Below are 72,089 nucleotides of genomic sequence, written 5' to 3'. Positions count from 1 at the left end.
AGTGAGTGGGTAAGTCATGTCCATTGTGTCCCTAAGAAGGGAGGTATTACTGTTCTTCCTAATGATAAAGATGAATTGATTCCACACAGAATTATCATAGGTTATAGGATGGTAATTGATTTCCGCAAATTAAATAAAGCCACTAAGAAAGATCATTACCCCTTACCTTTTATTGATCAAATGCTAGAAAGATTATGCAAACATACACACTATTGCTTTCTAGATGGTTATTCTGGTTTCTCTCAAATACCTGTGTCGGCTAGAGATCAATCAAAGACTACTTTTACATGCCCTTTTGGTACTTTTGCTTATAGATGTATGCCTTTTGGTTTATGTAATGCACCTGCTACCTTTCAAAGATGCATGATGGCTATATTCTCTGACTTCTGTGAAAAGATTTGTGAGGTTTTCATGGACGACTTTTCCCTCTATGGTTCCTCTTTTGATGATTGCTTGAGCAAGCTTGATCGAGTTTTGCAGAGATGCGAAGAAACTAATCTTGTCTTGAATTGGGAAAAGTGCCACTTTATGGTTAATGAAGGTATTGTCTTGGGGCATAAAGTTTCTGAAAGAGGTATTGAAGTTGATAAAGCCAAGGTCGATGCTATTGAAAAGATGCCATGTCCCAAGGACATCAAAGGTATAAGAAGTTTCCTTGGTCACGCCGGATTTTACAGGAGGTTCATTAAGGACTTCTCAAAAATTTCTCGGCCTCTGACTAATTTATTGCAAAAAGATATACCATTTGTCTTTGATGATGATTCTGTAGAAGCATTTGAAATACTTAAGAAAGCATTAGTCTCTGCACCTGTTGTTCAGCCACCTGATTGGAACCTACCCTTTGAAATTATGTGTGATGTTAGTGATTATGCTGTAGGTGCTGTTCTAGGACAAAGAGTTGATAAGAAATTAAATGTTATTCATGATGCTAGTAAGACTCTAGACAATGCTCAAAGAAATTATGCTACTACTGAAAAAGAACTCTTAGCAGTTGTATTTGCTTGTGATAAGTTCAGATCTTATATTGTTGATTTTAAAGTAACTATTCAAACTGATCATGCTGCTATTAAATATCTTATGGAAAAGAAAGATGCTAAACCTAGACTTATTAGATGGGTTCTCTTGCTACAAGAATTTGATTTGCATATTGTTGATAGAAGGGAGCTGAGAACCCCGTTGCAGACAACTTGTCTAGGTTAGAAAATATTCTTGATGACCCACTACCTATTAATGATAGCTTTCCTGATGAACAATTAAATGTTATAAGTACTTCTCGTAGTACTCCATGGTATGCTAATTATGCTAATTATATTGTTGCTAAATTTATACCACCTAGCTTCACATACCAACAAAAGAAAAAGTTCTTCTATGATTTAAGACATTACTTTTGGGATGACCCACATCTTTATAAAGAAGGAGTAGATAGTATTATTAGACGTTGTGTACCTGAACATGAACAGGAAAAGATCCTACGCAAGTGTCATTCCGAGTCTTATGGAGGAACCACGCTGGAGATAGAACTGCACATAAGGTATTGCAATCTGGTTTTTATTGGCCTACTCTCTTCAAGGATGCCCGTAAGTTTGTCTTGTCTTGTGATGAATGTCAAAGAATTGGTAATATTAGTAGACGTCAAGAAATGCCTATGAATTATTCTCTTGTTATTGAACCGTTTGATGTTTGGGGATTTGATTATATGGGACCTTTTCCTGCCTCTAATGGATACACGCATATTCTAGTTGCTGTTGATTACGTTACTAAGTGGGTAGAAGCTATTCCAACTAGTAGTGCTGATCATAACACTTCGATTAAAATGCTTAAAGAAGTTATTTTCCCGAGGTTTGGAGTCCCTAGATATTTAATGACTGATGGTGGTTCACACTTTATTCATGGTGCTTTCCGTAAAATGCTTGCTAAATATGATGTTAATCATAGAATTGCATCTCCTTATCACCCACAGTCTAGTGGTCAAGTAGAGTTGAGCAATAGAGAGCTCAAATTAATTTTGCAAAAGACTGTTAATAGGTCCAGAAAGAATTGGTCCAAGAAACTTGATGATGCATTATGGGCTTATAGAACTACATACAAAAATCTTATGGGTATGTCTCCGTATAAAATGGTCTATGGAAAAGCATGTCACTTACCTCTCGAACTAGAACATAAGGCATATTGGGATATTAAAGAGCTCAACTATGATTTTAAACTTACCGGTGAGAAGAGGTTATTTGATATTAGCTCACTTGATGAATGGAGAACCCAAGCTTATGAAAATGCCAAGTTGTTTAAAGAAAAAGTTAAAAGATGGCATGACAAAAGGATACAAAAGTGTGAGTTTAATGTAGGTGATTATGTATTGCTATACAACTCTCATTTAAGATTTTTTGCAGGAAAACTTCTCTCTAAATGGGAAGGCCCCTATGTTATCGAAGAGGTCAATCGTTCCGGTGCCATAAAGATCAACAACTTCGAGGGCACAAATCCGAAGGTTGTAAACGGTCAAAGAATCAAACATTATATCTCAGGTAATCCCATAAATGTTGAAACCAATATTATTGAAACCAATATTATTGAAACCGTAACCCCGGAGGAATACATAAGAGACACTTTCCAGAACGTTTCAGACTCCGAAAAGGAATAGGTATGTGGTACGGTAAGTAAACCGACTCCAAAACAAATTTTAAGGCAATATTTCTCCGTTTTGGAATATTTAGAAAAATAAGTAGCAGTCCGGGAAGGACACGAGGGCCCCATGAGGGTGATGGGTGCGCCCTACCCCCCTGGGCGCGCCCCCCTACCTCGTGAGCACCTCGTGTGCCTTCCGGACTCCGTTTTCTTGCACGTTACGTATTTTGGTCGGTAAAAATTCATTATATATTCTCCCGAAGGTTTTGACTCCCGTATCACGCAAAAATCTCCTGTCTTTGTTTCGAGCTGTTTTTTTGACAGATCTAGATTATCATGACGTCCCCAAGTGCTTCCAAGGACAAGTTCTTTGAGAAGGTCATCAACCCTTACCTCGCGGAGGTGCTGCGACACCCTCAAACCATTGAGATGCGTGATGGGTTGTTGCACATCCGCGATGTTGAGGGACCAAAGGGAACCGGAAGCGTGGAGACGAGGCTCGAAGCAATGGAGCAACAAATTTTCAAGTGCAAGGGGATGGTGGAGCGTGGAATCAACGCTAGCCACACAATGCTCGCGGAGTTCACTAACAACTACAAGCCGGATGCCAAGAACACCGAGGAGGCCATCTTCAAGCTATATGAGAAGATCGAGCACCTCCAAGCCCAAATCTATGACCTGCAAAACCAAAACTGTGAGTATGAATATAGATTCAAAAGAATGAGTTTGGCTGTAGATTCGAGGATTCCGGAGACTCGATCATCCTTCTATGATGGTGAACCTATGCCTTGGAAGATGGATGACAAGCCCGCATCATCAACAACACCTCCACCTTCTTCACCAACCAAGGAGATATAATCACATGGGTATGGGCACTCCCCTTGGCAACTGCCAAGCTTGGGGGAGGTGCCCCGGTATCGTATCACAATCACAACTCCTATCTTTACCTTTTTTCTTAGTTCGATCCTATTAGTAGTATCTTGATCTAGTAGAATAAAGTTTATGGCATGATCTAGTTTTGAGTTTTGCTTTATGATCTCTCTATGTAATCAAGTCCGTGAGCTATATATAATAAAGATTAGTGTTAAGTCAAGGGCTTGATTATTTTGCCATGATCTTGGGTGAATAAAAGAAAAGAGAAAAAGAATAAAAAGAAGCAAAAAGTTCCTATTGATCTTATTGAGAGTAATGACTTCACATAGAAAGAGTATGATGATTAAAAGTTGTTGGGAGTTGGCAAACATAGCTTTGGTCATTGTTGCAATTAATAGGAAGTAATAAGGAAAGAGAGGTTTTCACATATAGATATATTATCATTGACATCTTTTATGATTGGGATCACTCATTAAAATATGACATGCTAAAGAGTTGATGTTGGACAAGGAAGACAACGTAATGAGTTATGTCTTTCTTATATCTGAGATAAAGTATGTTGGCATGGATCCTCTAACTTGTTGACCTTGCCTTTCCCCCTCATGCTAGCCAAATTCTCAGCACCAAGTAGAAATACTACTTGTGCTTCCAAATATCCCTAAACCAGTTTTGCCATGAGAGTCCACCATATCTACCTATGGATTGAGTAAGATCCTTCAAGTAAGTTGTCATCGGTGCAAAGCAATAAAAATTGCTCTAAATATGTATGATTGATTGGTGTGGGAGAAATAAGCTTTATTCGATCTTGTGATGTGGAAGTAATAAAAGCGACGGACTGCATAATAAAGGTTCATATCACAAGGGGCAATATAAAGTGACGTTCTTTCGCATTGAGATTTTATGCATCCAACCATAAAAGCGCATGGCAACCTCTGCTTCCCTCTGCGAAGGGCCTATCCTTTATTATTATGTTCTACCTTATGCAAGAGTCATGGTGATCTTCACCTTTTCTTTTTCATTTTATCCTTTGGCAAGCTCAGCATGTTGGAAAGAACATGGTATATATATATATATATATATATATATCTAATTGGGTGTAGGGGAGCATGAACCATTATTGTTGACATTACCCTTGAGGTAAAAGGTTGTGGGGCAAAACTATAAGCCCCTATCTTTCTCTGTGTCCGATTAAAACTCCGTAACCACAAGTATTGCGTGAGTGTTAGCAATTATGGAGGACTAAATGATAGTTGAGTATGTGGACTTGCTTTTTAGCTCTGACATAGACTCTTTCCGATGTTATGATAAATTACAATTGCTTCAATGACTGAGATTATAGTTTTTCGGAGCCCAATAAGGTTTATGATTTATACTTCTGCATTGTAAATAGATCATCACTTAAACATAAGTAATCATATGACAAAATCTATATATGTTGTTGTTATGAGAACAATCATGATGTCTTCATGTCCGTATTTTATTTTTATCGACGCCTCTACCTCTAAACATGAGGACATATTTATTGTTATTGGCTTTTCGCTTGAGGACAAGCGAGGTCTAAGCTTGGGGGAGTTGATACGTCCATTTTGCATCATGCTTTTATATCGATATTTATCGCATTATGGACTGTTATTTCACTTTATGTCACAATACTCATGGCTATTCTCTCTTATTTTACAAGGTTTACATAAGGAGGGAGAATGCCTGCAGCTGGAATTCTGGGATGGAAAAGGAGCAAATATTAGAGACCTATTCTGTGCAACTCCAAAAGTCCTGAAACTCCACGTAACATCTTAAAATAAATAAAGAAAAATCATTGCCAAAGATGAAGGCCAGGGGGCCCACACCCTTCTCACGAGGGTGGGGGCGCCCCCCCCCCCCTAGGGTGCGCCCCCTACCTCATGGGCCCCCTGGTGGCTCTCCGACGCCCATCTTCTCCTATATGAGGTCTTTCGATGAGAAAAAATAAAGAGGAACTTTTCGGGACGAGACTCCGCCGCCACGAGGCGGAACCTTGGCGGATCCAATCTAGAGCTCCGGCAGAGCTGTTCTACCGGGGATACTTCCCTCCGGGAGGGGGAAATCATCACCATCGCCATCACCAACGCTCCTCTCATCGGGAGAGGGCAATCTCCATCAACATCTTCACCAGCACCATCTCATCTCCAAACCCTAGTTCATCTCTTGTATCGAATTCTTGTCTCAAAGTCCGGGATTGGTGCTGGTAGGTTGCTAGTAGTGTTGATTACTCCTTGTAGTTGATGCTAGTTGGTTTATTTGGTGGAAGATCATCTATTCAGATCCTATATGCATATTATTACCCCTCTGATTATGAACATGAATATGCTTTGTGAGTAATTACGTTCGTTCCTGAGGACAAGGGAGAAGTCTTGCTATGAGTAGTCATGTGAATTTGGTATTCGTTTGATATTTTGATAAGATGTATGTTGTCTAGCCTCTAGTGGTGTTATGTGAACATCGACTACATAACACTTCACCATTATTTGGGCCTAGAGGAAGGCATTGGTAAGTAATAAGTAGATGATGGGTTGCTAGAGTGACAGAAGCTTAAACCCTAGTTTATGCGTTGCTTCGTAAGGGGCTGATTTGGATCCATATGTTTCATGCTATGGTTAGGTTTACCTTAATACTCTTGTTGTAGTTGCGGATGCTTGCAATAGAGGTTAATCATAAGTGGGATGCTTGTTCACGTAAGAACATCACCCAAGCACCGGTCCACCCACATATCAAATTATCAAAGTATCGAACGTGAATCATATGAACGTGATGAAAACTAGCTTGACGATATTCCCATGTGTCCTCGGGAGCGCTTTTCCTATTATAAGAGTTTGTTCCGACTTGTCCTTTGCTACAAAAGGATTGGGCCACCTTGCTGCACTTTATTTACTTTTGTTACTTGTTGCTCGTTACAATTTATCCCGTCACAATACTATCTGTTACCACTTATTTCAGTACTTGCAGAGAATACCTTGCTGAAAACCGCTTATCATTTCCTTCTGCTCCTCGTTGGGTTCGACACTCTTACTTATCGAAAGGACTATGATAGATCCCCTATACTTGTGGGTCATCATTCCATCGTATGATTCTATATTTATGGGTTTGAACCCTTCTGGGAATTCATGTTCCATGACTTCGTCAATGAAGCAAAGAGGGTGTGCGGCGCCTCTATATCGGGCCGCATCGCGACGTAGCTCTGATGGAGTCCGTCTGCGGCTTTCGGCCCGCGCATGACTAGGTTTGTCACGTCCAAATAGATGGCCGTCGTCACGTGTCGAGGCACGTGCTCGCGATCCGTAGATCGATCTGGTATGTCCTGCTCTGTTGTTCAGGTCCTGCCAAAGGTCATATGTATGACCGCGAGTTGTTGTACCTCTGCCTTTGCGATGAGGCGGGGAGGGCTGGTGTTCGGCTTGAGTTGTCGTTTTATCCCGACCACATGGTGGTCGGTCAGCCGCATTGCGCGATGGGGGTATGTGCTCCGGCGCCTCGTCGTCGAACTGAGGTAGCAATTTGCGCTTTGGGTACCTTTTGGTTGGGCGCTTAAGGTCGTATTCTTCGGCTGCTAGGACATCGGTCCATTTATCATTGAGCATATCTTGGTCAGCTTGAAGCTGTTGCTGCTTCTTTTCCAGGCTCCTTGAAGTGCTATTAGCTGGTGCTTGAAGCGCTCTTGCTCAAGAGGTTCCTCTGGCACGATAAAATCCTCAGTGTCGAGGCTCGCCTCATCCTCGGAGAGCGGAAGATAATTACTATCCTTCGAGTCTTCGTGCATGGCCTGTTTTCCAGGGCTAACTTGCCTATCTTCCCATTCATCCTGTTCGGCAGTTAAATAAACGGGGTCTTCGTTGTCTTCGGCGCCTTCTGGAGTGTTATCTTCTCCTGTGCCGGTGTTGCTGCCTTTGTTGCAGCATGACTTGGAGTGGCGCCGCTGACGCCGGCGCTTTGATTGTATCTCGGGAGGTTTATCCTCAACTGGATCTTCTTTGCCATCGCCGCTATTCTCTTTTGGTGCATCCACCATGTATACATCATACGAGGAAGTGGTCGTCCAGTGTCTGGTAAACAGCGGGTTCTGGGCCTCTTCTTCTCCGGCACCGTCGTCCATACCGTCGATGTCGTCGGAGCCATAATCGAGCATATCAGTTAAGTCTTCGATAGTGGCTATGAAGTGGGCGGTGGGTGGGAAGAAAAATTCTCCGTCATCAGCCTCCGGCTCAAACCAGATACAATTCGGCTGTGAGCCCCCCGCTAAAGATAGTGCTCTTAACGAGCTTAGCACAACGCCCAAAGGCAAGTGTCGGAAGATGTCCGCGGAGCTGAATTCGACGATCAATGACCGATCAAGCTCGACGTACGCGGACGCACAAGGTTTGGAACCTGTAGCCGGAGACAAGTCCATGGTTCCGGTGACATAGATGTCACTTGAAGTTAAGTCTATGCACGGCTCCAACACCGCTGAGTCTACGGCTTCCGCGACGGGGTTGAGCTTCCCGTCTTCGGATGGCGCGAGCTGCTACGGATCTAGGGCCCGAGCAGCTATAGGTGTTATCTCCTACGTGTGGACCGATGACGGATTTGCATCATGTTCATCGTGGTGGCAGGGAGCGGCTGTCGTGGTCTCGAATTCGTCGAAGATCAAGTCTCCACGGGTATCCTCGACGTAGTTTAAGCTTCCAAATCTGACCTAGTGGCCAGGGGCGTAGCTTTCGATCTACTCCAGACGGCCAAGCGAGTTGGCCCGCAGTGTGAAGCCGCCGAACACGAAGATCTGTCGGGAGGAAGACTTCCCCTTGGACAGTGTCGTTGTAGATAATTGAAGGAGCCATCAAACCTTTTGACGACGGCACAGCGAAACTCTCAATGAAAGCACCAATGTCGGTGTCAAAACCGGCGGATCTCGGGTAGGGGGTCCCGAACTGTGCGTCTAGGATCAATGGTAATAGGAGACGGGGGACACAATGTTTACCTAGGTTCGGGCCCTCTCTATGGAGGTAATACCCTACTTCCTGCTTGATTGATCTTGATGAATATGAATATTAGAAGAGTTGATCTACCACGAGATTGTAATGTCTAAACCCTAAATGTCAAGCCTGTCTGACTATGATTATTTATCTACCCTTCGATCTGTACTAAGCCCTCCGATTTATATAGACACCAGAGGGGACTAGGGTTGTACAAGGTCGGTTACAGAGAAAGTAATCTTCATATTCGATCGTCAGGCTTGCCTTCCACGTCAAGGAGAGTCCCATCCGGACACGGGAGAGAGTCTTCGGTCTTGTATCTTCTCAGCCCATTAGTCTGGCCCATGTCCAACAGGCCGGACGCCCGAGGACCCCTTAGTCCAGGACTCCCTCACCCTGTGCGGCTGTTTTTGTATAATCTGAAAGTTTTCCAGTCGTCGGCTTCAGCCCCCTCGCATAAAATACGGGGGTGTTCGGAAAAGCACTTGATTACTCTTGATCCAATGTCTTGGTCCGTGAAGGAGGTGTCAATGCGGTGAACTAGGAAATCGGACTATAGGGCTTTAGCACTTTCACTTAGCCATATGAGTTTGACGGTGGGTCTATGATATAGCCCCTGGTATGTACGCAGTCATCTAAATACGGTGCGTTACATGAGTGACCAGAAGAATGGTCCTCCGTGCAATACGGTAGGAATCGTGAAAGATTCTAATAAGGCATCGATAGGTTAACCAGCTCTCGCTGCATCATGATAGTCAGTTTTCGGCTTTCTCTACTAAGGACACAATCGCAGTAGTTCTCCCTTTACTACCCTAGCCGATATAGCGGAACATAAGGTAGTAAGCACAGGAGCCGGGCAACCCAACTATTGACCAAAGACATGATTCGGAGCTAATGCATATAAGGCCAAACTCGCGATGCCGAAGTGTGCTATAAAGCTGTTCGGACTTGTCGGCAATTCATTTGTTCCCATATCAAGCCTCTGGCAACCCGTGCCGAGGTGCGGGTCTGGAACAACTGGAGAAATTCAGCTTTTTTAGGAAAAAGCGAATACTGGGTATGGATTATGTTCGCTGGGATATTATCGATATGTCAATTGCCATTTTACAAATAATAATGCCACGACCCAGGATATTTGACATGACAGTGTTCGAAGGCTGAGGAAGAAGGCATTACTACAGGCTCAAAATATAGAGTGCGGTCTACTAAATTATTTGGACCTCCTGTCGCACGTCTACGCCGCCTTGCCTCGGTGAAAGGATTCCTTTAACAGGAACAACCTTGGGGTAAGTGTATGAAGCCGAACTCCGAAAGATTCTGTGAGATGACCAATATTTTACGTCACCTGTGATAAGATAAAAAGAACTAGTTAGAAATGAAAAGAAGGAAATGGGAGTGCTTGTAGGCTTGCCTGTATTGTGCCTCCGGCGATGGCCAGGGTATTTTAAGTGCATAACTATGCATGCACGGTATAAAATTCGCGTGATTGTGAGGCGAACGACAGAGGCTGAACTGCTAATCCTGCTCCGGGAGAGGTTGGTTCCATTTAATGGAGACCGGAGGCTTAATGGCCGGTGAATTGTGCGGCTTGACGGGGCCACTTTGTGCTTCGGCTGTAATGGTCATAGTACAATCCCTTGTACGGAAGGAGTGTCCCATTTTGCGTTTATTTGTATGACTTCTACAACGGGTACTGCTCCTTTGAGGATTGTTGTGGTGGGTTTGATTCTAGAAGGATCAATGCCCGTTTTGTTGACAGTGTCTTGGTACAGTAGATTAAGGCTACTGCCGCCGTCCCTAAGGACTTTCGTGAGATGGAACCCATCAATAATTGGATTGATGATCTGCGCTGCCGATCCTTCGGGACAGGTATGACTAATTTTGGGGGGAATCCGCTCTATGGCGTATGTGTCCCGCAGTGCGCGCGAGTGCTCCCCTGTGGGGTTGTGCGTTTCATATACTGAAGGAAATATGCCCTAGAGGAAATAATAAAGTTATTATTTATTTCCTTATATCATGATAAAAGTTTATTATTCATGCTAGAATTGTATTAACCGGAAACATGATACATGTGTGAATACATAGACAAACAGAGTGTCACTAGTATGCCTCTACTTGACTAGCTCGTTGATCAAAGATGATTATGTTTCCTAGCCATAGACAAAGAGTTGTCATTTGATTAACGGGATCACATCATTAGGAGAATGATGTGATTGACTTGACCCATTCCGTTAGCTTAGCACTTGATCGTTTAGTATGTTGCTATTGCTTTCTTCATGACTTATACATGTTCCTATGACTATGAGATTATGCAACTCCCATTTATCGGAGGAACACTTTGTGTGCTACCAAACGTCACAACGTAACTGGGTGATTATAAAGGTTCTCTATAGGTGTCTCCGAAGGTACTTGTTGGGTTGGCGTATTTCGAGATTAGGATTTGTCACTCCGATTGTCGGAGAGGTATCTCTGGGCCCACTCGGTAATACACATCACTTAAGCCCTGCAAGCATTGCAACTAATGAGTTAGTTGCGGGATGATGTATTACGGAACGAGTAAAGAGACTTGCCAGTAATGAGATTGAACTAGGTATTTGATACGTCTCCGTCGTATCTACAATTTTTGATTGTTCCATGCCAATATTATTCAACTTTCATATACTTTTTGGCAAATTTTTATATTATTTTTGGGACTAACATATTGATCCAGTGCCTAGTGCCAGTTCCTGTCTGTTGCATGTTTTTGGTTTCGCAGAATATCCATATCAAACGGAGTCCAAACGGGATAAAAACAGACGAAGCTTATTTTTGGAAAATATGGAAAATTCGGAAGGAAAATCAATGCAAACCAGTGCCCGAGGTGGTCACGAGGCAGGGGGGCGCCCCCCCTTAGGGTGCGCCCCTACCCTCGTGAGCCCACCGTAAGGCGGTTGACGCTCTTCTTTTGCCGCAAGAAAGCTAATATTCGGAAAAAACACGGTGAAGGTTTCAGGCCAATCGGAGTTATGGATCTCCATATATATACAAAACGATGAAACAGAGCCAGGAGAGAATGCAGAACCAGAGAGAGACAGAGAGACAGATCCAATCTCGGAGGGGCTCTCGCCCCTCCCATGCCATGGGAGCCAAGGACCAGAGGGGAAACCCTTGTCCCATCTAGGGAGGAGGTCAAGGAAGAATAAGAAGAAGAAGAAGAAGAAGGGGGGCCCTCTCCCCCTTGCTTCCGGTGGCGCCGGAGCGCTGCCGGGGCCATCATCATCACCGCCATCTTCACCAACAACTTCACTGCCATCATCACCAACTCTTCCCCCCTCTATGTTGTGGTGTAACCTCTCTCTTACCCGCTGTAATCTCTACTTAAACATGGTTCTCAACACTATATATTATTTCCCAATGATGTATGGCTATCCTATGATGTTTGAGTAGATCTGTTTTGTCCTAATGGCTATTTGATGATCGTGATTGGTTTGAGTTGTATGTTTTATTAATGGTGTTGTCCTATGGTGCTCTCCGTGTCGCGCAAGCGTGAGGGATTCCCACTGTAGGGTTTGCAATATGCTTATGATTTGCTTATGGTGGGTGGCGTGAGTGACAGAAGCACAAACCCGAGTAAGTAGGTTGTTTGCGTATGGGATAAAGGGGACTTGATGCTTTAATGCTATGGTTGGGTTTTACCTTAATGAATCTTTTGTAGTTGCGGATGCTTGCTAGAGTTCCAATCATAAGTGCATATGATCCAAGTAGAGAAAGTATGTTAGCTTATGCCTCTCCCTCAAATAAAATTGCAATAATGATTACCGGTCTAGTTATCGATTGCCTAGGGACAAATAACCTTCTTGTTGACAAAAGCTCTTTACTAAAACTAATTTAGTTGTGTCTTTATCTAAACAGCCCCTAGCTTTTATTTATGTGCTTTTTACTTTCTAGCAAGCTTACCCAAAAACACCTACAAAGTACTTCTAGTTTCATACTTGTTTCCGGTAAAGCGAACGTCAAGCGTGCGTAGAGTTGTATCGGTGGTCGATAGAACTTGAGGAAATATTTGTTCTACCTTTAGCTCCTCGTTGGGTTCGACACTCTTACTTATCGAAAGAGGCTACTATTGATCCCCTATACTTGTGGGTTATCAAGACCTTTTTCTAGCGCCGTTGCCGGGGAGCAATAGCGTGGGGTGAATATTCTCGTGTATGCTTGTTTGCTTTATCACTAAGTAATTTTTATTTGCTGTTCTTAGTTGTTTTCTATCTTTAGTTATGGGTAGGAAACGAAAATACCAAAAAAATTAGTTGTACCTACTAAACCAATGGTTGAAGAACCACTGAAAATCTATCACACTGCTGAAGCTTATTACTTGGATCATCTTCGATCCCTATGTGCTCATGCTGAAACCCCAACTAGCTTAGTTGAGGGCAAATCTTTAGATGAGCATGCTTGTTATGTGCGACACCGAATATCTGAAAAAGGGAAAACTTTACTGGATCAAATTCATAGTTTGCAATGATATGCTTGGAATTTATGTGAAATATATAATTATACTTGTTCTGAAGACCCTAAGAAACACCGTCCCTACCAATGTTTGTTTAGTGATAATGGAATCACATCCTCTTATGCTAAGGGTGTTTATAGTTACTATGATGTTCAACAAATTGAAGAATTTGTTGCTTTTAAGGGTGCTTATGAAATTGCTTCTTTGATTGAAAAGTATGATGCTACTCTTTACAAATCTGAAAATTTTGCCATACTTAAATATTGCTATGATAATTATGCTTCTAATGCCTATGTTAAACCATATATCGAGGTCTACTCCGCTGTCCAAGAAGAGACTAATATTTTGCAGGAGTCTATGGAAGAAGAAATTGATGAAACTGTGAGCTCATTGGATGAAAAAGATGAGGAGGAGAGCGAAGAACAAAAGGAGGAAGAGCGGATTAGCTACCCGTGACCACCTTCTAATGAGAGTAAATCTTCAACTCATACATTGTTTAATTTCTCTTCGTGCTTACCGGAGGATGATTGCTATGATGATTGTTATGATCCCGTTGATTCTTTTGAAATATCCCTTTTTGATGATGCTTTCTATGCTTGTGGCCAAGATGCCAATATGAATTATTCTTATGGAGATGAACTTGCTATAGTTCCTTATGTTAAACATGAAATTTTTGCTATTGCACCCACGTATGATAGTCCTATTGTATTTTTGAATTCTCCCGACTACACTATATCGGAGAAGTTTGCACTTATTAAGGATTATATTGATGGGTTGCCTTTTACCATTGCACATGATGATTTTGATGAATATAATATGCATGTGCTTGCTGCTCCTACTTGCAATTATTATGAGAGAGGAACTATATCTCCACCTCTCTATGTTTCCAATATGATAAAATTGCAAGAAACTGTTTATACTATGCATTGGCCTTTACTTTGTGAGCATGAATTGTTCTTTTATGACATGCCAATGCATAGGAAGAGAGTTAGACTTCGTTATTGCATGATATATGTTACTTTGTGCTCACTGCTAAATTATAAATCATTGTTAATTAAAATTGGCTTTGATATACCTTGGGATCCGGGTGGATTCACTACTTGAGCACTACATGCCTAGCTTACTGGCTTTAAAGAAAGCGCTGCCAGGGAGACAACCCGGAAGTTTTAGAGAGTCATTTATTTCTGTTGAGTGCTTTTATATAGTTTAAAAACAACAAAAATAAAGAGGGGAACCCAAAACTTTTTCAAAAAGGAAAGTGAAAGTGATAGAGACAAGCATTGTTGAAGTGGGAGCTAGCCTTGAACTTTGTTCATGCTCACGACAACTTTGTGAATCTTGATTACAGAAAATTTTCAACAAAAATAATTATCCCCTTGTACAATTCCATTGTATTATAAAAATAATGTGCCAAGGTTTGCCTTTAGGATGTTTACGATGCTTGTTGGTTTGTGCGGTGCAGGACAGAAACTTTGGATGTAGTGCGTGAATTTTCATTTTTTACTGGAATGTCAAATGGTTCTGATTCTTTTTGAACTGTCTTGCTGTACAAATTTTTTATTTTTCCTAATTTTTGCAGAATTTTTCAAGTATCAGAAGTTTGGTGAATGTTCAGATTATTACAGACTGTTCTGTTTTAGACAGATTCTGTTTTTGGTGCATAGTTTGCTTGTTTTGATGAAACTGTCAATTTATATCAGTGGATTAAGCCATGGAAAAGTTATATTACAGTAGACACAATGAAAAAACAAAATATGAATTGGTTTGCAACAGTACTTAGAGTAGTGATTTGCTTTATTATACTAACGGATCTTACCGAGTTTTCTGTTGAAGTTTTGTGTGGATGAAGTGTTCGATGATTGGGAAGGTTTCGATGTGAGAAGAAGGAAGAGAGGCAAGAGCTCAAGCTTGGGGATGCCCGAGGCACCCCAAGTAAATATTCAAGGAGACTCAAGCGTCTAAGCTTGGGGATGCTGGGAAGGCATCCCCTCTTTCTTCAACAAATATCAGTATGTTTTCAGATTCGTTTCGTTCATGCGATATGTGCAATCTTGGAGCGTCTTTTGCATTTAGGTTTTCATTTTTCTTTTATGCACCATGCTGGTATGAGATGGTCCTTGGTTGATTTATAGAATGCTCATTGCACTTCACTTATATCTTTTGAGTATGGATTTATAGAATGCTTCATGTGCTTCACTTATATCATTTGAAGTTTGGATTGCCTGTTTCTCTTCACTTAGACAACCGCCATTTGTAGAATACTCTTTTTCTTCACTTATACTTGTAAGAGCGTGGGCATATCTTTTGTAGAAAGAATTAAACTCTCTTGCTTCACTTATATCTATTTAGAGAGATGACAGGAACTGGTCATTCACATGGTTAGTCATAAAATCCTACATAAACTTGTAGATCGCTGAATATGATATGTTTGATTCATTGCAATAGTTTTGCGATATAAAGGTGGTGATATTAGAGTCATGCTAGTCGAGTAATTGTGAATTGTAGAAATACTTGTGTTGAGGTTTGTGATTCCCGTAGCATGCACGTATGGTGAACCGTTATGTAACGAAGTCGGAGCATGATTTATTTATTGATTGTCTTCCTTATGAGTGGCGGTCGGGGACGAGCAATGGTCTTTTCCTACCAATCTATCCCCCTAGGAGCATGCGCATAGTACTTTGTTTCGATGACTAATAGATTTTTGCAATAAGTATGTGAGTTCTTTATGACTAATCTTGAGTCCATGGATTATACGCACTCTCACCCTTCCACCATTGCTAGCCTCTCTAGTACTGCGTAACTTTCGCCGGTACCATAAACCCACCATATACCTTCCTCAAAACAGCCGCCATACCTACCTATCATGGCATTTCCATAGCCATTCCGAGATATATTGCCATGCAACTTTCATCAGCATCATATGCATGACTTGAGCATTCATTGTCATATTGCTTTGCATGATCGTAAGATAGCTAGCATGATGTTTTCATGGCTTGTCCGTTTTTTGATGTCATTGCTACGCTAGATCATTGCACATCCCGGTACACCGCCGGAGGCATTCATATAGAGTCATATCTTTGTTCTAGATATCCAGTTGTAATATTGAGTTGTAAGTAAATAAAAGTGTGATGATCATCATTATTAGAACATTGTCCCATGTGAGGTTATCAAAATAAAAGTGGCCAAAGAAGCCCCCAAAAAAGAGAGAGAGGCCGAAGAAGCCTACAAAAAAGAAAAAAAAAGAAAAAAACAAAAAAAATGATAGAAAAAGAGAGAAGGGGCAATGTTACTATCCTTTTACCACACTTGTGCTTCAAAGTAGCACCATGTTCTTCATATAGAGAGTCTCTTGAGTTATCACTTTCATATACTAGTGGGAATTTTAATTATAGAACTTGGCTTGTATATTCCAATGATGGGCTTCCTCAAATGCCCTAGGTCTTCATGAGCAAGCAAGTTGGATGCACACCCACTTAGTTTCAGTTTGAGCTTTCATATACTTATAGCTCTAGTGCATCCGTTGCATGGAAATCCCTATTCCTCACATTGATATCTATTAATGGGCATCTCCATAGCTCGTTGATACGCCTAGTTGATGTGATACTTTCTTCCTTTTTTGTCTTCTCCACATAACCCCCATCATCATATTCTATTCCACCTATAGTGCTATGTCCATGGCTCAAGCTCATGTATTGCGTGAAAGTTGAAAAGGTTTGAGAACATCAAAAGTATGAAACAATTGCTTGGCTTGTCATCGGGGTTGTGCATGATGTGAATATTTTGTGTGGTGAAGATGGAGCATAGCCAGACTATATGATTTTGTAGGGATGAGCTTTCTTTGGCTATGTTATTTCAATAAGACATAATTGCTTGGTTGGTATGCTTGAAGTATTATTATTTTTATGTCAAAAGATAGACTATTGCTTTGAATCACTCGTGTCTTAATATTCATGCCATGATTAGACATATGATCAAGATTATGCTAGGTAGCATTCCACATCAAAAATTATCTTTTTTATCATTTACCTACTCAAGGACGAGCAGGAATTAAGCTTGGGGATGTTGATACGTCTCCATCGTATCTATAATTTTTGATTGTACCATGCCAATATTATTCAACTTTCATATACTTTTTGGCAACTTTTTATATTATTTTTGGGACTAACACATTGATCCAGTGCCCAGTGCCAATTCCTGTCTGTTCCATGTTTCTAGTTTCGCAGAATATCCATATCAAACGGAGTCCAAACGGGATAAAAACGGATGGAGCTTATTTTTGGAAAATATGGAAAATTCGGAAGGAAAATCAACGCGAACCAGTGCCCGAGGTGGTCACGAGGCAGGGGGGCGCCCCCCCTAGGGCGCGCCCCCTACCCTCATGAGCCCACCGTAAGGCGGTTGACGCTCTTCTTTTGCCGCAAGAAAGCTAATATTCGGAAAAAATCACGGCGAAGGTTTCAGGCCAATCGGAGTTACGGATCTCCATATATATACGAAACGGTGAAACAGAGCCAGGAGAGAACGCAGAACCAGAGAAAGACAGAGAGATAGATCCAATCTCGAAGGGGCTCTCGCCCCTCCCATGCCATGGGAGCCAAGGACCAGAGGGGAAACCCTTCTCCCAACTAGGGAGGAGGTCAAGGAAGAAGAAGAAGAAGGGGGGCCCTCTCCCCCTTGCTTCCAGTGGCACCGGAGCGCTACCGGGGCCATCATCATCACCGCCATCTTCACCAACAACTTCACCGCCATCATCACCAACTCTTCCCCCCTCTATGTAGCGGTGTAACCTCTCTCTTACCCGCTGTAATCTCTACTTAAACATGGTTCTCAACGCTATATATTATTTCCCAATGATGTATGGCTATCCTATGATGTTTGAGTAGATCTGTTTTGTCCTAATGGCTATTTGATGATCGTGATTGGTTTGAGTTGTATGTTTTATTAATGGTGCTGTCCTATGGTGCTCTCCGTGTCGCGCAAGCGTGAGGGATTCCCGCTGTAGGGTTTGCAATATGCTTATGATTTGCTTATGGTGGGTGGCATGAGTGACAGAAGCACAGACCCGAGTAAGTAGGTTGTTTGCGTATGGGATAAAGGGGACTTGATGCTTTAATACTATGGTTGGGTTTTACCTTAATGAATCGTTAGTAGTTGCAGATGCTTGCTAGAGTTCCAATCATAAGTGCATATGATCCAAGTAGAGAAAGTATGTTAGCTTATGCCTCTCCCTCAAATAAAATTGCAATAATGATTACCGGTCTAGTTATCGATTGCCTAGGGACAAATAACCTTCTTGTTGACAAAAGCTCTTTACTAAAACTAATTTAGTTGTGTCTTTATCTAAACAGCCCCTAGCTTTTATTTACATGCTCTTTACTTTCTTGCAAGCTTACCCAAAAACACCTACAAAGTACTTCCAGTTTCATACTTGTTTCTGGTAAAGCAAACGTCAAGCGTGCGTAGAGTTGTATCGGTGGTCGATAGGACTTGAGGGAATATTTGTTCTACCTTTAGATCCTCGTTGGGTTCGACACTCTTACTTATTAAAGAGGCTACAATTGATCCCCTATACTTGTGGGTTATCAGTATTGAGATACCGATGATCGAATCTCGGGCAAGTAACATACCGATGACAAAGGGAACAACATATGTTGTTATGCGGTTTGACCGATAAAGATCTTCGTAGAATATGTAGGAGCCAATATGAGCATCCAGGTTCCGCTATTGCTTATTGACCGGAGACGTGTCTCGGTCATGTCTACATAGTTCTCGAGCCCGTAGGGTCCGCATGCATAAAGTTCGATGACGGTTATATTATGAGTTTATGTGTTTTGATGTACTGAAGGTAGTTCAGTGTCCCGGATGTGATCACGGACATGATGAGGAGTCTTGAAATAGTCGAGACGTAAAGATCAATATATTGGACGACTATATTTGGATACCGGAATGGTTCCGGGTGAGATCGGGATAATACCGGAGCACCGGGACGTTATCGGGACCCCCCGGGAGGTATATGGGCCTTAATGGGCTTTAGTGGAAAGGAGCAAGGGAGGGGGCGCCCCCCCAAGCCCAATCCGAATTGGGAGGGGGCCGACCCCCCTTTCCTTCCTCCCTCCTTCCTCTTCCTTCCCTCTCCCTCTCCAAATAGGAAAAGGAGGAGTCCTACTCCCGGTGGGAGTAGGACTCCCCCCTTGGGCGCGCCTCCTCCCCTTGGCCGGCCCTCTCCTCCCCCCTTTATATACGGAGGAGAGGGGCACCCAATAGACACAACAATTGATCTCTTGGATCTTTTAGCCGTGTGTGGTGCCCCTCTCCACCATAGTCCACCTCGATAATATCGTAGCGGTGCTGAGGCGAAGCCCTGTGACGGTAGAACATCAACATCGTCACCATGCCGTTGTGCTGATGGAACTCTCCCTCAAAGCTCGGCTAGATCGGAGTTCGAGGGACGTCATCAAGTTGAATGTGTGCAGAACTCAGAGGTGCAGTGCGTTCGGTACTTGATCGGTCGGATTGTGAAGACGTACGACTACATCAACTGCATTGTGCTAACGCTTCCGCTTTCGGTCTACGAGGGTACGTGGACACACTCTCCCCTCTCGTTGCTATGCATCACCATGATCTTGCGTGTGCGTAGGAATTTTTTTGAAATTACTACGTTCCCCAATAGTGGCATCCGAGCTTGGTTTTATGCGTTGATGTTATATGCACGAGTAGAACACAAGTGAGTTGTGGGCGATACAAGTCATACTGGTTACCAGCATATCATACTTTGGTTCGGCGGTATTGTTGGTTGAAGCAGCCCGGACCGACATTATGCATACGCTTACGCGAGACTGGTTCTACCGACGTGCTTTGCACACAGGTGGCTGGCGGGTGTCAGTTTCTCCAACTTTAGTTGAACCGAGTGTGGTTACGCCCGGTCCTTGAGAAGGTTAAAACAGCATTAACTTGACGAACTATGGTTGTGGTTTTGATGCGTAGGTAAGAACGGTTCTTGCTCATCCCGTAGCAGCCACGTAAAACTTGCAACAACAAAGTAGAGGACGTCTAACTTGTTTTTGCAGGGCATGTTGTGATGTGATATGGTCAAGACATGATGCTATATTTTATTGTATGAGATGATCATGTTTTGTAACCGAGTTATCGGCAACTGGCAGGAGCCATATGGTTGTTGCTTTATTTTATGCAATGCAATCGCCCTGTAATTGCTTTACTTTATCACTAAGCGGTAGCGATAGTCGTAGAAGCAATAGTTGGCGAGACGACAACGATACTACGATGGAGATCAAGGTGTCGCGCCGGTGACAATGGTGATCATGACGGTGCTTCGGAGATGGAGATCACAAGCACAAGATGATGATGGCCATATCATATCACTTATATTGATTGCATGTGATGTTTATCTTTTATGCATCTTATTTTTCTTTGATTGATGGTAGCATTATAAGATGATCGCTCACTAAATTTCAAGATAAAAGTGTTCTCCCTCAGTATGCACCGTTGCCAAAGTTCGTCGTGCCCAGACACCACGTGATGATCGGGTGTGATAAGCTCTATGTCCTTCTACAACGGGTGCAAGCCAGTTTTGCACACGCAGAATACTCAGGTTAAACTTGACGAGCCTAGCATATGCATATATGGCCTCGGAACACTGAGACCGAATGGTCAAGCGTGAATCATATAGTAGATGTGATCAACATAGTGATGTTCACCATTGAAAACTACTCCATTTCACGTGACGATCGGTTATGGTTTAGTTGATTTGGATCACGTGATCACTTAGATGATTAGAGGGATGTCTATCTAAGTGGGAGTTCTTAAGTAATATGATTAATTGAACTTAAATTTATCATGAACTTAGTACCTGATAGTATTTTGCATGTCTATGTTTGTTGTAGATAGATGGCTCATGATGTTGATCCGTTGAATTTTAATGCGTTCCTTAAGAAATCAAAGTTGAAAGATGATGGTAGCAATTACACGTACTGGGTCTGTAACTTGAGGATTATCCTCATTGCTGCACAAAAGAATTACGTCCTGGAAGCACCGCTAGGTGCCAAACCTGCTGCAGGAGCAACACCAGATGTTATGAACGTCTGACAAAGCAACGCTGATGACGACTCGATAGTTCAGTGTGCCATGCTTTACGGCTTAGAACTGGGACTTCAATGACGTTTTGAACGTCATGGAGCATATGAGATGTTCCAGGAGTTGAAGTTAATATTTCAAGCAAATGCCCGGATTGAGAGATATGAAGTCTCCAATAAGTTCTAGAGCTGCAAGATGGAGGAGAATAGTTCTGTCAGTGAGCATATACTCAGAATGTCTGGGTATAACAATCACTTGATTCAACTAGGAGTTAATCTTCCAGATGATAGCGTCATTGATAGAATTCTTCAATCACTGCCACCAAGCTACAAGAGCTTCGTGATGAACTATAACATGCAAGGGATGGATAAGACGATTCCCGAGCTCTTCGCAATGCTAAAGGCTGCGGAGGTAGAAATCAAGAAGGAGCATCAAGTGTTGATGGTCAATAAGACCACCAGTTTCAAGAAAAAGGGCAAAGGGAAGAAGAAGGGGAACTTCAAGAAGAACACCAAACAAGTTGCTGCTCAAGAGAAGAAACCCAAGTCTGGACCTAAGACTGAGACTGAGTGCTTCTACTACAAGCAGACTGGTCACTGGAAGCAGAACTGCCCCAAGTATTTGGCGGATAAGAAGGTTGGCAAGGTGAACAAAGGTATATGTCATATACATGTTATTGATGTGTACCTTACCAGAGCTCACAGTAGCACCTGAGTATTTGATACTGGTTCTGTTGCTAATATTGGCAACTCAAAACAGGGACTACAGATTAAGCGAACACTGGCTAAGGACGAGGTGACGATGCGCGTGGGAAATGGTTCCAAAGTCGATGTGATCGCTGTCGGCACGCTACCTCTACATCTACCTTCGGGATTAGTTTTAGACCTAAATAATTGTTACTTGGTGCCAGCGTTGAGCATGAACATTATATTTGGATCTTGTTTGATGCGAGACGGTTATCCATTTTGTCTGATTTTGGGTTCCGGCAGACCCTTGAGGTTCGAACACTTGGGTGCGCGCGGAGATTTCGCCTCCTACCTACCTGCACTCCTCCGCCTTGCTAGGATCTGAACTATGGAAAGAACAACACAAGAGACGCAAGGTTTATACTGGTTCGGGCCACCGTTGTGGTGTAATACCCTACTCCAGTGTGTGGTGTGGTGGTTTGCCTCTTGGGCTGATGATGATGAACAATACAAGGAAGAACAGCCTCGCGAAGGTCTGTTCTTGGCTGGGGCGATGAACTGCTGGGAGGAGCTCAGTCACCCTTCTCTCTCTCTCTCTCTTTGATCTTCTCTATCCTTCCAACCCCCCGGCTAGCTCGCTTTTCTCTGCCCTTCGATTCCTCTGGCTCGCTCTCCCTCTGCTCTGTGGATGGCTGGTCCTATTTATAGAGGCCCTGGTCCTCTTCCCAAATATCGAGCGGGAAGGGAGCCAACAATGGCGGGCTAATTTGAAGGGGGACAGCTAGTATCAACTATCCTGACAAAAGTAGTCTTCGCTTGCGCAAAGCTCTGGTGATGATGCCGTCTTGGGCTCCACGGTGACCTCCGTCTCGTAGTCCTCCTGGTCTTGGTCTCGTTGCACCAAAATGGCAACCTTTGCCTGATGCCTCGGTACTCCGCGGCTGCGCTTGCCCCCTTTGCACCAAAGAGGAAGGGAGGACACTGCGCGGGTTGGCACCCGCCTGGCACCCCCGGTCGTCATGGCTTGCGTCATGGGCACCTCGTGAGGTACCCCGCCTTGATCTCTCCGCCTCCTCGTGAGCCAGCCTGACGAGGCCGTGCCTGAGGAAGCTCCACGTCGTCCGCCCCGCGAGGCTTGGCCCCTCGCGAGGGTCTTGGGTTTGTGTTGGTGAAGATGGGCCGCGCTGGGCCCCCCTTTGAGCCACGCCGTAGGCCACAGGCAGGCAAGTCTGGGGACCCCCGTTCCCAGAACGCCGACAGTAGCCCCCGGGCCCAAGGCGCGCCCGGACTTGGCCGTGCAGGGAGGCGGAAGGGCAAGAGCGAAGCGCCGCGGGCCCTAACAGCCTGCGGCCTTGGGTGCCGCGTGGCGGTTGGTTGGTCGTGGGCGCCTCCACTTCCCCATGGCGCCTCGGCAACTGCACAGATTGGACAAGTCCCTGCATGCAAAGTGGGTCATGATTACCTGCAATCGTGGAGGTCGGCGGTTGGCCTTCGCCGGCCATAAGTACGGAACAACGTGCGCCCTTCCAGTCCATCTCCCCTTGCTTCTCCTTCTTCCCGATCCTTGCTCCGTCTTGCTGCGATGGCTCCGATCCGCCGGTTCTCGACGGCAGAGAAGGGAAAAGCTCCCCGAGAGGAACCAGACCCACTCCCGCCGAAGAAACGGCTCGTCCCCCGTGGCCCGGACGAAGGGGCCCTTCAGGTGGTGTCGAGGCCTTGGTGCGAGCGGGTGCCGCCGGGGTTCCCGCTGCCATTGTACGCCCACGTCGAGGGCCCCGAAGGAGCTGATGCTGACCGCCATGGGCGGCGCCGCCGTCGGCGCCGACGGGTCATGAAGGTGTGGGTCGTCCCCCCGGGGTCCACACCGAGGGCTCCTCCCGAGAGTTCGTGCTCCACGTCGCCATTCCTCTTCAGTCTTGGATCCGCCTTCCTCCCTTCTTCGCCTCCATCATCCCGCAGGGGGAGCACCTGGAGCTTTGGCTGCAGCACGCCGGCTGCAGCACCCTCGCGACCGAGGCAGAGGTCGCGGTCGTTGCCCCGGGCGAGGTCTTCATGACTCGGGCTGGAGAGAGATCGCCCGGGTTTGCAGGGTAAGGGGCGTCTTCGCGGTCCACTTGGATTACGACGGTGCTTCGGTGATGCTCTTCAAGGTCTTCGACGCGAGCGGGCGCCGGCTGGAGTGCTGCCCCAGGGAAGCTGGCCAGGACCCTGCCGCGACGAGGACTGGGCCCGCCAACCGCTCCCTTGGCGGCTCCTCAGGCGGTGGAGGCGTCGGAGGCTCCAGCAACTCCGGCGAGCTCTTCGCGACTCCGGAGACGAGCGACGACAGCTACGAGCCCCCGAGCCGGCGCCGCTCCTGGAGCAGGGCAGGCTCGTCAGGCCGCTGCCGACTCTGATCTGGATGGGGTTGGCGTCGGTGCTTGATGGCCCACTGTTGATGATGGCGTCTTTTGCAGGGCCGCATGTAGTTTGAGTCCCTTTAGGATCTGTTCCCTGTGAGGAATCAAAAACGCGCCCCGTGGGGGCTTGTAAGGTGCCTTTGATCCTGTTTTGTTAATATAACCCTTGTCGTAGAATTGCGCGAGTTGCTCATTCCGTCTTAGCTCAGTCCTCCCTTTCGAACCTCACGAGGGCTTGGTGCTCTGCGCCGACAGGTCCCAGTCCCAAGGCAGCTTCAGCCGTCGCTGGTATGCCAGGTCGCGATGCCGTGGTCAAGGCCAGGAGGTGAGCGACCCGGAGTCCGGTAAGAGCCCCTGAGTTGCGATGCTCAGGAGGTCCCCTTTGGCGCCCAAGCAGACGTCGTTTGGTGAGAAAGGAGAGCGGCGTCGCTAACACGGGGTAGCATGAGGTGCGGGGATGGTGCCATGGCAGCTGGCGCTTCCGGGTGATGACTTATCTCGAGGATCAGGGGCCACTCTCTGGTGTGTCGCCGGGTCCGTGCATCGGCAGGCGCGAGGTTTCTCGGTGAGGTCCTCATGTGTCTCTCCCCTCTCGCCTTTGCTCCCCTTCCTGCTCTACATCCTCGGGTCCCGGCCCTCGAGCGAGTCTCAGCTGTCGCTGGTATGCCAGGTCGCGATGTCGTGGTCAAGGCCAGAGGGTGAGGGCTGGAGAGCCAGTAGGAGCCCTAAGTCGCGATGCTCAGGCACCCCCCCTTTAACGTGCAAGTGGTTCGCGCGGACGAGAGCGAAGGAGACACCGCAAGGGCCTCGCCTGACGCAGCTCCTTCAGGAGGTCCTGCAGGTCCATCATAGAAAAAAAACAAGGGGTTGCCATGACAATTGATAGTCAGCCTTTGGTTGCTTCCGAGGGGTAGTGAGGCACTGAAGGATTGACGAGGTGACACTATGCGGGGCTGCCGCGGCCAGAGCTCAGCCATCCAGGTTTGTCGGCGTTGCAGGGACGGACCCATGCGCAAGCGTCGTGCCATTTGGGAGCAGCTCCGTTAGTTGGCGTCAGCTGAGCAGGCAACTAGGTAAAACACATTAGCCGTGAAGGAGTGGATTCGTTCAAATAGATGCTGGGAATGCGGACATCGCTGGGTCAGGCCCGAGCGACTTGGGGGGTCATGCAGCCCGAGGGGCGCCCCCAACAAGGTAAGCTAACAACATGGAATAAAAAGGGGATACACGCCGCAAGGACGGACCCACGCAGCCTGGGAATAATGCAGCCCTGGGGGGCGCTCCCAGCTGGAAATAAAACTCGAAAGACGTCACCTGATGATGTTGAGGACGAAGGAGCATTGATGTAGCAGGCTCGGTGGGCTGCGGAAGCCGATCCTCATGAGCCCCCAGGCCCAGGGGCCTCGGGAGGCTCCGGAGGCGCTGGCGGCTCCTCACGGGCCATCTCCATCCCCGCCAGGGCTGCGGAACGCCTGGCCTCTCATGCCTCCGTGACGCCCCTCATGAGGCGCTGGTACGTGTCAGCCGCGTTCGGCAAGCCGTAAGGCATGCGAACGTAGCTGTGGGGTGGGCCTCCGCAGCGCCCCACTCGCGAGGGCCAGAGGCGCTCCAGAGAGGCGACTCGGTTGAGCCCTGGTATGTCGATGCAGACGCGCAGCCCACCATCCTCGCCTGGATGGGGAGCCACTGCTGGTAGGCGGCGGCCGCCTTTCATGACTCTTGACTCCTGTAACTCCTGAATGGCCTTGCTGATGAACTCCTGAGGGTCTGGGTCTCCTTGCCTTGCTCCTTCTTGAAGGAAACGTGCTTCTAAACACGCCTCCATGTGGTGCCCAAGCGCCTTCCTCGTGATCCTAGCTAGGTCAGTGGCCCTCCAGGGGAGAGCCCCCGAGCCCTGCCTGAGGAGGGTACCGGGCGCGCTTTCCTATGCGATGGAAGGAGGTTCCCCCTGGGCAGGCACGGGCCCAGAGGGGCCTGCCTCCTGAGTGGTCAGGCCGGACGATGTCTTCTTCTTCTTAGGGGCGGTCTCGGGAGGCCTCCTGCTTCCACGATCCGGGTCTTCTAGTGACGCGGCCTGAAAGGCTCGTTCCAGGGAACACACCGCGTCCTTCTCTTCACATGGCACCGTGATGACTCCGCCGCTTCTTGGCATCTTGAGGACGTTGTAGCCGTGGTGAGTTACGGCCATGAACTTGGCCAGCGCTGGGTACCCAAGGATGGCGTTGTACGGCAGGCGAATGTGAGCGACGTCGAAGTCAATGAGCTCGGTGCGGTAGTTGTCGCGTGCCCCAAAGGTGACAGGGAGGCGGACCTGCCCAATCGGGACCGTGGAGCCGTCGGTGACACCGGAGAAGGGCTTGGTTGGCTGAAGCTGGCTGTAGGGCACTTGGAGGTTGTTGAATGTTTCCACGGACAGGACGTTGAGCCCTGCACCGCCATCGATGAGGGTCTTGGTGACTACCACGTTGTTGATGATTGGGGAACAAAGCATCGGGAGAACTCCGGCTGTAGCCGCACACTTGAGCTGATCTGCTGAGCTGAACGTGATGGCGCACGCCGACCACCTGAGAGGGCGCGTGGCTTCGAGCCTGGGGAGGACTGCGTTCACTTCGCGGGCGAACTGCTTGAAGATGCGCTGAGAGGCTGGGGCTTGTGCCCCGCCCAGGATGCAGGCGATCGCGCGGGGCTCCTGGAAGCCCCCAGCCCCCTCGTCCTAGTGGCGGTCCTCGTTTCTCCTTGGCTGCGGCGGCAGCGATGGGAGGCCTGCGTTGCCTTGCGGACGATCCTCGTGAGGCTGATCCCTCCAGTCTCCCTCGCGAGGCTGATCCCTCCAGCCTCCCTCACGAGGCGGGTCTTGCCAACGATCCTCCCGAGGTTGATCGCGCCACCCTTGGCGCGGGCCACGGTCTTCCCAGCGTCCTGCGTTCCTTCCTCCTCCCCGGCCATAGCCCTGATCACTGCGGTCAGGGCAACGGCCGATCCTTCCTTCTCGCACGGCTCGGAGCTCTTGACATTCGTTGGTGTTGTGGGTGTGGAGGTCGTGGTACACACAGTACCGGCTGCCCTTGGAAGGTTCAGGCTGATCTCTGCCCCGCTTGGTGTCTGGTTCTACCGCGAGCACGGCAGCCCCCTTGCGCTTCACATCCTTGGCCTTGGGTTTCTTCTCCTCTGGGTCTGCGGCAGGAAGCTCGAGGAGGGAGAGACGCCCTTCCTCGTCCCTGGCGCACTTGGTTGCCAGGTTGAACAGTTCCAAGGAAGTGCATAGGTCTTCATGCATCGCCAACTCCTCCTTCATCTTGACGTCGCGCACGCCGTCGGAGAAGGCCGAGATGATGGCCTCCTCAGTCACCTTGGGAATCTTGAGGCGCACGTTCTTGAAGCGTTGGATGTACTTCTGTAGGGTCTCCCCGGGCTGTTGCTTGATGCGGCGCATGTCGCTCACGGCGGGTGGCCGGTCGCGAGTGCCTTGGAAGTTGGCGATGAAGCGGGTGCGCATCTCATCCCGGGAGGAGATTGTGCCTGGATCCAGGTTCAGGAGCCAGGTGCGGGCCCCGTCCTTGAGTGCCATGGGGAACCAGTTCGCCATGACCTTCTCGTCTCCATTGGCAGCTTCGATGCCCAGCTCGTAGAGCTGGAGGAACTCCGCAGGGTCAGCCGTGCCATCGTAGCGAGGAGGCAAGTCTGGCTTGAACTTGCCGGGCCACGCGACGTTGCGTAGCTCGACGGTGAAGACGCGGCAGCCTGTTGTGGCCACGGGAGGCCTTGGATGACGGGGAGCTTGGTCTTGCATGTCCCCACGCGCTGCAGCTGGGAGTAGCGCGGGGTCCTGACGCGCGGGAGCAGGAGCATGGTCGCGACGTGCTGGAGCAGGGAGCGCCCGGGCAGCTTCTTGCGGGCGAGGGACTTCTTGACAGCTCTGCTCTTGCTGCGCTGGTGCCTGACGGAGCAGGTTCCGCCCAGGGGCCACGCGCCTTGAAGCCATGGCGCCTTCCTGAGGAGGAGGCGGCCGGGGCGCCGCCGGAGCTTCATTGCCTGCACGGGGTGGGGTGCGGTGCAGCGGAACGGATGACGCAGGAGAGCCCCCTGCGGCGCGGACGAGCTCGGCGACGCGGTCGAGCCATTCTTCGTAGACGTCGTCGACAGGATGGTAGCGCAGGAGCTCGTTCGCTGCGATGAGTGCAGCCCGAGCCTCCATGGGCGCGCGGAGCGCGCGGGACGAAGAACCAGCTGGGGTGAGCGAGGGAGTTGCAGTGCGGCCGTCTTGCCGCACGAACGGATGCTAGGACGATGCTTGCTGCTCGTCCCCCGCCGGGCCGGTGGCGGCGTTGACGGCAGGTGACGAGGAACGGTGAGGACGCCCACCGACAGGGGCCGTCTGGGCGACGCGGGAAGCGAGCGCGGCCCGGCGCTCGGCGCGGGCCCGACGAGCGTCAGACATGGGCGTGATGGTCGGAGGAGAACGGGGTAGTGGAAGACAAATCCCGGCGCACCCCTACCTGGCGCGCCAAATGTCGGATTTCGGGTTCAGGCAGACCCTTGAGGTTCGAACACTGGGGTGCGTGCGGAGATTTCGCCTCCTACCTACCTGCACCCCTCCGCCTTGCTAGGATCTGAACTATGGAAAGAACAACACAAGAGACGTAGGGTTTATACTGGTTCGGGCCACCGTTGTGGTGTAATACCCTACTCCAGTGTGTGGTGTGGTGGTTTGCCTCTTGGGCTGATGATGATGAACAATACAAGGAAGAACAGCCTCACGAAGGTCTGTTCTTGGCTGGGGCGATGAACTACTGGGAGGAGCTCAGTCACCCGTCTCTCTCTCTCTTTGATCTTCTCTATCCTTCCAACCCCCCGGCTAACTCGCTTTTCTCTACCCTTCGATTCCTCCAGCTCGCTCTCCCTCTGCTCTGTGGGTGGCTGGTCCTATTTATAGAGGCCCTGGTCCTCTTCCCAAATATCGAGCGGGAAGGGAGCCAACAATGGCGGGCTAATTTGAACGGGGACAGCTAGTATCAACTATCCTGACAAAAGTAGTCTTCGCCTGCGCAAAGCTCTGGTGATGACGCCGTCTTGGGCTCCACGGTGACCTCCATCTCGTAGTCCACCTGGTCTTGGTCTCGTTGCACCGAAATGGCAACCTTTGCCTGATGCCTCGGTACTCCGCGGCTGCGCTTGCCCCCTTTGCACCAAAGAGGAAGGGAGGACACTGCGCGGGCTGGCACCCGCCTGGGGTCCCCGGTCGTCATGGCTTGCGTCATGGGCACCTCGTGAGGTACCCCGCCTTGATCTCTCTACCTCCTCGTGAGCCAGCCTGACGAGGCCGCGCCTGAGGAAGCTCCGCGTCGTCCGCCCCGCGAGGGTCTTGGGTTTGTGTTGGTGAAGATGGGCCGCGCTGGGCCCCCCTTTGAGCCACGCCGCAGGCCGCAGGCAGGCAAGTCTGGGGACCCCCGTTCCCAGAACGCCGACACATTTAAATCTGAGAATAATGGTTGTTCTATTTATATGAGTAATATATTTTATGGTCATGCACCCTTGAAGAGTGGTCTATTTTTGATGAATCTCGATAGTAGTGATACCCATATTCATAATGTTGAAGACAAAAGATGCAGAGTTGATAATGATAGTGCAACTTATTTGCGGCACTGCCATTTGGGTCATATTGGTGTAAAGCGCATGAAGAAACTCCATACTGATGGACTTTTGGAATCACATGATTATGAATCACTTGGTACTTGCGAACCATGCCTCATGGGCAAGATGACTAAAACACCGTTCTCCGGAACTATAGAGCGAGCAACTGATTTGTTGGAGATCATACATACTGATGTATGTGGTCCAATGAATGTTGAGGCTCGCGGCGGGTATCGTTATTTTCTCACCTTCACAGATGATTTAAGCAGATATGGGTATATCTACTTAATGAAACATAAGTCTCAAATATTTGAAAAGTTCAAAGAATTTCAGAGTGAAGTTGAAAATCATCGCAACAAGAAAATAAAGTTTCTATGATCTGATCATGGAGGAGAATAATTGAGTTACGAGTTTGGTCTACATTTGAAACAATGCGGAATAGTTTCGCAACTCACGCCACCCGAAACACCACAGCGTAATGGTGTGTCCGAACGTCATAATCGTACTTTACTAGATATGGTGCAATCTATGATGTCTCTTACTGATTTACCGCTATCGTTTTGGGGTTATGCTTTAGAGACGGCCGCATTCACGTTAAATAGGGCAGCATCAAAATCCGTTGAGATGACACCTTATGAACTGTGGTTTGGCAAGAAACAAAAGTTGTCGTTTCTTAAAGTTTGGGGTTGCGGTGCTTATGTGAAAAAGCTTCAACCTGATAAGCTCGAACCCAAATCGGAGAAATGTGTCTTCATAGGATACCCAAAGAATACTATTGGGTACACCTTCGATCACAGATCCGAAGGCAAGACATTCGTTGCTAAGAATGGATCCTTCCTAGAGAAGGAGTTTCTCTCGAAAGACGTGAGTGGGAGGAAAGTAGAACTTGATGAGGTAACAGTATCTGCTCCCTTATTGAAAAGTAGTTCATCACAGAAACCGGTTCCTGTGATGTCTACACCAATTAGTGAGGAAGTTAATGATGATGATCATGAAACTTCAGATCAAGTTGTTACTAAACCTTGTAGGTCAAACAGAGTAAGATCCGCACCAGAGTGGTACGGTAATCCTGTTCTGGAGGTTATGTTACTAGACCGTGACGAATCTACGAACTATGAAGAAGCGATGGTGAGCCCAGATTCCGCAAAATGGCTTGAGGCCATGAAATCTGAGATGGGATCCATGTATGAGAACAAAGTGTGGACTTTGGTTGACTTGCCCGATGATCGGCAAGCCATCGAGAATAATGGATCTTCAAGAAGAAGAATGACGCTAACGGTAATGTTACTGTCTATAAAGCTCGACTTGTTGCAAAAGGTTTTCGACAAGTTCAAGGGATTGACTACGACGAGACCTTCTCACCCGTAGCGATGCTTAAGTCTGTCTGAATCATGTTAGCAATTGCCGCATTTTATGATTATGAAATTTGGCAAATGGATGTCAAAACTGCATTCCTGAATGGATTTCTGGAAGAAGAGTTGTATATGATGCAACCGGAAGGTTTTGTCGATCCAAAGGGAGCTAACAAAGTGTGCAAGCTCCAGCGATCCATTTATGGACTGGTGCAAGCCTCTCGGAGTTGGAATAAACGTTTTGATAGTGTGATCAAAGCATATGGTTTTATACAGACTTTTGGAGAAGCATGTATTTACAAGAAAGTGAGTGGGAGCTCTGTAGCATTTCTGATATTATATGTGGATGGCATATTGTTGATTGGAAATGATATAGAATTTCTGGATAGCATAAAAGGATATTTGAATAAGAGTTTTTCAATGAAGGACCTCGGTGAAGCTACTTATATATTGGGCATCAAAATCTATAGAGATAGATCGAGATGCTTAAATGGACTTTCACAAAGCACATACCTTGACAAAGTTTTGAAGAAGTTCAAAATGGATCAAGCAAATAAAGGGTACTTGCCTGTGTTACAAGGTGTGAAGTTGAGTAAGACTCAATGCCCGACCACTGCAAAAGATGGAGAGAAAATGAAAGATGTTCCCTATGCTTCAGCCATAGGCTCTATCATGTCTGTGTACCAGACCTGATGTGTGCCTTGCTATTAGTTTATTATTCATGCTAGAATTGTATTAACCGGAAACATGATACATGTGTGAATACATAGACAAACAGAGTGTCACTAGTATGCCTCTACTTGACTAGCTCGTGGATCAAAGATGGTTATGTTTCCTGGCCATAGACAAAGAGTTGTCATTTGATTAATGGGATCACATCATTAGGAGAATGATGTGATTGACTTGACCCATTCCGTTAGCTTAGCACTTGATCGTTTAGTATGTTGCTATTGCTTTCTTCATGACTTATACATGTTCCTATGACTATGAGATTATGCAACTCCCGTTTACCGGAGGAACACTTTGTGTGCTACCAAACGTCACAACGTAACTGGGTGATTCTAAAGGTGCTCTACAGGTGTCTCCGAAGGTACTTGTTGGGTTGGCGTATTTCGAGATTAGGATTTGTCACTCCGATTATCAGAGAGGTATCTCTGGGCCCACTCGGTAATACACATCACTTAAGCCTTGCAAGCATTGCAACTAATGAGTTAGTTGCGGGATGATGTATTACGGAACGAGTAAAGAGACTTGCCTGTAACGAGATTGAACTAGGTATTAAGATACCGACGATCGAATCTTGGGCAAGTAACATACCGATGACAAAGGGAACAACCTATGTTGTTATGCGGTTTGACCAATAAAGATCTTCGTAGAATATGTAGGAGCCAATATGAGCATCCAGGTTCCGCTATTGTTTATTGACCGGAAACGTGTCTTGATCATGTCTACATAGTTCTCGAACCCGTAGGGTCCGCATGCTTAAAGTTCGATGACGGTTATATTATGAGTTTATGTGTTCTGATGTACCAAAGGTAGTTCGGAGTCCCAGATGTGATCACGGACATGAGGAGGAGTCTCGAAATGGTCGAGACATAAAGACCGATATATTGGACGACTATATTTGGATATCAGAATGGTTCCGGGTGAGATCGGGATAATACCGGAGCACCGGGAGGTTATCGGAACCCCCCGAGAGGTATATGGGCCTTAATGGGATTTAGTGGAAAGGAGGGTAAAGGAGCAAGGGAGGTGCCCCCCCAAGCCCAATCCGAATTGGGAGGGGGCCGCCCCCTTTCCTTCCTCCCTCCTTCCTCTTCCTTCCCTCTCCCTCTCCAAATAGGAAAAGGAGGAGTCCTACTCCCGGTGGGAGTAGGACTCCCCACTTGGGCGCGCCTGCTCCCCTTGGCCGGCCCTCTCCTCCCCCCTTTATATACGGAGGAGAGGGGCACCCCATAGACACAACAATTGATCTCTTGGATCTTTTAGCCGTGTGTCGTGCCCCTCTCCACCATAGTCCACCTCAATAATATCGTAGCGGTGCTTAGGCGAAGCCCTGCAACGGTAGAACATCAACATCGTCACCACGCCGTTGTGCTGACGGAACTCTCCCTCAAAGCTCGGCTGGATCGGAGTTCGAGGGATTTCATCGAGTTGAACGTGTGCAGAACTCGGAGGTGACAAGCGTTCGGTACTTGATCGGTCGGATTGTGAAGACGTACAACTACATCAACCATGTTGTGCTAACGCTTCCGCTTTCGGTCTACGAGGGTACGTGGACACACTCTCCCCTATCGTTGCTATCCATCACCATGATGTTGCATGTGCGTAGGATTTTTTTTGAAATTACTACGTTCCCCAACATATACCATATTTACTGTTTGCACTTCGGGGGGGATTGCTTCTGAACCCCAGTATTCGGCCGGCGAGTCTCTTCGTCATCGCTGTCACTGGGCGACCCCTTCCCCTTGTGTTCGGCTTTGAATTTGTTGGCTTGTTTGAAGACCCAACATCTTCTGTTGGTATGGGTAGCTGGTTTATCGGGGGTGCCATGAATCTGGCATGGACGATCCAATATCTTATCGAGGTTGGATGGTCCGTCTCTATTTGGCTTGGATGGCTTTTTTCGTTGACCGAGCTTGGAGCCACTGAATCCGGCATTAACTGTTGTGTCTTGTGTTATTTCATCATTATTATGACGCTTGTATTTATTGCATTTTGGCTTTCCGTTGCCGTCTCGGACTTCGGAAGTGCCTGGGTCGCTGGCGCCATTGCTCTTATGAGCGAGCCAGCTGTCTTCTCCCGTGCAAAGGCGGGTCATAAGAGCGGTAAGGGCTGTCATGGATTTTGGTTTTTCCTGACCGACGTGGCGAGCAAGCCATTCATCCCGGACGCTGTGTTTGAAGGCCGCGAGGGCTTTGGCGTCCGGACAGTTGACAATTTGGTTCTTTTTAATTAAGAACCTCGTCCAGAGCTTTCTGGCTGACTCTCTAGGCTGCTGGATGATGTGACTTAAGTCATCGGCATGTGGTGGCCGGACATATGTACCTTGGAAGTTATCGCGAAAGGCGTCTACCAGGTCTTCCCAACTGCCAATGGAGTTCTCCGGAAGGCTGTTTAACCAGTGTCGAGCTGGTCCCTTTAGTTTTAGTGGTAGATATTTAATGGCGTGGAGATCATCGCCGCGGGCCATGTGGGTATGGAGAAGAAAGTCCTCAATCCATACCGCGGGATCTGTTGTTCCATCGTATGATTCGATGTTTATGGGTTTAAACCCTTCTGGGAATTCGTGGTCCATTACTTCGTCGGTGAAGCAAAGTGGGTGAGCGGCGCTTTTGTATCGGGCCGCATCGCGACGTAGCTCGGATAGAGTCCGTCTACGGTTCGCGGCCCGGACGTGAGTATAGCTATTGTGTTTGGCTAGATAGCCGTTATCGCGTGTCGGGGCACGTCTCCGTGATCCGCAGATTTATCTATTCTGACCTGATCTACCGTCTGAGTCCTGTAGTAGGTCATATGTGTGTCCTTGAGCTGTTTTATGTTCGGCTTGAGTTGCCGCTTTATCCCGACCGCGTGCTAGTCGGTCAGCCGCATTGCGCAATGATGGTACGGGCTCTAGCGCCTCGTCATCGAACTGAGGTAGCAATTTGTGCTTCGGGTAACTTTTGGTTGGGCGCTTGAGGCCGTATTCTTCGGTTGCCAGGACATCGGTCCATCTATCATTGAGCAGATCTTGATCAGCTTGAAGCTGCTTCTGTTTATTTTTCAGGCTCCTTGCAGTGGCTATTAGCTGGCGTTTGAAGCGCTCCTGCTCAAGAGGTTTCTCGGGAACGATAAAATCCTCGGTGCCGAGGCTCGCCTCCCCCTCGGAGTGCGGGAGATAATTACAGTCCTCCGAGTCTTCGTGTGTGGCCTGTTTATCAGGGCTAATTCGCCCATCTTCCCGTTCATCTTGTTCGGAAGTTGCATCACCGAGGTCTTCATTGTCTTCCGCACAGTCCGGAGTGTTATCTTCTCCTGTGCCTGTGTTGCTATCTTTGTTGCGGCGTGACTTAGAGAGGCACCGCTGACGTCTACGCTTTGGTTGTATCTCGGGAGGCTTATCCTCGACCGGATCTTCCTTGTCATCTCCGATATTCTCTTTTGGTGCGTCCACCATGTATACGTCATACGAGGAAGTGGTCGTCCCGCGTCCGGTGAATGGCAGGTTTTGGGCCTCTTCTTCTCCGGCATCGTCGAACATACTGTCGATGTCATCGGAGCCATAATTGAGCATGTCAGTTGAGTCTTTGACAGTGGCTATTAAGTGGGCGGGGGGGTGGGAAGCGAAATTCATCGGCCTCCAATTCAAACCGGATATAATTTGGTTGTGAGTCCCCCGCTAGGGAGAGTGTTTTTAATGAGTTTAGCACGTCGCCTAAAGGTGAGTGCCGGAAGATGTCTGCGGAGCTGAATTCAACGATCGACGACCGATCAAGCTCATCATGCGCGGATGCACAGGCTTTGGAACCTGTAGCCGGAAACGTGTCCGGGGTTCTGGTAACACAGATCTCACTTGAGGTTGGGTCTGTGTGTGGCTCCAATGCCGCTGAGTCTGCGGCCTCCATGGTGGGGTTGAGCCTCCCGTCCTCGGACGGCGTGACCTGCTCCAGATCTAGAGCCGAAGCAGTTGTAGGTTCTATCTCCTGGGTGTAGTTCGATGACAGATTTAAGCCATGTTCATCGTGGTGACATGGAGCGGCTACTGCCGTGGTCTCGAATCCATCGAAGATCAAGTCTTCGCGGATGTCCGCGACGTAGTTCAAGCTTCCAAATCTGACCTGGTGGCCAGGGGCGTAGCTATCGATCTGCTCTAGATGGCCAAGCGAGTTGGCCCGCAGTGCGAAGCTGCCGAACACGAAGATCTGTCCGGGGAGGAAGGTTTCTCCCTGGACAATGTTGTTGTGGATGATTGATGGGGCCATCGAACCTCTTGGCGGCGACACAGCGAAACTCTCAATGAAAGCACCAATGTCGGTGTCAAAACCGGCGGATCTCGGGTAGGGGGTCCCGAACTTGCGTCTGAGGTTGATGGTAACCGAAGACAGGGAACACAATGTTTACCCAGGTTCGGGTCCTCTCGATGGAGGTAAAACCCTACATCCTACTAGATTAATATTGATGAGCATGGGGGTTACAAGAGTTGATCTACCACAAGATCGTAATGGCTAAAACCCTAGAAGTATAGCCTACCTGATTATGATTGTTCTCTACGGACTAACCCCTCAGTTTATATAGACACTGGAGGGGACTAGGGTTGTACAAAGTCGGTTACATAGAAAGGAAATAGTATATCCGTCCACCTAGCTTGCCTTCCACGCAAAGGAGAGTCCCATCCGTACTCGGGAGAAAGTCTTCTATCATGTATCTTCATGGCCCAATAGTCCAGCCCATGTCCAACAGGCCGGACGCCCGATGACCCCTTAGTCCAGGACTCCCTCAGACACATCCAAACCATAAAACAATAGGCACTAGTGTTCGATCTTCATTCGACAACTGCTCCGAGGCCTCCCTCCTCGGTCATGGAAGTAGCAAAGCGACATCGGCATAGTGATGGCCTTTGTCCCCTTTACGTGGTGTCCAAATCATGGACGCATATCTTCTTTAGTCCCATTGCCCGCCTTTCATGGAGCTGTGCTCGTGAGGCTATAGGTCCAAGGGGCAAGGCTCAGACCTAGGTGACTTTCTGGACACGAAGGCTCCATATACTAGGAGGAGGAGATGCCCATTTCTGTTTGGTGTTCGCGGCAATGATCTAGACCTTATGGATGACATCACAATAGTATGGCTACCGAGAAGGTTTTGTGTGATGTGTCGCTGACTTTGTGTTTAAAATGTTGTTTTTTATGTAGTATCGGCGTTCGTTCTGTAGGCGGCGGGACATGGACTCGCTGGGTTGCATACTGGATGGTCTGCAGTTCGTCACCCATCAACTCTTGGCGCCCCTTAGTAGTGTCCTGCATTGTTTGTTTTCCACTTTTAGGTCATGTTTTTTTTGTTGCCCCAACAGACTTATTGTTTCCTTTCTTCATACTTGGATGACTTGTGTATGAACGTGCGTTGGTGCTTTATTTATAAAGCGGGGCAAAAACCTATTTCAAGATATTTAGCTAAACGATTCCGGTTTTTACTGGCAGTCTACACAGTTTTCCCTTTCGATGTTTGGTATGCCTTTGTTCAAAGTTTTGCATTATGAGTTGGACCAATGCAGCTGGGCCAAGTGTGGATCTACTAATTGATATTGTACATATAGTTACAGTAACATTACATTTCGTTGAATTAGTTTCCATTGTGATGTTGTTTTCTAATGTAGGCCAACCAAGTAAGCCATGACAAAATTGGCACTGGATTATTTTGAGGTATTACTCTGAATTACTTTCCATTGTTATGATGTTCTCAAGCAAGTTTTGAGCTAGTACTCTGAATTATTTTCCATTGATTTACACATGTTTCAAGCATCTGTCGGAATCCCTTTACTATAGGAACTTACAAGATCATTTACACATTCCACTATATTAGCATGCCCCAGTTTTTGAACAGAAAAAAAATGCAATTAAATCTTCTCCTATCTGGGCCCAAATCAATGGCGATTCGGCCCTTCACGGCGAGGGCCCAAATCAATGGCGTTTCTCTCTTATCTACTTTCCCTGAGACGTTCCCTGCCCAAAGTATATCGAGGCTGAAAAATTCCCACGGTCCCTTGAATTTACTCTCTGCGGGCTAGATGGTGACGCTGTTCGGGACGCCTCGGCAGGTGATGCCCGGCCCGGACGACGGCGCCATGAGCTCGTACGGCAGCACGCCGGCGCCACAGCGGTTGCGCCGGGAGGGGTCGGCGTTGCGCCGCTCGATCTCCTCCTCGGCGCGGCGCACCTCCGCGGCGAACTCGCGCGCGGCAGCCAGCGCCGCCGGGTCCGCCGTCCACTCCTCGTTGGGCCGCTCCCCGAGGTACTGCTCGTCGGCGGAGTGCGTGGAGAGCGTGTCGATGACCGTCATGAACGTCGTCGTCTGCGTGAGGCTGGGCAGCGCCGACAGGTAGAACCGGTGCGGGTCCGCGACGAGGTGCTCGTACTCCGGGTCGCCCTCGGCCGGCACCAGCCGGCGCATGAGCGGCGGCCGGTTGGGGATGTAGCCGCCGAGCGGGTACTGGCCGAAGTTGAGCGCCGCGTGCTGCGCCGAGCACAGCCACACCAGCGTGGTGAGCAGGGACGCGAGGTCGCCGGCCGTCGTGAGGCGCGGCCACCACGGCGCGTCGCGCTTGTCCGGGTGCCCCACCTGCACGGCCTCCGTGTACCACGACTGCAGCTCGTAGTCGTCCTGCACGGCCTCGTCGGACGGGTAGTAGGCCGCCACGTAGGCCTCGCACCACCGCGCGATGGCCGACCAGAGGAGCAGCCCGTCGGTGGCGTAGGGGTAGTCCTCGATGAGCAGCCGGAGCCCGTGCGGCTGGCTCGCGTCCTCCACCGCCATACCTCTGCGACAAACCAAGCACCAAATGAATTTTTGTGCTACTGCAACGGTCGATAGGAGCAGAGCCATTTGAAGTGAAGCTTGTAGGTACCTTCCGATGAGGTCGGCGGGGAGGCCTTCCTGGTCGAGCCGCCAGAGGTTGTCGTAGGCGAAGGAGCTCATCTCCATGCAGTAGCGGCCAGGGGTGAACCCCGACTCGATGACGCCGTCTCCGTTTATGAGGATCTGCCGCGCCAGCGCGTTGATCTTGAGCGTGTAGCGCATGTGCGGCTTGAGCAGCTTGAAGATGGGGTGCATGGCGCTCATCTGCCGGTGCGCCGCGATGATGAAGGGCTCCATGCACGCGTGCGTCCTCAGCCTGCACCGCCAAAACGATCGTTCAGCTCAGTTCGTCTGCCACCATCGCCGGCAGTGGGAATTCTGAATCGGTATGTTCAGAGAGGCGTACCAGTGGTTGATGAGCTGGTGGACGCCGGCGTCGTTGGAGCAGACATGGGCCTTGGCGAGCTGCCACAGCCAGATGCTGGTGGCGTCGGCGGGGGGCGTGAACACCCGCTTGGCGCGCTTGCAGTCGTCGGTCATGGGCGGCAGGCACAGCTCGATGGCGATGGGCTTCAGCGTGCCCCCGGCCGTCAGGAAGAAGAGCGTGCGCGTCCCGTAGGCCTTCCGGCCGTCCAGCGAGTTGATCCGGTCCAGGAAAGGCATGAAGATGTCGTGGTAGTCCAGCATGTAGAGCTTGTTCTCCTCCAGCGCCTGCTGCACCGACATGCCGTCCAGGTTCCCGATGATGTGCTCCTCCGTGATGGCCGACTCCGGCGGGCCGTAGACAGCCGGGTCAAGCTTGCTCACCGGCGGGAACACCTAGAAAGAAGGCGAAACGCTTTCCTCAGGCCCATTGCACGCACAGAGAGAGTTTGCAGACAGCAACGCACAGTTGTGCAGCTCTGTTTTGGAAGCTGCAGAGTTGCCGTGTTCCGCGCGAGAGGGACGGCTTACCTGAAGCCGCTCGATGTTGACGGGGTTGATGCCAGCCAGCGCCTGCCTCGCGAACTCGTCGTCGCGCAGCCACGCGAACTTGTCCTCTGCAACAACAGGCCAAGCCAAGAAAACAAAACAGCGTCAGTACAAAACAAGAAGCCATGGCGTATCTTATCGTATCTCAGTGGGTGATGGACGGACGATTCGGTGGAGGGCTTCTTACTCTTGATGATGTCGGGGGTGTCGTAGCGGAGGAGGCCCTCGCTGTTCTCCTGGATCTTGCGCACGAAGGGGATCTTCTGGAAGAGCTGGTCGTGGAGGGCCTGCTTGAGGCGGAGGCCCTCCTTGAAGAGGTTGTCGACGTCGTGGAAGCCGGCGAAGTCGCGGCTGTCCGGCGAGACGGAGCTCACCAGCAGCGGCATGAAGTTGTGGAGCAGCGCCTTGATGGCGCCCTCGGACAGCATCTCGTTCTTGCCCTCCTCGAACTCCTCGTCGCGCGACACGTAGATGGGCTCCGGGTACTCCACCCTGCTCTCCGCGCCCTCGTCTGCACCCAAACCAAACGCAACGGCCGCGGCGGGTCAGTGTCAACGTCAGTGACGATCGGGTGGTTCGGATACGAAAGCAACGCGCCGGAGCCGGACCGACGGTTTCGCTCCCGCCATGTCGGGGACGACACTGTTGCTATCGGAGAATTTATTGGATGGATGGATGGATGGATCGGTGGAGTCGACGCCGACGGTGGTGTCAAGGCAAGGCGGCCATCAAGGAGAAGAGAGGAAGAAGGAGGAGGGAAAGCGACTTGCCTGTGACGGTGCTTGGCCGTGCCGTCCGCATCCGGCGCGGGTACGGCAGCTTGTCGCCGCCGAGGACGGGGCGCTCGAACCCGGCGCCCTTGTCCGGGTTGCCCAGGTCGTTGTACACGTCGTAGTCGTAGGCCCGGTCGGTGATCTTGCGCACGCCGGTGCCGCTGCCGCGCAGCTCCTTGAGCTCCCGTCGCCGGAGCTCCCTCAGCCCCGGCGGCGTCTTGGACGGCAGGTAGGGCCTGTTGGTGAAGAAGACCCGCGGGGCCGGGTCGACGCGGGTGGGCTGGACCCACGAGTTGCAGGTGAAGTGCGCCGGGCCGGACGGGAAGCCCTCCACCAGGATGCTCTCGATGAAGAACTCGAGCTGGTGCTGGTTGAGCACGGTGACCGCGCCCGGCTCGCCGAAGGCCGCGTCGACGGTGAACTCCGCCGTGTACACCACCAGCTCCGCCTTGACGTCCCGCTTCTCGAACCACCCCACCAGCTTCGACTTCTTGCTCTTCTTGGGGCCTCCCTTTCCTGGCAACAGCAGAGAAAAAGCGAAGATCCACTCAGCTCAATGCATGCTTGCATCCAATGATTCGCTCTGATTTTGATACTCGAGACAAACATGCCACATGCGGGGAAGAAAAGAAGAAAAATCAAATCAATAAACAGAGCGATGGGTAGGTTGGTACGCTCGGTTTCCATGTGGACACGATGACTCGAAAACGAAGGCGCGCACGCGCAGGTCAAGAGACACCAGCTGGAATATTCTCGCCCCTGGAGCTGAGGCGGCGAACGGAAAGCGGGGGAGAAGAAAAGGAGAAGCTCGAAGATGCAGCCGACGAGGGCCGCGGAATTCAAACGCGGCAGGGAAGCTTCGCGGCGGTGGCTTACTTGGGTCTGTCTCCGTGCTGATGAGCTCGAGCAGGACGCTCCGGCCGACCCTGTCGGCGTAGGCGTCCATCTGCTCGGCGACCTGCTCCTTGACCTCCACCTTGCGCTTCCGGCGCACGGTGACCACGGCCCTCGCAGCCACGCTCTGCGGGTGCGCCTCCGGCCGGGCCACCCTCTCCGCCGGCGCCGGGGTGAGGACGACCCGCTCGGCCAGGGCGCCCACCGGCGCCTTCGACCGCACCGTCCTCCTCCCCTGCCTCCCGCCGAGGCTCGCGAAGCAGAGCCCGCCGCCCCCGCGCTCCCGGCCGCCGCGCGGCGCTGCGGTGCTGGCAGAGCCTGCTGCCTGCAAGAGCGATCTCCCCACCAGCTCCATCGGCGGCATGACCGTAGAAAGAAGCTCCCCCCCTCGTCGGCGCAGTAGGCCAAGGTTAAGATCGCTCGCCGGACACGAAAATGGGTCAAAGCAGCTGGCCGGGGAGGGGGGGTATGTTTCTCGCTCTGGATCTTGGACCGGACACCAGCCCCTGTTTTCTTTTCTGCTGCCTTTCTCTCTCGTAGTGGGGCTGGGAGCGCATTATATATAGGCGCTCGCGTCGCGCGCGCTGGCGGGCTCGGGGCTTGGAGGGAGGAGAGCGAAGGGTAGCTAACCCAGAGCGGCAGAGGGAGCGCGCGGTCGTGCGTGCGAGGGCTGGGAAACCACGAGCGCGACGTGGAATCATCCCCGCGCCGGCCACACGTGTTCCATACATGCATCCTGCGCACGCTGAATAGAAAAGGGCGGGCGAGCGAGCTGCGCGGGTGCGGGGCCGAGGCTTCGGCGCAGGTGAGGTGCCGGTGCCGGTGCTGGTGCAGCTGAAGCGCGGGGATGGGTTTCTGTGGCTGGTGATTCGGACAACAAAGCCCCCCGGTACACCCTCAATAAAACCCAGGGGGACGGGCGGGGCCGTCGGGTGGTTCGTCGGGCGGACCCGCCGCCCTGTTTCATCGTTTTAATTGGTGTTTGTAGGTGCATCTTGATGAAAACCGGTGAGCCCCGACAATTCGACGCATTGGTACGCCAAGCATCGTTTGTTCATAACCAGTGTTATGTTAGTCCAGAGAACATGGGATGTAGTAACAAAAATTACACTTCCTAGTGTATAACAAAGCGGTTAGAGCATCTACAGCCGAAGACGTCAAATCCGGACCTCTCAAACGCCCGCATCCGTGGGCAATGACCGGGCACTTCTCATTTAGGTGCGTCCACACCTGCGTATCTCAATTTTGATCCTTCATATCCATGCAACACATGCACATTAAAAAATAAACCTACGTGGATCATCGAACTAGCACAAAATCTAGTTAAAACAGGCATAATTGTAGCATAAACGATCATCGGACAATCAAAAGATGCAGTTTCAATCGAACAGTACCCCAAACATGCGATATTTTTTTAAACAACAAGGAAGGGCGGAGAAAATCACCATTTCCTTGCCACCCCCTTCCCCCTTGCGGTCGGCGGTGCTGCTTTCGCTTTCGGGGTATGCATTGGCCGTCGGAAGGTCGTTGTCGGTGCTTGAGTCTTCGTAGTCGTTGGACAACTCCATGTGACCCCCGGCAAGCCTTCGGAGTAAGCGTTCCTGCTCCTCGGTGTGCCCACCGGCGTTCGCCGGTGCCTCGCGCTCCGACAGCTCAATAGCGAGCCGGAGCGCTTCGGTGTTCTTCCGCCGCAGTCGCCTTCTATTCGTCTCCGTCGTTATCAGGGAGTGCCGGAGGACGGACGCAATGAGCGCGTCCTCGGGACCGAAGGGCGCGCGCGCGAGTGCCCGCCGCCTCGTCGATGCATCGCCCGTCGCCATGGCCTCCCTCGCACGTTGCCGCTTGTGCCGTGCGACCCTCGCCTCCGATTCAGGCGTCCTCGGCCGGGCCGATACCGGCCATAGTTGGCCGAATGGGCTGGGCCGGGCCGGCACAGCCCGACCCACATTAATCGTGCCTGGCACGGCCCGGCCCGCCATGGCACGATTATTAGTCAGGCCGTGTTGTGCCGGCCCACGTTCTTCCCCCTCCGGCCCAAGCACGGCTGTCGGTGTCAAAACCGGCGGATCTCGGGTAGGGGGTCCCGAACTGTGTGTCTAAGGATCCATGGTAACAGGAGGCAGGGGACACGATGTTTATCCAGGTTCGGCCCCTCTTGATGGAGGTAAAACCCTACTTCCTGCTCTTGTTTATATTGATGGAGTATCAAGTACAGAGTTGATCTACCTCGAGATCATATGTTGTGGTCTAAACCCCACAGGTATGATGAGTAATGTCATCATAATCTACCAACTAGCCTGGCCTCGGCTCATATAATGTACAAGAAGCCTAGGATAACAAGAGTCCTAGTTGAATACGTCAGTGGAGAGGAGTCCTTGTCTTGATCACCAAGTCTTGTGGAATCTTCCTCGTATATGTCATCGGCTGTCCGAACTGGCCCATGAGTAAACGGCCATGGGGGTCCTCGTTCTAATCCAACTAATCGGGAGACGATGTGATGAGTACCCCCTAGTCCAGGACACCGTCAGTAGCCCCCTGAACCGGTCTTCAAGTTGGGGACACTCCTTGGTTCTTCCGAACTGTTCTTCGTCTTCGGTTGTCGGTCTTGAAAACTGGTTCAACAAATCTTCCCATCTTCTATCTTGAGGATTGCCGAGCTAAATCTAAAGATCTCACACGTCGGGTATCCGAGGAGCCCTTTAAGTCTTCGACCTTTATCAATGCCTTGTTATTTTTATGCCACACCTCGGGTTTCAAGTTGTTCCCGGGCGGCAGTGTCCTCTTGCGTCCGAGCTCCAACGCCGAACTATATTCGAGGTATCTTTTGTAGACGAGCACCAACGCCGGGCCGCTTCCGAGCTCCAACGCCGGAATGTATCCAAGCTCCAACGCCGGACTATGTCCGAGCTCCAATGTCGGACTATATCCGAGGTACAACGCCGGACTATGTCCAAGCTCCAACGCCGGACTATGTCCAAGCTCCAACGCCGGACTATATCCGAGGTGTCATAGATCACCTTGGTTCAAAAAAGTTGAAGGAGTTTAGCCGAGCTTAATGCCGGAAATGCTCTCTATGGAACCAGCCACTTGCATCCGAGCTTTATGCCGGACTGCTTCCGAGGTGGTGCACCACCCCGACTGCGGGCCGATTTTTTGTCAATATTTTTGATTGGTGCAATTTATTCCCTGCCGAGATATATAGCCAGTAGCCCTCAAGGTGTGTATCGCTCTAAAACCCGAGATGCACCTGAAGGATGACATAAGACCACTGATCCCAGTAGCCCCTGAGACTCAGGTTGATTCACAAAATCGGCCTGAGGATCAACTCCTAACTCGGGGGAATACTTCGGGACACAAAAAGCGGTGTGCAAATTCCTCGAGACTCAGGTTGGGTGCGGCCGACCAACCTGAGGATCATAATCTCCTCGAAAGCTATATTGCACTTTAAATTTTCTGCATTGGATTGTCAATACAGTAGCCCCTGAGACACTGGTCGGGTGGCAACACCAGATCAGCGGATCGATACGCCCCTTTCAATATTAGTGAATGATAAGCCCGAAGCCCAGTAGCCCCCGAGCGTTAATGTGGGCACGGGTGGCCGAATTAAGGATCGATATCCAGAGTAAAACCACAAATTATGTGTAATGATTCTACATATCCAAGTACTTTACATCACTAATGCCCGGATCCGCATTATACAAAACTTTATTGACCGACCATCGGCTTCAACCTCCTCGGCCAGAAGCCGGGGAGTGTTTGTCCTACTTTATTAAAGCTGTTATAAGGGTAAATATTTATGGAAAATAAGGCAATCCGGCCATACAGTTTTATAAACAAAGGTACGCGGAGAGATATGTTATATTACTTAATGTAAGAAACATCTTCCAAGGAAAATAGTCTCGCTATCGGTTCCTTTCTTTGGGTCGTCATGCTTATCATGATCATGAAACCCCACCTCCGATCAATGTGGGAGGAAAATATTGAGGATTTAGTTCGGGGAAAGTTCCCAAACTCTGTGGTATTAATGAACCAAATTTTTTTACTTCCGTCATTGTCGACCAATGTGATCCTTTAAGATCGCTAGCTTTCGGCTTCACCCAGTCTGAGGTACTAACTCGGATGACCCCGTAGTAACAATCACAGAGGTGCTCCCTTTACCGCCTAGCCGAACAATCAGGAATGTAGGGGTAAGCACAGGAGCCAGGCAACCCAGCTTGGCAAAAATCTTAAGTCAAATTGATGCATATTTATGGCTTTATAACGATGATTATGGAAGGTAGCCCTTGTATATGAAATACAAATGACGATGATATGTTTATTTTGACTCCGTTGCGACCATTTATCAGTTGAAAGTGGCCCATCGTCGGCTTCTACCCCTTTGTAGATACTACGCAGGGTGTCTCCGCAATAACAAGACAACCCTTAGCCGACGTCTCGGTGCCCAAAGGCGGTTGTGTTAGCGGAAACGAGGAAATCAGATATGCGGGCTTTATAACTTTCACTTAGTCATAGGAGTTTTAAACTGGGGAAGCTAGCTATGAGCCCCCGGTTAGTGTTTGGCGACATCTGAGGTCAAGCCGTAAACACTTCGGCCAATGTTATGAATGGCCCGTCATTTAACACAGTCATTGGATCGCTGACCAGTTTACGCTTATTGTGACAGTCAGTTTTCAGCTTTCTCCACTGAGGTGCTTAACCATGTGAGCTGGAAGCACAATCGCAGTGGTTCTCCCTTTGCACACCTAGCCAAACAAAGCGGAACGTAGGAGGCAAGCACAGGAGCCGGGTAACCCAACTATTTGACCGAAGACACAATTTGAAACCGATGCATATATAGCAATATCCGAGAATATTTTTGCCGAATCTCTAAAGGTGTCCGGCGTTGCACTGCAAGACTTATGCTGAAAACACACAAATAGTTTAAAAGTGCCATAAGCTTGGAAAACCAAAAAATGTCAATAAAAACTTGACGTCCAAATAAGATCAAGTGTTCGGTGCCAATCCAAAAATTGGAAAAAAAAACAAAAAAATGGTGCTTCTATCGTACTTTAACATGACACGCCCGATCTCAACACGTCAAGCGGGCCAGCCTATGGCTTCGAGCTCCTCATCCCAAAGGCGAAGTACTTCTTCGAGGCCAGTTTAGCGAACTAAACTCGAGCGGCTTTTTGGAGAGAAGACAGGCTTTCCAGCTATTAACCATACACTCGAGTCGAAAAAGGAGCGGTAGAAAAAGACTTTGCAACGACCAAAAAGAAAACACATTTACTATAAAACAACTCATATAAATTTTAAAAGCCCCCAAGCGACTTGGGTAAAAGAATTTTATGTATAATGATTGTATGTACTGATGTACTTATATCATATATGTGTTCACCTGAACTTTAAACGCGTCTTAACCGACCGTCGGCTTCTCCCTCTTCGGTCAAGGACCGAAAAGTGTCATGTACTCCACCTGTCGAAAGTATCGATGGTGTTTCCGATAACCAGGCAATCAGGCCATATGGCTGTAACAAACAAAGCGCGCTCAGGGAACTTATGCTATATTACTGACGAAGTATAACAAGCATCTTCGAAGAAAATAGTACCTCCACCGATACCTTTCTTCGGTTGCTCATTGTTACTATGAGACTTGTGCAATAATTTTTTGTACTCATGAGTTGCCGACCATTATTGAAAACAATAAGAGCGCTAGCTTTCGGCTTCACCCAGTCTGAGATACTAACTCGGATGACCCGGTAGTAACAATCGCAGACGTGCTCCCTTTACCGCCTAGCTGAACAATCAAGAACGTAGGGGTAAGCACAGGAGTCAGGCAACCCAGCTTGCGAAACACTTAAGTCAACATGGTGCATATTGTGGCGTAATACACGAACAAGGAACGAAGCCGTACAAGTATAATCATATGCAAGAGGAAAGGCTTCACAAAGGAAGCCCCCAAGTAAACGGGGTATTTGAATTTGCTTGCAACAAACAAGGTTTTGACAAAGAGACTTTTTTGCAAATGACTTTTTGTCAAAAAAGCATAATGCTTGGTTGAATCGAACGAAATTTAAAACTAAAGGTTTTTAAGCATGGAAGCGACTTAGCTGGTTAATGTGCTCGGTGTCGATGCACGGCCCGGGCTTACGGTGGGACAAGGTCCCAGCCCCCAAGCCGGTCCCGAGGTGGCAGAGTGAAGAGCTCGGCACTGCAAAGTGGCGACATAGCACGGCCAATGCAGGCCGACAGTGTGACGCCGAAGTCCTCGGCATGGCTTAATGAAGTAATGACGAAGCCCTCGGTCCAGCCGAGGTGACGTGGTACGTCGGTACGCCGAGGTGACAGCGCTGCCCGACCCGGATCCTTTACCTATGCAAAGAAAATAGTGCAAGCCAAAGATAACAGGAATAAAAAATGTTGCATAATTAATAATTTACGCAAAGTGAGTAATAAAAGAAATATGGCCCGTCTGCCGAACACTCAATGAGGTAGAGCTCTCTCAGCGATGCCGAAGTCCCCGAGGCAACAAAACATGTCGGTATGGCGATTCGACCAACAAGGTGATCACGCGAGCCGATTGGGACAACGACGTCGGCTTGCCAAAGTGACCGTGTGACGCAGTCGAAGTCGATCACCCACACACATAAAATAGTGTGGTCCAAAAAGGATAATTGCTTTTCGCAAAAATAATTTATTGAAAGAGATGTGGCCTGGCGCCGAAATCATGTCGATGCAGGGCGTCGGCGTGACGCGGTGAAGGCGTGGCTAAGCCTGAATTCGCAGGCCGGTTTGAGTTCCGGATGCGGCATTCGCCGAACTGTATACGGAAACTGACCGAACCACCACGCGACCGTTGTTAATGCGGCCACCATTTGATAGACCTGTGTACAGATGATGAAATAAACCAGAGTAATAATTCCTTGGGAAAAATAAACCCAAACAAGAAAAAATACTGGGATTAATAGCACCTGGTTTATCTGTTGTAGCAACCTGAAGAAAGGTTACTCCCAAAATTGGGACTCGATCCGCACACCCATTGCCTGATGGGCGATGAAGCGGCGGCATGGCGATGCTGGAAAAGGTGCGCTCGCCGAGGCAAAGCCCCCGGTCCAGCTAACGTGATGAAGCTGGTCGACTGGTGACACCGAAGTCTCCGGAGTAGGTTGAAGAAGGGACGGCGAAGCCCCCGGTCTAGCCAAGGTGACGGAGCAGGTCGGTAAGGAGATGTTGCAGCTGCCATGTCAGCCGAGGTGTTGAAGCAGTTCGGCGTGATGGACATTGGCTTGAAAAAGCAATAGTGCGGCCATGGCGGCGCAGGTCGTAACTTGTGACGCGGTCAATACCGGCTTGATAAAGTGACTGTGCGGCGATGCCAGTGTGCACGCTCCGTGTAATCCGTGGGGCGGCGATGTTGTTGATGATTTATCCTTCGCGATGCCGAACTCTTGTTCGGCTTGCCCATATGATGATCCGAAGAAGTTGATATCGGCTCAACAAAGCGACGACGTGTCTAGCGCAGGTCGACAACCGTGGAGCAATGTTGACGGGTTGGTTTGACACCGGCGCGATGGTGAAGATCATATTGGACAAGACCTTAAAATTAGTGGGATGTGTTTGGGAACAAAACACAATACCCCATACAAAACCTCCTTCAAAAAGGATGTCTGAAATCGCGTTCATAAAAAAGATGAACTCAGGTCGGATTCTTTCTCGCGTAGAAAACATATCTAAAAAAGCGGTCCACTCATCAGACGGTTTCCGGATGTTGAACCGTCGGATCAAGCTGAAATTTGGATGGGTGGTAGATATGAGAATTCCTCAGCAGATAAACGGTTGGGTCTTCCAAAGGACCTCCGAGCTAGGCTTTGGAGACCATGCCCTAAACTTGTCCGGATTCCCGTCCAGATTTGACAGGGCTCCGGTATATCGTAGATTGCCGGAGATTCCTCCATCGGAACTCGACGAAATTTTGCATGGCTGTTGTAGACTTAATTCCGCACAATGCCACCAAACGAATCGTCAAACCGATGCTCAAGGAGGTGGTGGCAGCGGATACAAGTTTGCTGTCCGGGAAAATAGCACGGCCGCCCGAGGGCAATGTTGACGTTGAGCCCCCGAGCTCCATGGATGCTTACTCTACGATCATGATAGAGATCGGAGTTGATGTTGATGAAGGCCCCCATCTGAACATGACGATCGGAGATGGAGCACGGTCCTCGGTCGAGCCAAGGTGACTAGTCGAACCGGCGACGAAGATGCCGGCGTCGCAGTTAATCTGCGGGCGAGCCATTGATCCTTTGCTGATCACACAACGGAACTCTCAATGAAAGCACCATTGTCGGTGTCAAAACCAACGGATCTTGGGTAGGGGGTCCCAAACTGTGCGTCTAAGGATCGATGGTAACAGGAGACAGGGGACATGATGTTACCCAGGTTCGGGCCCTCTTGATGGAGGTAAAACCCTACTTCCTGCTCTTGTTTATATTGATGGAGTATCAAGTACAGAGTTGATCTACCTCGAGATCATATGTTGTGGTCTAAACCCTACAGGTATGATGAGTAATGTCATCCTAATCTACCAACTAGCCTGACCTCGGCTTATATAATGTACCAGAGGCCTAGGATAACAAGAGTCCTAGTCGAATACGTCGGTGGAGAGGAGTCCTTGTCTTGATCACCAAGTCTTGTGGAATCTTCCTCGTATATGTCATCGGTTGTCCGAACTGGCCCATGAGTAAACGGCCATGGGGGTCCTCGGCCCAATCCAACCGATCGGGAGACGATGTGATGAGTACCCCCTAGTCCAGGACACCGTCAACGGCCCAGGAGCCAAACGGACCGACCCGACAGCATGCCAGGCATGCTGGCCCACTAGCCTGATGGCATGCTAGGCTGTTTTTTATTCATGATAGAATTCTATTAAACGGAAACTTGATACATGTGTGGATACATAGACAAAACACCGTGTCCCTAGTAAGCCTTCACTAGACTAGCTTGTTAATCAAAGATGGTTAAGTTTCCTAACCATGGACATGTGTTGTCATTTGATGAACGGGATCACATCATTAGGAGAATGATGTGATGGACAAGACCCATCCGTTAGCTTAGCATAATGATCATTAAGTTTTATTGATATTGCTTTCTTCATGTCAAATACCGGATATCGGAGGAATACCATGTGTGCTATCAAATGTCACAACATAACTGGATGATTATAAAGATGCTCTACAAGTATCTCCGAAGGTGTTTGTTTGGTTGGCATAGATCAAGATTAGGATTTATCACTCCGAGTATCGGAGAGGTATCTCTAGGCCCTCTCGGTAATACACATCATGATAAGCCTTGCAAGCAATGTGACTAATGAGTTAGTTACGGGATGATGTATTACAGAACGAGTAAATAGACTTGTCGGTAACGAGATTGAACTAGGTATGAAGATACCGACGATCGAATCTCGGACAAGTAACATACCGATGAAAAGGGAATAACGTATGTTGTCATTACGGTACGACCAATTAAGATCTTTGTAGAATATGTGGGAACCAATATGAGCATCGAGGTTCCGCTGTTGGTTATTGACCGGAGAGGTTTCTCGGTCATGTCTACATAATTCTTGAACCCGTAGGGTCCGCTCACTTAACGTTCGATAATGATTTTGTATTATATGAGTTATGTGATTTGGTGACCGAATGTTGTTCAGAGTCCCCGGATGAGATCACAGACATGACGAGGAGTTTCAAAATGGTCGAGAGGTAAAGATTCATATATTGGACGATGATATTCAGACACTGGAAGTGTTCCGGAGGTTCCGGGTACATATCGGGTCACCGGAAGGGGTTCCGGGCATCCTCGGGCAACTACATGGGCCTAATGGGCCAAGAAGGGGACAGCCAGCCCCTAGGGGGCTGGTGCACCCCATGTAGGCCGAAATAAGGGGGGAGGAAAGACAGGAAGAGAGAAAGGAAGGGGATCAATTCGGCCTCCCCCTTCCTTCTCTCCTCCCTCCTCCTTCCTTCCCCCCTCCGGATGAATATGGAAGGGGGAGGCCGAATTGGAAGGCGCCCAAGTAGGATTCCTCCTACTTGGGGTGCCCCCTTGGCTGCCTCCCCTCCCCTCCAACCTATATATATATATATGTGTGTGTTGGGGGGGGGGGCACCGCTAGAACACATATCAACAGTTGTTAGCCATGTGCGGCGCCCCCTCCACAGTTTACGCCTCCAGTCATATTCACGTAGTGCTTAGGCGAAGCCCTGCGCGGATTACTTCACCATCACCATCACCACGCCATCATGCTGACGGAACTCTCCCTCGACACTTTGCTAGATCAAGAGTTTGAGGGACGTCATCAAGCTGAACGTGTGCAGAACTCGGAGGTGTCGTACGTTCGGTGCTTGATCGGCCGAAACGAGAAGAAGTTCGACTACATCAACCGTGTTGTCAAATGCTTCCACTTTCGGTCTACGAGGGTACGTGGACACACTCTCCCCCTCTTGTTCCTATGCATATCCTAGATAGAGCTTGCATGAGTGTAGAATTTTTTTTGAAATTGCATGCTACGTTCCTCAATAGTGGCATCATGAGCCAGGTCTATGCATAGATGATATGCATGAGTAGAACACAAAGTGTTGTGGGCGGTGATCATCATACTGGTTACCACCAATGTCTTATTTTGATTCGGTGGTATTGTTGGATGAAGAGGCCCGAACCAACCTTACATGACCACGTTCATGAGACCGGTTCCACCGATAGACATGCAACTAGTTTTGCATAAAGGTGGCTGGCGGGTGTATGTCTCTCCAACTTTAGTTGAATCGAATATGACTGCGGCCGGTCCTTGTTGAAGGTTAAAACAACAAACTTGATAAATCACCGTTGTGGTTTTGATGCGTAGGTAAGAACGTTTCTTGCTAGAAGCCCATAGCAGCCACGTACAACTTACAACAACAAAGTAGAGGACGCCTAACTTGTTTTTGCAGGGCATGTTGTGATGTGATATGGTCAAGACATGATGTGATATACGGTATTGTATGAGATGATCATGTTTTGTAAAAGTTACCTGCAACTGGCAGAAGCCTTATGGTTGTCGCTTTATTGTATGAAATGCAAACACCATGTAATTGCTTTACTTTATCACTATGCGTTAGCGATAGTTGTAGAAGCAATAGTTGGCGAGACGACCACGACGCTACGATGGAGATCAAGGTGTCAAGCCGGTGACGATGGAGATCATGACGGTGCTTTGGAGATGGAGATCAAAGCCACAATATGATGATGGCCATATCATGTCAGATATTTTGATTGCATGTGATGTTTATCTTTTATGCATCTTATTTTGCTTAGTACGATGGTAGCATTATGAGATGATCCCTTAATAAAATTTCAAGGTATAAGTGTTCTCCCTAAGTATGCACCGTTGCGATAGTTCGTCGTGCTGAGACACCATGTGATGATCAGGTGTGATAAGCTCTACGTTCACATACAACGGGTGCAAGACAGATTTGCACATGCGGAATACTCGGGTTAAACTTGACGAGCCTAGCACGTACAGACATGGCCTTGGAACACTGGAGACCGAAAGGTCGAACGTGAATCATATAGTAGATATGATCAACATAGAGATGTTCACCATTGAAAACTACTCCATCTCACGTGATGATCGGATATGGTTTAGTTGGTTTGGATCACGTATCATTTAGATGACTTGAGGGATGTCTATCTATGTAACACCCCGGGTGACATGCTACAATAAACTCCTTTTAATGATGCCACGTCATCATAATTAAAATTTGCCGATCATCACTTTGTCCCAAACCGACCTCAAATTCAATTTTAAAGTAAAGTCAAATTATTAATTCCTCAAATAGAAAAAAACTAAAATGTTCATATTATTCTAAAAATTCCACCAACCAGTATGATGTAGAATCCAACACCATTTGGCTCACAAATAAATCCCTAGGAAATTATAAGTGGTTCAAAATAACAAAAACAACATTTCCAAAAATAAACAAATGGTTTTATATTTCCAAATGCCCTCAAACCTTGGGTGCTTCTTCAAAGTATTGCATTTGATTTATATGCCAAGTCTCGATGCGAACAAAAGTATTTTACTATAGAAATAAAATCCAAAATAGGAGCAAATAGACAGAAATATGAGTTTAAAAGAAAGAAAGATAAAAGTAAGGACCCTAATCTAGTGGAAGTATTAGCCCATCTAGCACCATGGCCGGCCCAACCCAACTCCCCCGTCCTCATCTTCTTTCTCTGTTCACCAGGACGTCGTGGTAGGCATCCGGCGGCGCCACGGCCGCGCTTGGCTACGTGCCGGCCATCCGGCTACCCCCTATACTCCTACAAGATGCCGCGCCTCCCTCCCTCGAACCCTAGCGCTCTCAATCCCCCTCCTCTCATCCCTCTCCTCCCCACAGTGCGCAACCATCGCCATCATCGCCACGGGGTGCCTCCCCGCGCGCTCCCCGACCACCCTGCACCCTAGGACCGTGTGCATTCGCTCCAAGATACTCCGCTGATTCACCCAGGACTAGGAACTGGAGCCGGAGCCCCTGCCTCGCCGGATCCATGTCATCCTTGACCTTGCACCCGTCGGAGACCTCCGTCGAATTCGTCGTCACCGGGCCTCCCCCGAGCTTGCTATGCACCTCTACTGGGACCCTGTGAGCTGCCGCCTCCTCCCCCTCTATCATTCTCTTAATTTCGTCGCCGTAGACGCTGCTGTCCACCTGGCCCGAGCTCTTTCCTCCCGCGCGTGCACTGCCTGCGGCTACGAACGCTACGGATCGCGCTCGGCGCGCTCACTGGCCGCTCACCCGCCGTGGCCTCACAGCCGCCCGCCCGCCATGTTCTGCCTCGTCCGCACCGCCGCTCCTCACTGGCCGCCGTGCTTCCCCGGTGCAGGCCCGTCCCCTGCTGTTGAACTGCTTCTGTTGCAGTATTGCTGCGTCGCCGCCGCTTCTTGTGGCCTCGCCCGCTGCTGCCTGCTGCCGTCGTAGCCCCATGCGTGGCCGCTCCCGCTCTCCGTCGGCTCAGCCCGGCGCCGGCCCTGCCCGATGCCTGCCGCTCCCTGTTTTCCGCCAACCCCGGGGCACTGCTTGCTAGCCACCAACGCTCCTCTGAGACGCCGCGCGCGTGAGCCCAGTCGTGGCCGGCTTGGGTCTCTGCTCAGTGGACCCCCCTCCCCTATTTAATTAGGGGCCTAATCCCCCTATTACACTAATCACCCTCTAAAAAGGACTATTACATACGGGCCCCACTTTTAATTAAACTAAATTAACTATTTTTAGTACCCGTGTCAATGACATAGGGGTCCCACCGTTCACTATTCACCAGTTGACTAGTCAGCGTTGACCGCTGACTAGGTAGTCAACACGGTCCAATAACCCCACTTGTAAGCCACTATGGCTAGCTCACAGTGTGTACACATAACATTTACCTATTTAATTTCCAAATTAAATAAATTCCAAGTTTTCAGAAAATGTTAAAACTTGCAAAAATCATAGTAATTAAACCGTAACTTCGATGAAAATGGTTTCTACATTAAAGTTGCTCAGAACAACGAGAAGAATCCGAATACCCAGCCCGTTCGTCCGCCACGCATACCTAGCATAGCAAACACGCAACTTTCCCCCTCGGGTTCATCTGCCCAAAACGCGAAACACCGGGGATACTTTCTCGGATGTTTTCCCCCTCCGCCGGTATCACCTCCTACTACGTTAGGGCACACCTGGCACCGTTACTTGTCATGTCATGCATCGATATGCATCTGTTTGCATTATGTTCATTGTTTCTCTCCCCTCTTCTCCCCGGTAGACTATGAGACTAACGCCGCTGCTGGCGCCCCGATCGACTACGATGTTGACGACCCCTCCTTGCCAGAGCAACCAGGCAAACTCCCTTTTGATCAAGCCGATATCGCCTATTCCTTATCTCTACTGCTTGCATTAGAGTAGTGTAGCATGTTACTATCTTCGGTTAATCCTATTCTGTTGCATAGCCTGTCATTGTTGCTACAGTTGTTGATACCTTACCTGCAATCCTAAATGCTTAGTATAGGATGCTAGTTTATCATCAGTGGCCCTACATTCTTATCCGTCTGCCATGCTATACTATCGGGCCATGATCACTAGGGAGGTGATCACGGGTATATACATACTACACTATTATATATGATACATGTGGTGACTAAAGTCGGGTCGGCTCGTAGAGTACCCGCAAGTGATTCCGATGTGTGTGGGGGGGCTGAAAGGATCGGTGGCTTCGTCCAGGTAGTGGTGGGCCTGAGTTCTCGACGACCCTCAACTGTTACTTTGTGGCCGAGCAACAGGGCAGGTTGAGACCACCTAGGAGAGAGGTGGGCCTGGCCCTGGTTGGCGTCCGCGGTTACTTCAAAATAACACGCTTAACGAGATCTTGGTATTTGATCTAAGTTTGGCCACTGGCCTATACGCACTAACCAACTACGCGGGAACAGTTATGGGCACTCAACCTCGTGGTATCATCCGAAGCCTTCTTGACGTCAGTGACTGAGCGGCGCGCGCCGGATTGGACTGGAACACATGCGCTTCTATTAAGGGGGCTAGGTCTGCTTCCGCCCGCGTAAGCAACGTGCAGGTGTGCAATGGGCGATGGGCCCAAACCCCTGCGCCATAGGATTTAGACCGGCGTGCTGACCTCTCTATTGTGCCTAGGTAGGGCTGCGACGTGTTGGTCTTCCAAGGACGGGCATGACCCAGGAAAGTGTGTCCGGCCAAAGGGGATCGAGCGTGTTGGGAAATGTGGTGCACCCCTGCAGGGAAGTGTATCTATTCGAATAGCCGTGTCCCTCGGTAAAAGGATGACCCGGAGTTGTACCTTGACCTTATGACAACTAGAACCGGATACTTAATAAAATACGCCCTTTCAAGTGCCAGATACAACCCGGTGATCGCTCTCTCACAGGGCGACGAGGGGAGGGTCGCCGAGTAGGATTATGTTCTACGATGCTACTTGGTGAACTTACCATCTACTCTCTCCTATATGCTTTAAGATGGAGGCTGCCAGAAGCGTAGTCTTCGACAAGACTAGCTATCCCCTCTTATTCTGGCATTCTGCAGTTCAGTCCACAGATACTACCCATTTCATTGATACCAATGCATATGTAGTGTAGATCCTTACTTGCGAGTACTTTGGATGAGTACTCACGGTTGCTTTGCTACTTCTTTTACCCCTTTTCCCGGTTATTGCGATCATATGATGGAGTCCAGGAGCTAGCCAGAGGATCCCGAGGATGTTTCTACGTGGAGTTCGGCTTTGAGGAGTAGTTAGGATGTCACTGGAAGGAGGCCTCGCCTTTTCGATTGTTGCTACCTTTGTGCTAGCCTTCTTAAGGCAAACTTGTTTAACTTATGTCTGTACTCAGATATTGTTGCTTCCGCTGACTCTTGTGTATTCGAGCTATGTATTCGAGCCCTCGAGGCCCCTGGCTTGTAATATTAAGCTTGTATTATTTTTAATTTGTGTCTAGAGTTGTGTTGTGATATCTTCCTGTGAGTCCTTGATCTTGATTGTACACATTGATAACCCACAAGTATAGGGGATCACAATAGTTTTCGAGGGTAGAGTATTCAACCCAAATTTATTGATTCGACACAAGGGGAGCCAAAGAATATTCTCAAGTATTAGCACCTGAGTTGTCAATTCAACCACACTTGGAAACTTAATATCTGCAGCAAGGTATTTATTATAATATTTGCAGCAAGATATTTAGTAGCAAAGTAATATGATAATAGTGGTAATGGTAGCAAAAGTAACGGTGATAGTTTTGTAGTGATTGTAATAGTGGCAACGGTAAAGTAAATAAGCGAAGAACAATATATGAAAAGCTCGTAGGCATTGGATCAGTGATGAAGAATTATGTTGGATGCGATTATTCATGCAACAGTTATAACATAGGGTAACACAGAACTAGCTCCAATTCATCAATCTAATGTAGGCATGTATCCCGAATATAGTCATACGTGCTTATGGAAAAGAACTTGCATGACATCTTTTGTCCTACCCTCCCGTGGCAGCGGGGTCCTATTGGAAACTAAGGGATATTAAGGCCTCCTTTTAATAGAGTACTGGACCAAAGCATTAACACATAGTGAATACATGAACACCTCAAACTACGTTCATCACCTGGAGTGGTCTCGATTATTGTCACCTCGGGGTTGCCAGATCATAAAACATAGTAGGTGACTATAGACTTGCAAGATATGATCAAGAACTCACATATCTTCATGAAAACATAATAGGTTCAGATCTGAAATCATGGCACTCAGGCCCTAGTGAAAAGCATTAAGCATAGCAAAGTCATAGCAACATCAATCTCAGAACATAGTGGATACTAGGGATCAACCCCTAACAAAACTAACTTGATTACATGATAAATCTCATCCAACCCATCACCGTCCAGCAAGCCTACGATGGAATTACTCACGCAGTGAGCATCATGGAATTGGTGATGGAGGAAGGTTGATGATGACAATGGTGACGGATTCCCCTCTCCGGAGCCCCGAACGGACTCCAGATCAGCCCTCCCGAGAGAGATTAGGGCTTGGCGTCGGCTCCGTATCGTAAAACATGATGAATCCTTCTCCCCGATTTTTTTCTCCCCGAATGTGAATATATAGAGTTGGAGTTCAGGTCGGTGGAGCACCAGGGGGCCCATGAGGCAGGGGCGCGCCCCCCACCCTCGTGGACAGGGTGTGGGCCCCCTGACGTGGATTCATCTTCCAGTATTTTTTATATATTCGAAAAATAATCTCCGTTGATTTTCAGGTCATTCTGAGAACTTTTATTTCTGCACAAAAATAACACCATGGCAATTCTGCTGAAAATAGCGTCAGTCCGGGTTAGTTCCATTCAAATCATGCAAGTTAGAGTCCAAAAGAAAGGAAAAAGTGTTTGGAAAAGTAGATACGACGGAGACGCATCACACATTTGTGTGTATGATTAGTGTATGGTCAAATCGAGGGCGTCACAAGTTGGTATCAGAGCCGACTGCCTGTAGGAGTTCCCCTTCCAACTCCTTGGCTGAAGTTGAGTCTAATCATTCCAACACTTTTTACTAACATGGTTGTGCGGCTTACGGCCCCATGCCGCCATTGGGTGATATTAGAATCTTTTATTCCTCGACCTATACTCTGGGACTCTGATCTCTCTTCTATTCGGGTTTAAATGAAATTACTAAATCTAACATTAGGATCTCGTGATCACTTTCACCCGGAGAGCACCTTATTACCGATGATCGTCTGCTGCACCAGAAGATTCCGAAGATAATCTCCAATGTTCTCTCAAGACACTTGTGCCACTGCCTTTGCAAATTCCCTACCAGTATTATATCATTATGGATAACCACATGCACTTGCCATTCTTACATTAGTCCCTAGTTACTCTTGTTATTACAAGATACCTCGAAATACTCGTTGTTCCGAGAATCCTTGTGCCTACTGCCTTGCAGTTCCTTGTCACCTGAATTGTCCGACAAATTAATCCTCACACACACACCGAGGATTTGTTTCTCCCCAGTTCATGTGTTTCACCAACGTCTTCGAAATACTATTTGATCTTTCAAAAAATCCTCAACAGCCTATTGTTCTTGAAATTCTTGCTTGCTTGCATTATGGTTAATCCCATAAGTATAGTAATCTTATTGGCATCCTTTATCACTATCATTCTCGAGTCCATTGATTCAATACGTTGAGAATGTTCACAATCGTCAGTCGAATCCTAGGATTATCCTTTGGGCTCAGACGTCATTTGGGTATGAGCTGGTTTTGACCAATCAATGCCTTGAACGGTTGTGCTTCTAAGTCTATTGAACTTATTCATTTTCGATCAGAACGATTGCTTCTGATCCCTTGATTTGGAAATCATAAATTTCTTTGCATTGAGCTTTGAATTACTCAGTTGTTTCTATATTCTCATGCCTTTGCATTCCTTCTTCCTCTGATTGAGAACCAATACTCACATCAGCCCCGTTGTGGACCGCCATACCCATTGCTAGATTATTATCTGACAATGTCCTTCACAACCAAAATTCTTGTGAGTTCTTTACGTGATACATAATGCCTTTGGTAAATTGTATCCTCTACTTTTGTCAACCAAGCTCTACTTTTGAGATTGTGTTATTTACTCCTAGAGTTCGTGGTATATGTTCCTAAGATGCCTTGATGGATTGAACCTATACCTTCCCTAAAACCATATGAACCCGAAAGTTTTCACAAGTTACACCCTTCTGGTGCTTTACCAGATAATTTTCTATCCTACAACTTCTTTGAAGACAAGAAGTGAATGAAAGGTTATGTATTAAAGAAGTGGGAGTCGACCTTGAACTTTGTGTTCATGCCCATGGACACAATGTAGATCTTATCATGGAAGCTTCTCGTAAAAATATAATTACCCCCTTGTTATAAGTTCATCTTGTATCTGTGGTTTGATAATTTACATATGTGGTTTCGACCATTTTGTTCTCCTTCGATTCCATTTCTTAGACAAGTCAAAGCACTTCTCTTTTGTAGATCAATACATCTCCACAACCCCTATTTCGGTCCTCCTTTGAGTATTACCCTCTGGTATCTCAAGAATATCAAAGAGCTATGTTGCTTCCTATGAGTTTTCATCTAGTATTACTTCTCACCGATTCTAGATTTTCCACGAGTTCCGAGTTGTTAAACACTCAAGGACACCGATAATTGAATCGTTTCCGTACTACAATTCAAAAACTCTTAGTAATCTTCTTTACTTATGAGTTTGTACCCGATCACGCCATTCCTTGCCTGTTTGGCTATATCATTTTCATGATGATTTTAACTGTACTTCCTGGTCCTTATTCCCGAAAAACAGCTTTCGACAATGAGTTAAGCTTACGTCGATCTTCCTTGTCATATCATTCAACTTGAATAGCAAGCTTGAGTTTGAGTTTGTGTCGTGCCCTTGGTTCCGATAACCTTTTGCTTCATCATTCATTTGACTTGATGTCATCGCCGGTCGATTACATCTTCAAGAACTCTCTCGACAAATGTGTCGTGATCATTCAACATTCTGAGCTCTTCCAAGATATCTATCGAATTCTTGATGAGGAATACCATCCTTTCCTCCCGATGGTTTGCATTACCATCGACAATGTTATTGCCCTCCCTCCAACACAAACATGTTCATGTTTTGTGTAGTACCTTGAGTTCTCTTCTATCTACCTTATGTTATGTTCTACCTTGGAGTATTACCATCTTTTATGTCAAGAATATCGTGGGAATTCCATCACCGGTTAAGAAATTCCTGATACAAGTAATACTTCCCACCATTTCCGATCATTTCTTGGTCCCTGTGTTGTTTGTAACCGGGATACCAATAGTTGAACTATGATGTGTGGATTCAAAACTTCTAGCAACCCTATTGCTTTGAAGTTAATGGCCGACCATTCATTCTTAGACTATTGGTTATTGAATCACCATTCTAACACTGATCATGATACCTAAGCCCATACTTGGGGCGCTCATTTCAACTAATGTTTAATTGTGTATGTTTTTCCTCAAGCATACATCATTATAACATTTTATATGACAAATGTTATCTCCTTGTTCACATAATGGTGGAAATCCATCTTTTGGAAATCTTGATGGATTGTCGCTGAGTTCATCAGCCACCTCCTCATTCTCTCCTTGGTTTAATGACGAACTTTTGTTCCGGAAATTGCTTCCATAGTTCATTTCCCGAGAATCTTGCAACTCCATCTCGTCAAATTGTGTTGCACCCCTTCCTTCTCACACATCATGAGTCTGAGGTATCCTGACACCAATCAGAACTGAATCTCGGTCAGATATGATGGTTGGGACATTTTCCAAAAGCCGTAACATTGGACTTTGTATAGCCTAGTAAGGTGATGTCATGCCTAGCACACCTGGCCGGAGAACCAATTGTTATAGTTTCCTATTTAGCAAGGTTAACCATTCTTCCATGAGGAAATCGTAAGACTTATTCTATATGTTGTTCCTGATAAATCCTTTGTGTATCCAAGTTCGATCTTTGCTTAAAGACCATGTCAATGCTATCTCGAAGGGAGTCGGTGGTACTCTGATTTTCAACAAGAACATTTGAAGCCCAATGCTAAATGTTTCTTGCTCAATTATCCAAACACTGTTGTATGGGTAATGTCATGAAATCTATCTCCCCTTACCTATAGGGTTTTCTACTTTATATCCTGTCATGGATATCATGCTCTGCTTGTAGTTGGGAAGGAAATGCCCTTGAAATATGTGTTTAAACACATTTTCCTTTCCATTGCTCTGTTGAAACCGATAATCATATTTTCCTTTACATTGTTTGGTTTGACCTTTCTGGTGATATATATGATCTACACAGTGATATTCTCTTGCTTATGCAAGCACCTCAGTGTACAATTCTGTCAGCAAGACCCTGTTACTATTGTTGATGACATTCCGGTAGCCACCGATGGTCGAGAACTTTGCCTACTGGTCCGCCTTGTTCAACGAGCAGGAAAAATGGTTCTCTTCGTCCTTCGCCCTTGGTACCGACATTGTTGCTAACATAAATGACAGGCGATACTCCGGCCTTCCTTGCTATCGTGACCATACAAATTGATTAGCACCTTCCTGCTGTTAACCCACATGGTGGGCCCATAACCCACAGGTCCCATGATCGAACCTCTTTCACCCTCTGTTTCGAGCAATGGACGGTTACCTACCTGCTTGGAGATTCTTGTTGCCCATCCTTACCTTGCTCTCGATAACTTTCTTGAATTTCAACTGGAGAGATGCCTCTATGCCATGTTCACTGAGATAGCCCCCAGGTACCTAACATATGTTGATCTCCGTCCTTCTCGAGTTTTCCCCCTTAGCTTTCCGTAAGTACGATGGAGATCCTGAAGGAAGAATGACGACTCCATCAGGATGACCTAAAGCAGACAAATGAAGACGTCAATGTAATGAATCGACCTCTTCAAGAAGAGAAACCAACACCGAGAAAACCAGTTAGAATTTCTTAACCAAATCCCTTCCCCCTTACTCCCGCTCTTAAATCTCAGGACGAGATTTCTTGTAGTGGAGGAGATTTGTAACACCCCGGGTGACATGCTACAGTAAACTCCTTTTAATGATGCCACGTCATCATAATTAAAATTTGTTGATCATCACTTTGTCCCAAACCGACCTCAAATTCAAATTTAAAGTAAAGTCAAACTATTAATTCCTCAAATAGAAAAAAACTAAAATGTTCGTATTATTCTAAAAATTCCACCAACCAGTATGATGTAGAATCCAACATCATTTGGCTCACAGATAAATCCCTAGGAAATTATAAGTGGTCCAAAATAACAAAAATAACATTTTCAAAAATAAACAAATGGTTATATATTTCCAAATGCCCTCAAACTTTGGGTGCTTCTTCAAAGTATTGCATTTGATTTATGTGCCAAGTCTCGATGCGAACAAAAGTCTTTTACTACAGAAATAAAATGCAAAACATGAGCAAACAGACAGGAATATGATTTTAAAAGAAAGAAAGATAAAGGTAAGGACTCTGATCTAGTGGAAGTGTTATCCCATCTAGCACCATGGCCGGCCCAACCTGACTCCCCCGTCCTCATCTTCTTTCTCTATTCACCAGGACGCCGTGGCAGGCATCCGGCGGCGCACGGCCGCGCCTGGCTACGTGCCGGCCATCTGGCTACCCCCTGGACTCCTACAAGATGCCGCGCCTCCCTCCCTCGAACCCTAGCACTATCAATCCCCCTCCTCTCAGCCCTCTCCTCCCCATAGTGCACACCCGCCGCCGTCATCGCCACGGGCTGCCTCCCCGCATGCTCCCCGACCACCCTGCGCCCTAGGATCGTGCTCGTTCGCTCCAACGTACTCCGCTGATTCACCTAGGACAAGGAACTGGAGCTGAAGCCCCCTGTGAGGGAGTCCTGGATTAGGGGGTATCCGGACAGCTTGACTATATCCTTTGGCCGGACTGTTGGACTATGAAGATACAAGATTGAAGACTTCGTCCCGTGTTCGGATGGGACTCTCCTTGGCGTCGAAGGCAAGCTTGGCGATACGGATGTGTAGATCACATCCCTTGTAACCGACTCTATGTAACACTAGCCCCCTCCGGTGTCTATATAAACCGGAGGGTTTAGTCCGTAGCACAACATACAATCATACCATAGGCTAGCTTCTAGGGTTTAGCCTCTACGATCTCGTGGTAGATCAACTCTTGTAATACTCATATCATCAAGATCAATCAAGCAGGACGTAGGGTATTACCCTCATCAAGAGGGCCCGAACCTAGGTAAACATCGTTGTCCCCTGCCTCCTGTTACCATCAGCCTTAGACGCACAGTTCGGGACCCCCTACCCGAGATCCGCTAGTTTTGACACCGACATTGGTGCTTTCTTTGAGAGTTCCACTGTGCCGTCACCGTAAGGCTCGATGGCCCCTTCGATCATCGGTAACGATGCGGTCCAGGGTGAGGTTTTCCTCCCCGGACAGATCTTCGTGTTCGGCGGCTTCGCACTGCGGGCCAATTCGCTTGCCATCTAGAGCAGATCAAGAGCTACGCCCCTGGCCATCAGGTCAGGTTCGAAAATTTAAACTACACTTCCGACATCCGCAGAGACTTGATCTTCGACGGATTCGAGCCCATGTCAGGTGCGCCGCACAATCATGACGAGCATGACGTAACTCTGCCGTCGGCAGTGTTCGGGAGATCGCATCTGCAACTACTCCGTCCTTCAATCCGAAGAAAATTGCGCCATCCGAGGATGGAGGGATAGACCCCGCCATGGAGGCCGCACTCTCAGTGGCGATAGAGCCGAATACTGACTTCACCCCTTACGAGAGCCGTGTTTCTGAACCACTGGATTCGTCTTCGGCCATAGACTCCGAGCTACCTGCATCCGCGCCTATCGAATCCGATTGGGCGCCGATCATGGAGTTCACCTCCGCAGATATCTTTCAGCACTCGCCTTTCGGCGATGTGCTAAATTCATTAAGGTCTCTTTCCTTGTCAGGAGAACCTTCACTGAACTATGTCCGGCTAGAATGGGATGCGGACGACGAAGAAATTCGCTGCCCACCCACCACCCACTTAGTAGCCACTGTCGATGATTTAACCGACATGCTCAACTTCGACTCCGAAGACATCGACGGTATGGACGATGATGCAGGAGACGAATAGGAACCACCGCCCACAAGGCGCTGGACTGCCACCTCATCATATGATATATACATGGTGGACACCCCCAAAGAAGGCAATGGTGATGAGACAGCGGAGGATGACCCCTCCAAGAAGCAACCCAAGCGCCGACATCAGCGGTGCCACTCTAAGTCCCGCCATAGCGAAAGTAGTGATACCGGCACAAGAGACAATAACACTCCGGATAGTGCCAAAGACAACCACAATCCCCTCCAGCATGATGTAGAGCGGGAGGGTGAACAAGCTAGCCCTCCAGAGCAGGCAGCAGATGGAGAATCGGAGGAGGACAATTACATGCCTCTCTCCGAAGATGAGGTGAGCCTCGGCGATGAAGAATTTATCGTGCCTGAGGATCCCGTCGAGCAGGAGCGCTTCAAGCGTCGGCTTATGGCCACAACAAATAGCCTAAAGAAAAAGCAACAAGAGCTTCAAGCTGATCAAGACTTGCTAGCAGACAGATGGACCGAAGTCCTTGCGGCTGAGGAATACGAACTCGAGCACCCCTCCAAGAGTTACCCAAAGCGTAGGTTGCTACCTCACCTCGAGGAGGAAGCATTGAAACCTCCATCACCAGTGTACGATGTGGCTGACCGGCCACCGCGTGGCCGAGCCAGAGAGGCGTTTCAGCCTGAAGTTCAGCCTGCACCCCGCCGCCACTCAATCAAAAATACCAAGGACCGGGGCAACACACGGGACCTGCGAGACATATTGGACAGCAGGGGAAAACATGCAAGGTCAATATACGGGTCATGGGGGCGCGCGCCAACGCGGGACGATGACCGTCGCGCCAGATACACTAAAAGTAAATCTGGCCGGGCCGAATACAGCAAACAAGACTCATATGAACAGCGTCGTGATATAGCCTGGCATGGAGGCGCCGCACACCCCCTATGCTTCACTGATGAAGTTATGGATCACGAATTCCCGGAGGGTTTTAAACTCGTAAATATCGAATCGTATGATGGTACAACAGATCCCGCTGTATGGATTGAGGATTTCCTCCTTCACATCCACATGGCTCGCGGTGATGATCTGCATGTCATCAAGTACCTCCCACTAAAACTCAAAGGACCATCTCGGCATTGGCTGAATAGCTTGCCAGCAGACTCCGTTGGCAGTTGGGAGGATTTGGAAGACGCATTCCTTGACAACTTCCAGGGCACTTATGTGCGACCACTGGATGCTGATGACTTGAGCCATATAACTCAGTAGCCAGGGGAATCGACCAGGCAATTCTGGACACGGTTCCTGACTAAGAAAAACCAAAATTTCGACTGTCCGAACGCAGAGGCCTTAGCAGCATTCAAGCATAGCATCCGTGATGAGTGACTTGCCCGGCACCTCGGCCAGGAGTAGCCGAAGTCTATGGCAGCCCTCACGACACTCATGACCCGCTTTTGTGCGGGTGAGGATAGCTGGCTGGCTCGCAGCAACAACACATCAAGGAATCCGGGCACTTCTAATACCAAAGATGTCAACGTCAGACCACGTCGTAACAGACAAAAGCGCCGCAACAACGGTGATAACACCGATGATACGGCAGTCAATGCCGGATCCAGAGGCTCTAGATCTGGTCAGCGGAAAAAGCCATTCAAAAGAAGTACTTCGGGCCCGTCCAGTTTGGATCGCATACTTGATCGCTTGTGTCAAATCCACGGCACCCCCGATAAGTCAGCCAATCACACCAACAAAGAATCCTGGGTGTTCAAGCAGGCCGACAAGTTAAATGCCGAAAACAAGGACAAGGGGCTGCATAGTGATGACGAGGAGGAGCCCCGGCCGCCGAACACGGGAGGGCAGAAGAGGTTCCCCCCACAAGTGAAGACGGTGAACATGATATACGCAACCCACATTCCCAAGAGGGAATGGAAGCGTGCACTAAGGGACATCGCGATGGAGCCTGTTGCCCCAAAGTTCAACCCATGGTCCACTTGTCCGATCACCTTCGATCGCAGGGACCACCCCACTAGTATCTGTCATGGCGGATCTGCCGCACTAGTCCTAGAGCCCATCATCGACGGATTTCACCTCACTCGAGTCCTTATGGACGACGGCAACAGCCTGAACCTGCTCTATCAGGATACAGTGCGCAAAATGGGTTAGATCCCTCAAGGATCAAACCCACCAAAACCACCTTTAAGGGCGTCATCCCAGGTGTAGAGGCCCATTGCACGGGCTCAATCACACTGGAAGCGAGGAGTTAATCTTCGATATCGTCCCGTTCCGCAGTGGCTATCACGCACTGCTCGGGCGAACCGCATTTGCAAAATTCAATGCGGTACCGCATTACGCATACCTCAACCTCAAGATGCCAGGACCTAGGGGGGTCATAACAGTCAATGGAAACACAGAACGCTCGCTCCGCACGGAAGAGCACACTGCGGCCCTCGCTGCAGAAGCACAAAGCAGCCTTTTAAGGCAAACCACCAATTCGGCGATACAGCCCCCGGACACCGTCAAGAGAGTCCGGAGTAAACTGCAATAGGATCGCCTGGCACGTTCATAGCTCGCCTAGCAATTTGGCCCCCGTCCCAGTCCCAGTCAAGCAACGAAATTCGTGCCGCGCATACATAATTACGCACTGAAAATACCATGGGCATAAGCGGGGGCACGATCAGAGCACGTCCCGCAATGCGGCTTAACCGCCCTAGGGATTGCATACCTTTATCATTTTTTATCTTTCAGGACCTAACTCTCTGGAAGCCCTTTCTGGCAGTATGATTGCCGGACACATTACGGGAAGAAACAACCAATGAGGCAAGAAGCTAAGATGTACAAGGGAACCCCCAGGTGGTCTCTAATAATAATCGATATACCCGCTTTCTACTATCCATACGCAGCTTGCCCTCGGATAGGACATGTCAAATAGTCCTATTTTCTGCCTATTGCACTACTTGTATCAGTACGCTTCGACGTATTATTTAAATAACAATGCATAGCATTAGACTATTACTGCATTATTCATCCCTTTTTTCTTATATGTTCATTTACGACAACTTGCACCCGTACATTCTGGTACGGTCAGTACGCCAGGGGCTTTCGTTTACCCCATAATACAGCGTGAGAAGTCCGAACACTTTTGGCAGTGCGGCACCCCGAACTTATAGCATTATATGCATCAGCTCCGAATCAAGTCTTGGGTCAATAATTGGGTTTGCCCGGCTCCGATGTTTTGGTACCTTATGTTCCGCTATATCAGCTAAGGTAACACTGGGAGAACTACTGCAATTGTGTCCCGGTTCTTCCGGATGAGCACCTCAGTAGAGAAAGCCAAAAAATGACTGTCATGATAAGGCAAGACCTGGTCGCTGTTCGAGAGGTCTCAAGTCCTTAAAGACTTTTTCTGCTTCGGGCGAGGAGTCGGCCTTGTCCGACTAAGGTGTATCTAGCGCCCCCAATTTGGCCTTCCGAATACTAGGGGCTTCGCCTGGTTCGTTATGCCGAACACCTCCCTCGAAGGACCCAAAATTGGGATAACGAGTGCTCAGGTTTATCCTGAACACCCCAGTACTAGTTACATGGGGGCAGAAGCTGACGACTGGCCAACTCTCAAATTTTATAAACGGCCGCACAGAAGGTAATATTTTAAATTAAAAAAGTGTTGCATAGCACAAATGAACTTGTTTCATATTACAGGATCACATGAGCATGTTCATTCAAAAATTACATCTCTGGCACATTCCTCCGCCACAAGGCGGGAACCCTTCAGGACACTGTCATAATACATTTTGGGGCAGCGATGCTCCTTGCCCTCCGGCGGCCCCTCCTTCACCAGCTTTACGGCGTCCAGCTTCGCCCAGTGCACCTTCGCCCGGGCAAAAGCCCTGCGCGCACCCTCGATGCAGACGGACCGCTTTAGAACTTCAAGCCGTTGGCAGGCATCTACGAGCCGCCTCACCAGACCGAAGTAGCTGCTAGGCAGGGGATCGCTAGGCCACATCCAGACTATAAGACCCTTCATGGCCTGTTCGGCCGCCTTGTGAAGCTCGACTAGTTGCTTCAGTTGGTCGCTCAAGGGCATTGGGTGTTCGGTCCCAGTATACTGAGACCAGAACAACTTTTCCGTCGAGCTCCCCTCCTCAGCTCGGTAAAACTCCGCGGCATCCAGTACACTGCGGGGAAGATCTGCCAACACTCCTGGAGAGCTCCAAACTCGGGTAAGTAAAAGGAAAGTTTCCTTCACATGCTTACTTTGCATAATGAATGCCTTACCCGCTGCTATCTTCTTCGCCGCATCCATCTCCTAGAGGGCCTTATGGGCTTCAGCCTTGGCGTTCCGTGCGCTTTCGCAAGCTCGGACTCTCGCGTCTTAGAGTCAAGCTCCAAGGACTCGTGTTTTTTGGCAAGAGCCTCGAGCTCTTGCTGCACCTCGCCTACTCGGGCTTCTTGCTTTTCCCGCTCAATGCGCTCCTTGGCCACTTTGTCTTCGGCCTCGGACAACGCCTTCTTCAGGGTCGCCACCTTGGTTGTGGCCCCTGACAAATTCATAATGATCCTATTACATACAACCGAATTTCTTTTTAATATATAGACAAGGTATTGCTTACCTTTGCTCTCCTCGAGTTGCCTGTTGGTAAGGCCGAGCTCGTCTTCGGACCGCTCAAGGTCCTGCTTCAGTGTAGCGACCTCCGCAGTACGTGCGGCAGCGGCCAGCAGTGAAGCCTGCATATGCACATGGACATATTCTGATTAGACTCCTGAGTCATTATTTGATCCTCTATTCGGCCTTTCTTCGCGAATGCCAAACAGAGCATCAGGGGCTACTGTCTATGCTATAATATTTTCCTATATTTTTATTGCTTACCTCAAAGCCTGTTAGGAGGCTGGCGCAAGCTTCGGTCAGTCCGTTTTTGGCGGACTGAACTTTCTCGATCACCGCACTCATGATAGTGCGGTGCTCTTCATGGATGGAAGCACCGCGAAGCGCTTCCAGCAAGTTTTCCGGTGTCTCTGGATGGACAGAGGCCACCGGAACGGGCGGCTTGCCCCTTTTAACGGGGGATTGCCTGCCGGAGTCCGGAACCACCGAAGGTTCCAGCGCAGTGTTTAACTAAGGGCCGAACTTGGATCCCATGGGAGTCTTGCTCCCTTGGCGCCCAGGGTCCGGAAGGTCGCCTCGAGGCGCCCCCAGGACCACCTCCCCTCGGCTCGGTGCCTTTTTAGACAACACCTCGACGTTGTCCGTAGGGCAAGGGGTGGAGGTGGTCGGAAGTGAATCGCTATTCATATCAGACGAGTCCAAAGAACCGCCCGACGAAGATACGTCAAGACGGGCTCGGGGCGGACTGCATAATCATATTCGATGTAAGGAGAAGCAGTGCAATAAAACATACCATGAATTACTATGGTATCCAGATACTTACAACTTCACCAGGGGCTTCTCCCTGGGTAGCCACTCGTCGCCGCTATAGTCGGCCGTTGTGGAGCAGTCCAGAAGGAGGGTCCTTCCCTTCTTGGACCCTTCGGCCTCCACGGTTGGGGCGGCCTTCCTTTTCTTGTCTCCCCCGGCTGGGGGGAGAACTTTCCTCTTCCTCCTCCTCGTTTTCATGGGAGGAGGGCGCGTCGGAGTTATCGGACAATGAGTCTGATATAACCTTGCGCCGGCACCTCGTAAGGCGCCAGAACCAGCATCTCCATTAGGAGAGCATATGTAGGATCTTTAGGCAGGGGGGCTGGGCAATTGATCTGCTCCGCTGTCTCCACCCAGTCCTGTTAACGGCATGGAAGCTTAGATTCCGCACATGATTAAACCGGGGCAAATAAATATCCTGTGAGATACAAAAACTTACCGGATTGGCGTGGCGCTTTGCGCTGAGTCCGCGGTCTTCAGTAAGGGGAGGAGCTACCTCAGCGCCCTTGAACAGCACCTTCCAAACGTCCTTGTGCATCGTGTCGAAGAGCTCTGGTAGCGTCTGGTGCACGGCCGGGTCAAACTCCCACAAATTGAATACCCGTCGTTGACACGGGAGAATCCGGTGGAAGAGCTTGACCTGGACCATGTTGACGAGCTTGATTTTCTTGCTCATCATGTTCTTGATGCAGGTCTGGAGTCCGGTCAGCTCTACCGGGAAACCCCAGGATAGGCCCTTCTCTTTCTAGGAGGTGAGCCGCATGGGGATTCCGGATCGAAATTCGGGGGCCGCCACCCAGTTGGTGTAGCGCGGCTCGGTGATGTAGAACCACCCCGATTGCCACCCCTTTATGGTCTCCACATAGGAGCCTTTGAGCCAGGTGATGTTAGGTATTTTGCCCACCATGGCGCCTCCGCACTCCGCCTACTGGCCGACCACCACCTTCGGTTTAACATTGAAGGTCTTCAGCCACAGGCCGAAGTGGGTCCTGATGCGGAGGAAGGCCTCGCACACGACGGTAAACACCGAGATGTTGAGGATGAAATTGGGGGCCAGATCATGAAAATCCAGCTCGTAGTAGAACATGAGCCCGCGGACAAATGGGTGAAGGGGAAATCCCAGTCCGTGGACGAAGTGGGTAAGGAAAACTACCCTCTCATGGGGTGCGGGCGTAGGGACGATCTGCCCCGCATCTGGTAGCCGGTGCGCGATGTCCGCGACCAGATATCCGGCTTCCCGTAGCTTTGCGATGTGCTCCTCTGTGACAGAGGAGACCATCCACTTGCCTCCCGCTCCGGACATGCTTGGAGTGGTTTGAGAAGAAAGACGCGAACTTGGGCGCTGGAGCTCAAGTGCGTGAGAATGGATAAGCAAGGAGGGAGAAGGCGTGGGTAAAAAGGGTGAATCTTTGTCCCTTTATAAGGGCGTAAGAGGCGATACGCCTCCCCACTTACCTAGTAAAATCGCTTATTCCCCGAACGCCGTAATTGATAGCACGGTTGGGTTACCCATACCCATATTAATGAGAATCCCGTGATAAGGGGACACGATATCTGCTTTGAAAAGACGTGTCAAAGAAAACCGCCTCAATATGTGCAGTGCTGGTTGAGAAAAACGGTTCGAATAATGACTGGCCGCAGTATGATGTGATGCTGTCAAGCGTGTCAGCAGATTAGATTTGTGGAAATATTATTCTCTCTATGGTGGTATGTGGAACTTGTTTTGCAGAGCCAGACACCGTCCTTGTGTCCAAAATCTTCCATGGAGTATTTGGAGGAAGAACTCGCCATGCAATGCCGAAGACAAATCTGCGCGCCGGACTCATCCTCATTGAAGCCTGGTTCAGGGGGTACTGAGGGAGTCCTGGATTAGGGGGTCTCCGGACAGCTTGACTATATCCTTTGGACGGACTGTTGGACTATGAAGATACAAGATTGAATACTTCGTACCGTGTCCTGATGGGACTCTCCTTGGCGTGGAAGGCAATCTTGGCGATACGGATGTGTAGATCTCCTCCCTTGTAACCGACTCTGTGTAATCCTAGCCCCCTCCGCTGTCTATATAAACCGGAGGGTTTAGTCCATAGGACAACATACAATCATACCATAGGCTAGCTTCTAGGGTTTAGCCTCTACGATCTCATGGTAGAGCTGTCACGTGTTGATCTTCTGAGGCCGGGCATGACCCAGGAAAGTGTGTCCGCCC

At 48.8% G+C, this 72,089-nt stretch overlaps 1 protein-coding gene across 1 annotated transcript; it reads right to left on the bottom strand.

Annotated features, from left to right (window-relative positions):
- Positions 1-37,574: 37,574 nt before the first annotated feature.
- Positions 37,575-41,857, bottom strand: LOC125538417 (putative lipoxygenase 5). Its single transcript, XM_048701674.2, has 7 exons — positions 41,295-41,857; positions 40,416-40,934; positions 39,833-40,156; positions 39,628-39,713; positions 39,080-39,492; positions 38,723-38,989; positions 37,575-38,635 (listed from the first exon to the last, which is right to left on the bottom strand). The coding sequence occupies exons 1-7, from the start codon at positions 41,674-41,676 to the stop codon at positions 37,882-37,884; spliced, it is 2,745 nt and encodes a 914-aa protein (XP_048557631.1). The 5' UTR covers positions 41,677-41,857; the 3' UTR covers positions 37,575-37,881.
- Between the last annotated feature and the right edge of the window lie 30,232 nt (positions 41,858-72,089).

This window comes from Triticum urartu, chromosome 2A (genome assembly GCF_056163025.1).
Source record: "Triticum urartu cultivar PI428250 chromosome 2A, HENAU_Tu73, whole genome shotgun sequence".
Lineage (NCBI taxonomy): Eukaryota > Viridiplantae > Streptophyta > Magnoliopsida > Poales > Poaceae > Triticum > Triticum urartu.
The sequence above is the reverse complement of the archived record's forward strand: the minus strand, read 5'-3'. Positions and strand labels throughout refer to the sequence as shown.

Bases quoted from the DNA above. Each gene is read 5' to 3' on its own strand.
- LOC125538417 (XM_048701674.2), bottom strand. From the start codon at position 41,676: ATGCCGCCGATGGAGCTGGTGGGGAGATCGCTCTTGCAGGCAGCAGGC. The intron at 39,493-39,627 runs GTAAGCCGTCCC...CCTTCTTTCTAG, and splicing joins TCAACATCGAGCGGCTTCAG to GTGTTCCCGCCGGTGAGCAA. The intron at 38,636-38,722 runs GTACCTACAAGC...GGTTTGTCGCAG, and splicing joins CCCGCCGACCTCATCGGAAG to AGGTATGGCGGTGGAGGACG.